At 48.5% G+C, this 60948-nt stretch overlaps 1 protein-coding gene across 1 annotated transcript; it reads left to right on the forward strand.

Annotated features, from left to right (window-relative positions):
• The first annotated feature begins 17597 nt into the window (after nucleotides 1–17597).
• On the forward strand, nucleotides 17598–60393 carry LOC129657330 (epididymis-specific alpha-mannosidase-like). The gene is made up of 21 exons (XM_055587532.1): nucleotides 17598–17735; nucleotides 19086–19232; nucleotides 20566–20671; nucleotides 38531–38703; nucleotides 39092–39180; nucleotides 39462–39464; nucleotides 39629–39652; nucleotides 39776–39953; nucleotides 40630–40828; nucleotides 41689–41879; nucleotides 42951–43089; nucleotides 45329–45462; nucleotides 48837–49111; nucleotides 49811–50002; nucleotides 50508–50760; nucleotides 51894–52004; nucleotides 52082–52274; nucleotides 56636–56784; nucleotides 58467–58571; nucleotides 58916–59036; nucleotides 60299–60393. The coding sequence occupies exons 1-21, from the start codon at nucleotides 17598–17600 to the stop codon at nucleotides 60391–60393; spliced, it is 3015 nt and encodes a 1004-aa protein (XP_055443507.1).
• The last annotated feature ends 555 nt before the right edge of the window (nucleotides 60394–60948 follow it).

The following is a 60948-nucleotide window of genomic DNA, read 5'->3' on the forward strand; positions in this document are numbered from 1 at the left end:
CTTTAATCCTTGTAAATTTTAATTTACATTTTAATTACATGTTAATCCTTGTAAATTCCAGGGTAACCCAGGGATCTTTTCTTGAGGTTAAATCCAAGGAAAACCTGCTCCTCACAGTTAGTTTATCCACCGCCAAGTAATACTTGGCACTGTCACCAATTATAGAAGAGCCAGGGCACAGAAGGCTTACCCTTTTTCCATCCTGAGTTCTCCTCAGGTGCACCATTGGTGGATAGCTTGATCCTTGTAGTACTGAAATAGCAGTCAACATTTTTTTTCTTTACAGTTAACTTTTAAAATAAGACCACCTGAGGCTACAGATGATCCTTTTCAAGCATCTTTAACTCCTTGGTCAAAGGCCAAACTATAGGCTGTAGAATTTCTTAAAACCAGGATCCTCAAGTTCCTGTAAATGGACAACTTCCTCAGATTACTGAATAAATATATTTAAAAAGCAGAAAATAAGATGAGAGGCAACTGATCTGACTAAACTCATGATCACAGCTGATATTCAGAACATGGTAGAAATTGTTTTAGGCCACCTCTCATAAGTTAAAATAGAACTATACATCTAGAAGGAAAAAAAAAATGGAGATTGAAAATGATGTAGTTGAAGGGCACATATTTCTAGATATTATAAAATGTATTCATAAATTTGTTAATCTAATTAATTCTGGTATGACAGACAGTTCATATGCCTACTTCTTAGTTTTTATTAGAAATTCAATTCAGTTCAGTCACTCAGTCGTGTCTGACTCTTTGCAACCCCATGAATCGCAGCACGCCAGGCCTCCCTGTCCATCACCAACTCCCGGAGCTCACTCAGACTTACGTCCATCGAGTCAGTGATGCCATCCAGCCATCTCATCCTCTGTCGTCCCCTTCTCCTCTTGCCCCCAATCCCTCCCAGCATCAGAGTCTTTTCCAATGAGTCAACTCTTCACATGAGGTGACCAAAGTACTGGAGTTTCAGCTTTAGCGTCATTCCTTCCAAAGAAATCCCAGGGCTGATCTCCTTCAGAATGGACTGGTTGGATCTCCTTGCAGTCCAAGGGACTCTCAAGAGTCTTCTCCAACACCACAGTTCAAAAGCATCAATTCTTTGGCACTCAGCTTTCTTCACAGTCCAACTCTCACATCCATACATGACCACTGGAAAAACCATAGCCTTGACTAGACGGACCTTTGTTGGCAAAGTAATGTCTCTGCTTTTGAATATTCTGTCTAAGTTGGTCATAACTTTCCTTCCAAGGAGTAAGCGTCTTTTAATTTCATGGCTGCAGTCACCATCTGCAGTGATTTTGGAGCCCCCCAAAATAAAGTCTGACACTGTTTCCACCGTTTCCCCATCTGTTTCCCATGAAGTGATGAGACTGGATGCCCATCTTTATGCCTTGCATAAAGAGAATTTTGAGCATTACTTTACTAGTGTGTGAGATGAGTGCAATTGTGCAGTAGTTTGAGCATTCTTTGGCATTGCCTTTCTTTGGGATTGGAATAAAAACTGACCTTTTCCAGTCCTGTGGCCACTGCTGAGTTTTCCAAATTTGCTGGCTGCTGGGGTCCAGCCCTGGCTAATCCAGGGTATTCGAAGGAGAGACGGCATAGGCGAGGATCAGGAAACAACTGCTTAATTAAACGTTAATTAAGGATATAAAGAGTAATAGAATGAGGATAGCTCAGTAGGAAAATTCAGTGGAGAAAAGAGGCTGAGTAGCTTGGTTTACGTGGGAGACCAATAAAACGTCAAGACAAGAAGTTTGCACCACTTACATAGGCCGCAGGCATCCTTCCGTCCTCCCAAAGGAGAGGAGACACAGGCCTCCCCGGTCGGATCTTAGAAGCCCAGGCATAATTAGCAAGCATGGCGGGTTCCGCGCTCCAGATGGAGACTCAGCCGGAATTTGAGAAAGAGAGCGACATGGGGAGACCAAGTTTTGGTGAACAAGGCCCGCACTTTATTTTCCAAAGTAGTTTTTATACCTTAAGTTGTGCATAGAGGATAATGGGGGAAGGGGTGGAGTCATGTGAGGACAGCAGTTCCTGGTTCTAATCGAAGCCAGGCTTTCAAACTTATCATATGCAAAAGTTCAGGTGAATTACATCATCTTCTGGCCAGGAGTCCTGTTAACATTTTAAGAAACTTATTTTTCTCTAAAGGTGATTATTCCAAAGTCAGGCACCAGCCTCCAAAAAAGCACTGGACAAAGCTGCATTCCTATAGGGCAAAGGTGAGGTGGGCTCAATCAAGAAAAGAATTAACTCAAGGGTCCAACGTTACAAACATTGAGGCTACTACTTACATTTTTATACACCCATTATATCAATCAATACACTGCCAAGGACACAGTAGGTAAGGAGTATGGAGACTTAGCAGCAAACATTGGCCCAATAAGTGAAAAACCCTTCACCAATACAATTTCTAATCAATCTTTTAACTACTCAAAGGAATCTGTGTTTAGACAGTTTAGAACATCTCCTGCCTCTCACAGTTGGGAGGCTCTGAACAATCACATGTGGCCGGAAAAACCTATTCAGGCAGGCTAGAGGATATCCAAAGGAGTTTGTAGGTTGAAACACTGTCACACCCAGGAATTATTAACTGGAGCTGTAAGCTAACTCTTTTTTCAGAGAGAGGTAGTGGGGGACAGCCCCCCTGTGAAGTCAGAGGTGTTGGTGAGAGCACAAAGCAGAAAGTAGGCAGACTCTGGTTTGGGGGTAGATGCTCGAGAATTTCCAGGGGGACTCCTGAGGCTCGATCCCGCCTTTGCATATGCCGAGCCTCCTTCCTCATGACCTTTGCCATGGGTGGAGTTCCTGCTCCTGGCAGTGATAGAATTGTAGTTGAGCTATTCCAGATCCTGAAAGATGATGCTGTGGAAAGTGCTGCACTCAATATGCAATATGCACTCAATATGCAATATGCCGGCTCCCGGCAGCTGGCATATTGAGTGCGGCACTTTCACAGCATCATCTTTCAGGATTTGAAATGGCTCAACTGGAATTCCATCACCTCCACTAGCTTTGTTCAAAGTGATGCTTTCTAAGGCCCACTTGACTTCACATTCCAAGATGTCTGGCTCTAGGTCAGTGATCACACCATCGTGACTAATCATTAGAGAAATGAAAATCAAATGGCTGTTTGGGGAGGCCTTACAAATAGCTGTGAAAAGAAAGGACCCAAAAGCAAAGGAGAAAATACAAGAAATACCCATTTGAATGCAGAGTTCCAAAGAATAGCAAGAACAGATAAGAAAGCCTTACTCAGCGATCAATGCAAACAAATAGAGGAAAACAATAGAATAGGAAAGACTAGAGATTTCTTCAAAAAATGAGAGATACCAACGGAACATTTCATGCAAAGATGTGATCAATAAAGGACAGAAATGGTATGAACCTAACGGAGGCAGAAAATATTAAGGAGAGGTGGCAAGAATACACAGAAAACTATACAAAAAAGATCTTCATGACCCAGATAATCACGACGGTGTGATCACTCACCTAGAGCCAGACATCCTGGACTGTGAAGTCAAGTGAGCCTTAGGAAGTATAACTACCAACAAAGCTAGTGGAGGTGATGGAAATCCAGTTCAGTTCAGTCGCTCAGTCGTGTCCGACTCTTTGCGACCCCATGAATCACAGCACGCCAGGCCTCCCTGTCCATCACCAACTCCCAGAGTTCACTCAAACTCACATCCATCAAGTCGGTGATGCCATTCAGCAATGTCATCCTCTGTCGTCCCCTTCTCCTCATGCCCCCAAATCCCTCCCAGCATCAGAGTCTTTTCCAATGAGTCAACTCTTCGCATGAGGTGGCCAAAGTACTGGAGTTTCAGCTTTAGCGTCATTCCTTCCAAAGAAATCCCAGGGCTGATCTCCTTCAGAATGGACTGGTTGGATCTCCTTGCAGTCCAAGGGACTCTCAAGAGTCTTCTCCAACACCACAGTTCAAAAGCATTAATTCTTCGGCGCTCAGCTTTCTTCACAGTCCAACCCTCGCATCCATACATGACCACTGGAAAAACCATAACCTTGACTAGACGGACCTTTGTTGGCAAAGTTATGTCTCTGCTTTTGAATATGCTATCTAGGTTGGTCATAACTTTCCATCCAAGGAATAAGCGTCTTATAATTTCATGGCTGCAGTCACCATCTGCAGTGATTTTGGAGCACCCCCCACCACCACCAAAAATAAAGTCTGACACTATTTCCTCCATTTCCCCATCTGTTTCCCATGAAGTGATGGGACAAGAAGCCATGATCTTCGTTTTCTGAATGTTGAGCTTTAAGCCAACTTTTTCACTCTCCTCTTTCACTTGCATCAAGAGGCTTTTGAGTTCCTCTTCACTTTCTGCCATAAGGGTGGTGTCATCTGCATGTCTGAGGTTATTGATATTTCTCCCAGCAATCTTGATTCCAGCTTGTGCTTCTTCCAGCCCAGCATTTCTCATGATGTACTCTGCATAGAAGTAAAATAAGCAGGGTGACAATATACAGCCTTGACGTACTTCTTTTCCTATTTGGAACCAGTCTGTTTTTCCATGTCCAGTTCTAAGTGTTGCTTCCTGACCTGCATATAGGTTTCTCAAGAGGCAGGTCAGGTGGTCTGATATTCCCATCTCTTTCAGGATTTTCCACAGTTTCTTGTGATCCACACAGTCAAAGGCTTTGGCATAGTCAATAGAGAAGAAATAGATGTTTTTCTGGAATTCCAGTTGAGCTATTTCAAATCCTAAAATATGATGCTGTGAAAGTGCTGGACTCAGTATGCCAGCAAATTTGGAAAATGCAGCAGTGGCCACAGGACTGGGAAAGGTCAGTTTTCATTCCAATCCCAAAGAAAGGCAATGTCAAAGAATGCTAAAACTACCGCACAATTGCACTCATCTCACATGCTAGTAAAGTAATGCTCAATATTCTCTAAGACAGGCTTCAGCAATACATGAACTGTGAACTTCCAGATGTTCAAGCTGGTTTTAGAAAAGGCAGAGGAATCAAAGAGCAAATTGCCAACATTTGCTGGATCATCAAAAAAGCAAGAGAGTTCCAGAAAAACATCTATTTCTGCTTTATTGACTGTGCCAAAGCCTTTGACTGTGTGGATCACAAGAAACTGTGGAAAATTCTGAAAGAGATGGGAATTCCAGACCAGCTGAACTGTCTCTTGAGAAACTTGTATGCAGGTCAGAAAGCAACACTTAGAACTGGACATGGAACAACAGACTGGTTCCAAATAGGAAAAGGAGTACGTCAAGGCTGTATATTGTCACCCTGCTTATTTAACTTCTATGCAGAGTACATCATAAGAAACGCTGGGCTGGAAGAAGCACAAGCTGGAATCAAGATTGCTGGGAGAAATATCAATAACCTCAGCTATGCAGATGACAGCACCCTTATGGCAGAAAGTGAAGAAGAACTAAAGAGCTTCTTGATGCAAGTGAAAGAGGAGAGTGAAAAAGTTGGCTTAAAGCTCAACATTCACAAAACGAAGATCATGGCATCTCGTCCCATCACATGGCAAATAGATGGGGAAACAGTGGAAACAGTGTCAGACTTTATTTTGGTGGAGCTCAAAAATCACTGAAGACGGTGATCGCATGAAATTAAAAGACACTTACTCCTTGGAAGGAAAGTTATGACCAACCTAGACAGCATATTCAATAGCAGAGACATTATTTTGTCAACAAAGGTCCATCTAGTCAAAGCTATGGTTTTTCCATAGTCATGTATGGATGTGAGAGTTGAACTGTAAAGAAAGCTGGGTGAAGAAGAATTGATGCTTTTGAACTGTGGTGTTGGAGAAGACTCTTGAGAGTCCCTGGGACTGCAAGGAGATCCAACCAGTCCATCCTAAAGGAGATCAGTCCTGGGTGTTCATTGGAAGGACTGATGTTGAGGCTAAAACTCCAATACTTTGGCCACCTGATGTGAAGAGCTGACTCATTTGAAAAGACCCTGATGCTGGGGAAGATTGAAGGCAGGAGGAGAAGAGGACAACAGAGGATGAGATGGTTGGATGGCATCAGTGACTCAGTGGACATGGGTTTGGATGGACTCTTGGAATTGGTGATGGACAGAGAGGCCTGGCGTGCTGCAGTCCATGGGGTCGCAAAGAGTCAGACACTGAGTGACTGAACTGAACTGAACTGAACTGAAATCAAAACTGAGATATCACCTCACAGTGGTAAGAATGGTCATCATCAAAAAATCTACAAACAATAAATTCTGGAGAGGATGTGGAGGTATGAAATGGTATATTGGAGAATGAAAAGGTACCCTCCTATACTCTTGGTGGAAATGTAAATTGGTACAGCCACTATGAAGAACAATAAGGAGGTTCCTTAAAATTTTTAAAATAGAGCTCCCATGTGATCAAGCAATCCCACTCCTGATATATCCAGTGAAAGTGAAAGTCATTCAGTCGTGTCCAGCTCTTTGCAACCCCATGAACTATACATCCATGGAATTCTCCAGGTCAGAATCCTGGAGTGGGTAGCCCTTCCTTTCTCCAGGGGATCTTCCCAACCCAGAGATCAAACCCAGGTTTCTTACATTACAGGCAGATTCTTTACTAGCTGAGCCACACCAGAAAAATATATAATTTGAAAAGCTATATACACTATAATGTTCATTTCAGAATTATTTACAATAACCAGGACATGGAACCAACCTATTATATATTCATCGACAAAGGAATAGATAAAGAAGATGTGGTACCTATATACAATGGAATATCGCTTGGCCATAAAAAGAGAAAACAATGCCATTTGCAGCAACATGGATGGACCTAGAGATTGTCATGCTGAGTGAAGTATGTCAGACAGAGAAAGGCAATGCCATATGGTATCACATATGTGTAATCTAAAAATGGCACAAGCGAATTTATTCACAAAACAGAAATAGAATCACAGATGCAGAAAATAAACTGATGATTCCCAAGGGGGAAAGAAGGAAGAGGGGTGAATTGGGAGATTGGAATTGACACATACACACTACTGTATATGAAATAGATGACTTACTGTACAGCATAGAGAGCTCTACTCAATATTCTGTAATGACTTATATGGGAAGAGAATCTAAAAATACTGGATATATGTGTGTATATACGTATATATGTGCAAATATATATATATATATATATATATATATATAACTGATTCATTTGCTGTATAGCAGAAACTAGCACAACTTTGTAAATCAACTATACTCCAATAAAATTTTAGAAAAATATCAGCAAGAATCAATTACAGGAGAGTAAATGATTCAGTGAGGATGACTATCATTTTTATGACTTCTTATGCTGGTTCTCTAATATTTTTTCTAGATATAAGGAAACTGTTCCTTTTAAGCTAAATATGGCTTAAAGTAATTGGTACCTTCTAACTTTGTAGGAAGAACTGAAACATTCATCTTATTCTCCCTACCTGGTCCTTTCAAAATTTGGAAACTCTTAGTGAGTATTCTTATTTTTGTGGCAATATAAGTATTTGCATAATTTCTATAATATTCAATTTTGTTTATAACAGAACATAATTGAAAACATTTTTTGTAGTGCCAACACTTTGGTTGGAATACCCAATTTGAAAATGTTCATAAATTCAGATATGAATAGACAACTTTAAGGAACTGACTGATGTTATGGGACCATAAATGTCCTTGAAAAAATAAACTAGTCCTTTGCCTATAGGTTTCTCAGTGGCTTTATCAGATGAGTAGGGAAGGTCACTTCTTGGTGGCTGCAGGAACCTCAGGATATTTAGGAGACCTCAAGAAGAGCAATTTCCTCATATCTTTAGGCATTGAAGATGAGCCTGATGGTAATCCTTTGGCTTGGCTTCCTGGCAGCCAGAGGCTTTAAAAAGTTCAATCTGAGACTCCTTATGAAAAAGTTTCAGCAAAGCAGATTTAAAAGAGCCTATATGATATTTCCAGGTGGCTCACTGGTAAAGAATCTGCCAGCGTATACAGGAGACATATGGGATGCGGGTCTAACCCCTAAATGGGAAAAATCCCCTAGAGGAGTAAACGGCAACCCACTCCAGTATTCTTGCCTGTAAAAATCCATGGAACAAGGAGCCTTGTATGCTATAGTCCATGGGATCACAAAGAATTGGACATAGATGGGGGAAACAGTGGGAACAGTGGCTGACTTTATTTTTGGGGCTCCAAAATCACTGCAGATGGTGATTGCAGCCATGAAATTAAAAGACGCTTACTCCTTGGAAGGAAAGTTATGACCAACCTAGATAGCATATTCAAAAGCAGAGACATTACTTTGCCAAACAAAGGTCCGTCTAGTCAAGGCTATGGTTTTTCCTGTGGTCATGTATGGATGTGAGAGTTGGACTGTGAAGAAGGCTGAGCACCGAAGAATTGATGCTTTTGAACTGTGGTGTTGGAGAAGACTCTTGAGAGTCCCTTGGACTGCAAGGAGATCCAACCAGTCCATTCTGAAGGAGACGGGCCCTGGGATTTCTTTGGAAGGAATGATGCTAAAGCTGAAACTCCGGTACTTTGGCCACCTCATGCGAAGAGTTGACTCATTGGAAAAGACTCTGATGCTGGGAGGGATTGGGGGCAGGAGGAGAAGGGGCGACAGAGGATGAGATGGTTGGATGGCATCACCGACTTGATGGACATGACTTTGAGTGAACTCCGGGAGTTGGTGATGGACAGGGAGGCCTGGCGTGCAGCAATTCTTGCGTTCACAAAGAGTCAGACACGACTGAGCAACTGAACTGAACTGAGCACCCACATACATATATATGATCTTTCACTATTCCTGTTGTGTGTAAGTCACTTCAGTTGTATCCAACTCTTTGCGACCCCATGAACTGTAGCCCACCAGGCTCCTCTGTCCGTGGGATTCTCCAGGCAAGAATACTGGAGTGGGTTGCCATGCTCTCCTCCAGTGGATCTTCCCAACCCATGGATCAAACCCGCATCTCCTGTGGCTGTGGCATTGCAGGCAGATTCTTTTACCACTGAGCCACTTGTGAAGCCCTTTCTTGCTGCAGTTATGTAAATACAGAGGACAAATTTGCTGAATTTAGACTTATCTTGCAAACAAATTAGTCTTAATTTGGTTATCTTTGGTTAAAAGGGGCTGCTTCTAGAGAGAAAAATTACATTTTGGTAATAAACCTTTGTGGCTGTTACATTTAAATGCTGTGCACAGTCTCTTAACATTTTGTTTTCCACCACCAAACTCGACTGGATCATGAATTCTAGTTTCCCCCTATTTGGAGACAACTCTTCAAACTAAAATTTTGAATTCTTCTCCCACCTTTCTGACATGGAGTCATTAAGAACTAGGACTTCCCAGGTGGCTCTAGTGGTAAAGAACCCTCTTGTCAATACAGGAGATGCAGGAGATGGAAGTTTGATCCCTGCTTCAGGAAGATCCCCTGGAGTAGGAAGTTGCAACCCACTCCAGTACTCTTGCCTGGAGAATTCCATGGACAGAGGAGCCTGGCATGCTACAGTTCAGGTCAGTTCAGTCGTTCAGTCATGTCTGACTCTGTGACCCCATGAACCACAGCACGCCAGGCCTTCCTGTCCATGACCAACTCCCGGAGTCCACCCAAACCCATGTCCATTGAGTGGGTGATGCCATCCAACCATCTCATCCTCTGTCGTCCTCTTCTCCTCCTGCCTTCAATCTTTCCCAGCATCAGGGTCTTTTCAAATGAGTCGGCTCTTCGCATCAGATGGCCAAATTATTGGAGTTTCAGCTTCGACATCGGTCCTTCCAATGAACACCCAGGACTGATCTCCTTTAGGATGGACTGGTTGGATCTCCTTGCAGTCCCAGGGACTCTCAAGAGTCTTCTCCAACACCACAGTTCAAAAGCATCAATTCTTCAGCACTCAGCTTTCTTTATAGTCCAACTCTCACATCCATACATGACCACTGGAAAAACCATAGTCTTGACTAGACGGACTTTTGTTGGCAAAGTAATGTCTCTGCTTTTGAATATGCTATCTAGGTTGGTCATAACTTTCCTTCCAAGGAATAAGCATCTCTTAATTTCATGGCTGCAATCACCACCTGCAGTGATTTTGGAGGCCCCCAAAATAAAGTCAGCCACTGTTTCCACTGTTTCCCCATCTATTTGCCATGAAGTGATGGGACCGGATGCCATGATCTTAGTTTTCATAAGGTCGCAAAGTGTCAGACATGACTGAGTGACTGAGCACAAACACTCCAAACTAACATTTTGAATTTTTTCTCCCACTTTTCTGATGTAGAATCACTGAGAACTAAAACTGACCTTTTTTAAAGCTGTTCAAGGTAATGTTGGACAAATTGATGTAAACTTCCTATAGATCAGCATAGTGGTTCATGTGTGGACAATCCTTTTGCCTGCTGCTGTGTGGCTGCTCGAAAAGATGACTGGAGACATTCCAATTACAAATTAACAAAGCCTATCAATATGTCATTGTCTCCATGTCTTCACTCCATCTGAATGTCCTTTGAGCTGGACATCTAGAAATCTTGGCTAGTTTTCTTCAGAACTCAGAAACCAGGATTATAATTAGCTCCAGTCAGTATTGTTTCCCTTTTGTTTCCACAGAAATGCTTAGTTGCTCAGTCGTGTATGACTCTTTGCTACACCGTGGACTGTAGCCTGCTGAGCTCCTCTGTCCATGGGATTTTTCAGGCAAAAATACTGGATTGGGTTGCCATTTCCTCCTCTAGGAGATCTTCCCTAGCCAGGTATCAATCCCACATCTCCTGTGTCTCCAGAAATGCAGATCAATTACTTGCCCACTGAGCCATCAGGGAAGCCCTTCTACAGAAATGCCTCTTATAAAGTACCTGATTATTTATACCACAGTTCTAACTTTGGGAGCCTGCCTTCATCACCACCTCTTGAAATGAGACACAGCCATTTGACTGAACTGAACTATTCTGGGGACTAAGAGACTGGTTCAGTAAGATGAAGCATCTACCAACTCAACTTCTAGACTGTGAATTTCTTGGAGAATTTTCAAAGGCTGGACTGAAGGTGATCAGAACAAGCCTCCACAAGATGTGCCACTTTGCATGTGGATTACTTTGAGCTAAAAGCTATCAAGACCCTGTAGGCAAGAGACACTTACACCCCTCACTTAACTACCTGGAAGAATTGAAATTGTGGGATGGGGTGCAGTGGTGGATGGTGGTGGGTGGTGTTTCTCAGAATGAGAATCACTGCCAGAGATAAATTTTATCTGAGTGACCCATCTGTATGGCATGTCACACATCTCACTAACAAACACTTGTTCTTCTTCCAATTGTCTTGAATATCTCCCTTCGAAGCCCCAGGCCTCTTTCCAGTCCCCTGGCTCAGAAGGACATGTATACCTTATTTTACCTACTGTCATTGAACTTCTGAAGTATGCGGGGTTCCTGATGTCTGAAATTATTTTCCTCCTCTTAATCTGTCTCATGTCTATTTGACTGTTAGACCAGCTGAAAGAAACTTCGAAGGGTGGAGAAAGCCCTTCCCAACCTACTCCTGCATCTCCGCCCCCAGCCACATGGCACGCCCCCCTCCCTTGATCTCCACCTCCTGCCTGTGGCTCTGCTCCAAGCAGGGGATGGGGAGCATGGGGCACCCGTCAGAGGACGACCCCAGGGTTTGGTCACAAGGTGATGGGGAGGATGGAGCCTTGGGTCCTGATGACAGTGGTCTGCCAAGTAGTCACTGTGGCCACCTCCCCAACACTCAGCTACTGTATCACCTGCCTATTTATGATTCCCATCTCATGGAGAAGACACTGAGGTGAGGAGAGAGAAAGACAGAGTAGCTGGCCAAACCAGAATTCAAACTGACTGTTCCCATCTAAACATAATGCCTGCTGTGGATGGGGTTACAGTTCTCCCCACCATAATTTTGGCATAATCTATAAAGTGCAGCAAGGATTAGGAAGGCAAGTAAGAGGAGGGAAAATAGAGGACCTCAGAGTGATCCTGAAGGCCATGTGGTGGACTGAACCCCGCCTGTTCCCAGCTACCTCATTTAACATGACAGCAAAAGTCTATCATTCAAGACACAAATGTACCTACAGTGCAGGAGTGGGTGGACTTGAATACCTTTCCTGCCCCTCCTCCAGCCTCAGTAGAGAAGTAGACAGGAGATGGGCAAAGCAGTTGGCCAGCTTCAGCTATGAAAAGCGAGGAAGGAGGAGCACAGGGACAGAAAGAGCCTGCAAGACCCAGCCTTGCCCCAGCTCTCCTCCAACACCATGGCCCAGGACCAGCCATCTCCCCAGCACCCTGTGCTCTCCACCCCTCCTGGAGGAAGCCCTCCAGGGTCCTCTGAGCACCTCCAAACCACCAGAGCAGATTCTCCTGTGGGCAGAGCCACCACGGCCAAGTCCTGTCTCCCCACAAGGACATCCTGGGGGCAGCATAACTCGTGCCCCTCGCCTCCAGCACAGAGCCTGGCACAGAGTCAGGGTTCAGTGGCTGTTAACTGATAGAAACTTGAGAACGGGGTGCAGGGCAGCCTTGCAGCCTGGGGTGGGGTGGACCTGCTATGTATGAGGAGAGTTATCTCTGTGGTCAGGCACTGGTGGGGGGTACTTAAATCTCAAACAGCTTTGTATCCAAACCACCCTATGGACAGACCTATGAGTGCCCACTGTACAGGTCAGGAGCCCGGGGCTCTGAGTCATGCTGTCAGGAGGTGTGCACTGTCCTGCTCCAGGGGTGAGGGACTCGCTCACACAGCAGGTGGAGGTGGAGTTGGGAGGAGCTGCTGAGCTGAGCTTTATATGCTGTGCTGTGGGTATCACCCATGTCGTCCATGGCAGAAGGGGGACAGCCATGTCCATGACAGTTACATCCCTGAGTTCTTTCCCTCAAAAGATCAAGCGGTCCTGCTTTGTTCCTGGAGCTGATCCAGCAAAGGACATAATGGACCTATGAGCCTGTCTGGTGGGTGAGGAGGGTGTGGACCAAGCACACAGGTTAATACAGAATAATATTCTTCAGTAAATGCTATGGAGGCGGGAGGGGAGGCCCAGAGAAAGTCTCTCACAGATGAGGTGACATAAAGGGGGAACAGCACCCTGCCAGACAGGAAGTGGGGAAGATGCTTCCCAGCAGAGGGAGCAGCAGCTCAGAGCCTGAGCTGGGAAAGGGCTCAAGCCCTGGCCCTGCAGCTGCGGTGCTGGGAGGATGGGGCTCCTTCCAGGCCAGGAGCACAGAGGCCAGGACTCAGCAGAGGAAAAGGGTCGTGAGGATGGGGGCAGTGGACCTTCCAGCAGCTTCAGGGTGGACTGAGCAGAAGAGTGCGTGGGAGGTGAGGCCAGAAAGGCAGGGGGGACATGTGCTGGAGGGCCCAGGCGCAGGCTTCGGGTCAGGCTCCCAGAGGGCAGACACAGGAGCTATGGAAGGCTGGAAGCTAGAGGATGCCGGGCCCTGCTGCTGTGGGGTGGATCTTGGCACTGGGTGCAGCCCAGGCAGTCTGCCCATCAGGGCATCCTGAGCCCCAGGCCGGTCACACACCCTAGAGGACAGACAGCGACATGTCCCCAAGAACACACGGAAGTGGTGCTGGTGGGTCCATCGTGCAGACTCCCACGCAGCACAGAGTAGGGTCGGGCTGTTCCTTCTCTGGAACACCCAGCACAAGTCACGCTTCACACTCTCATGAGCTGCTATGGCCCAGATCAGGAAGCGGTCATGGGCTGCATGCCCACCTTTGACACCGGGGACAAGATGGCACTGCCAGCACCCTGGATTCTTCTCACGGTGCTTGGGTTCAGTGTGGAGTTCATGGTGCATCTCATTGGACCTGAACACATGTGCATCGGCTCTTTTGCTTAACAACAATTTGCTGCCAGGAACCAAGGTCACGGGTCCTAGAACCTCAAGTAGTCTCTTCTGCTAGGCTACTGGGCATAACAGAGCCTGTCCCAAAGATAGGGCTCCTACCCTTTAGCCTGTCCATGCAGGGAAATGACACCTGCCCGTGAAGGACAGAGAGCCCCTGAGGCTGTCACAAAAGCTGCCCTAATCCCCCGCCTCCCCAGGGCCCTTCCATCCTCCAGAGCTGTGAGAAAATACATGTCTGCTGTTTATGTCCCATCTCTGGAACACTGTTATGGCAGTTTAAACAGACTATGTGCCACTCACAAAGGACTTAACAGCAGGAGACAGACTAACAGGCTGCAGAGATGCTCTGAAGGTCTGCAGTGCTGACCCACACTGAGAGGCCAGCTCTGCCATGGCACATGGAGGAGGAAAGATTAAAGATGCAGATATGTTGGAATGGGCTGGATGGAGCTGCCCGGTAAGGTCAGGAGGCCCAGAGGATGTCCTTAACCCAAACACTAGTACCACCAACAAGCTCAGAGATGGGGCTGGCCCTTCAGGTTAGGGCTGATGAAGTGGTTCCATTGCAGGTCTCCCTGGTGGCATTCGAAGTAATAAGATGCAGAAAGGAGAGACCAGGTGCCTGCAGCTGGGAGCAGGTCAGTGCAGGCTGTTGGGAGGACCCCATAGTGCTCTCTGGTAGCCTCTTACGAAATACCAGGCTGGATGAAGCACAAGCTGGAATCAAGAGTGCCAGGAGACATGAAAACAATCTCAGGTATGCAGGTGATACCACTATAATGGCAGAAAGAGAAGAGGAACCAAAGAGTCTCTTGATGAAGATGAAAGAGAAGAGTGAAAAAGCTGGCTTAAAACTCAACATTCAAAAAACTAAGATTGTCATATCTGGCCCCTTCTTCATGGCAAATAGATGGGAAAACAATGCAAACAGTGACCAATTTCGTTTCCTTGGGCTCCAGAACCACTGTGGACAGTGACTATAGCCACAAAATTAGAAGACACTCGCTCCTTTGAAAATAAAGCTGTAATAAACTTAGACAGTGTAACAAAAAGCAGAGACATCACTTTTGCCAACAAACGTCCATATAGTTAAAGCTATGGTTTTACCTGGAGGCATGACCAGATGTGAGAGTTGGACCATAAAGTCGGCTGAGTGCCAAAAAATTGATGCTTCTGAACTGTGGTGCCAGAGAAGACTCTTAAGAGTCCCTTGGACTGCAAGGAGATCAAAGCAGTCAATCCTAAAGGAAATCAGTCCTGAATACTCACTGGAAGGACTGATGATGAAGCTGAAGCTCCAATACTTTGGCCACCTGATGCGAAGAGCTGACTCATTGGAAAAGACGATGATGCTGGGAAAGATTGAAGGTGGAAGGAGAAGGAGACAATAGAGGCTGAGATGGATGGATGGCATCACTGAATCAATGGACATCAGTTTGAGCAAACTGGGGCAGATAGAGAAGGACAGGAAAGCCTGGTGTGCTGCAGTCCGTGGGCTCACAAAGAGTTGGACATGACTAAGCAACTGAACAACAAAGTGACCTCTTCCAAGGCTGCTTGAATATCCTGATGTGACGGCTGGTTCCTCCAGGGCTATCAATCCAAGGGAGGACATAGTGACCTCGGGTCAAGGCATGCCATCGAGTAAGGAGGTGTGGCAGTGGGTACACAACCATGGGGACTACACTCCGATTGTGAACTGCTGACCTGAGAGAGGAAGGGAGCAACCAGTTGGAGGTTCTGTTGAGCAGGAGCTTGGAGATGGCCCCTGTGACACGGGGGCACCGCCCTCTAGGAGGCATGTACACCCCACACCAATGACAGAGCCTGGTGCTCCGAGCTGGTAGAATATGTGGGGAGGAAACAGGTGGACTCCATTTGTCATCACTCTGAGTGACCTACCTGTGAACTGGAATCTCATATACACAACTCTGGACACTGCCGATTCAGAGGTCTGGGCATTCAAGGTGGGGGTGCTTGCACCACGGGAGAAGTTCCTGCTGGCCTGGTCACTATGGGTTATTCCTGCAAAGAGGCCAGCAGACAAGAGTCAGCAGTGTAGCGAGGAAAACTGACCCAGACCATGTGAGGAGGTAGAAAGGCCAGCTGAGCACAAGGACGCCAAGAAGACTCGGTTTGGAGCTCACATGGGCATCTCTGGTCTTCTCTGCCTCATCTGGATGCTGAATGGACAGGCAGGGGCTGTGGTTCAGGAAGGGATGCTGACCAAGGGTCAGGCCCTCAAGAAAGAGGCTCTGGGTAGCACCAGGTCAGCATCATACCAGCACAGGTGCCCACTGGAGGTGAAAGGAGATGGATGGTAGGTAGGGACATGAGTATCTCCCACATCCCCCATGATCTACGACAAGAACAGCTAATGCACAGGCCTGGTGGAGGGATGAGAGTAGACACCTGTGGGACATGGATGACATCTCCACATGGGCACAGGCATGCGGGGCAGGGGCTGGAGCAGCGGGGCTGACCTGTCCCTCTCTCTGTAAGGCTCCTAGGGCTGCTGCACATCTCCTTCCCACAGGGCCTGGTTAGGGCTCCCCACAGCCAGGCGCGCCAGGATCCACACATGAGCCCACCAGGGACCAAGGCAAACTGCGTCTTGCCACTTCTGACAACCTCCAAGTCACACAGGCCATCTTTTCTCCATTCTCTTGATTCCTAGGCAGTCAGAAGTTCACCAGCTACAAAGGGAGAAGACACAGGTCCTGTACTCAATAGGAGGAAGTCAAGATCAAGTCAGGTCAGGTGCATACCAGGGACGGGATGGGAGAGAGAGGATGGAGACCTGCTTGGAGACCGTGCTCTCCAGTTGTATTTGCTGGGGGAGTGGACAAGGTGGCCAGAAGGGAGAGTGAGTCACAGGTCTGGCAGCGATAGAAAGAGCCACTCAGGCATTTGGAGGTCAGAGAGAGGAGCCCACTCCAAGACCCCTGCTCCTGAGTCAGGGTTAGAGACCCCCAGGCAACACTCTGAGCCCTGCAGGCTGCACACCGTGCCAGGCACCCTCCAGGGAGGAGAACCGCTGCTGCCATCTCCTGTGCATTCCCTCTCGGGTCCCCAGCACATCTATGGGTGCCCCATTTTACAGATGGACTGCTGAGATGCAGACAGCTTAGGCATCTTGCCACGGTCGCTCTCCCTGATCCAGACCTAATTCTGAAAATTTCAGGCCTTCTGCTCCTACACTAGCTGTGCAAACTCGGGTTGTCAGGTCCTATTTGTGAAAGCCAACTTTCCTCCTTAAAAGAGCAACTACAATTCCTATTGCAAGGCTCAGACTGGGGTTTCATGTGAAGGAGAGTGTATCAGGGCAGGCTTCCTGGTGGTGGCAGACCCCACCCTGAGAGTTATGATTTGCAGGGCAGTGTAAAGGAGTCAGTCCAGTGGGTTGGGGAAAGGGATGGGCAAGATGCCCAGTGGGAAATACTGGGAGAGGCCTAAGGGAAAGGCATGAGGACTGGGGTGAGGAGAGCCAGGCCCGGCCAGAGGGAAGCTGGCAGCCCCCCCAGGGGAGGCGTATTTAGGGTTTGTCTAAAGGTGGATGGTCAGGAAAGTGCAGATGGGAGCAGAGTGCTGCTAGGCAGTGAGAGAGTGCCACCTGCCTGCACTGCTCAGGTGACAGCATCTGTGTGGGTGTCACTCCTGGTTTCCTTCCCACTGCATCCACCAAGGGGTGGTGGCCAGTCAGCTGGTAGGAGGCTGGGCCCTGCAGGCAGGCAGACGTCCTCCAGCCCCTGAGCTGGCCGAGGAGATGGAGCCGTGGAGTTGGCTGCCTCTGCTCCTGCAGTTGGGCCTGATGTGGCCCCTGAGGGCTCAGCCTGAGCCCCAACTAAGAGTCTTCGTGGTTCCCCACAGCCATATGGACGTGGGCTGGCTGCACACCATACAGGTGGGTGGCCCGAGTGACCCCTGCATACCTCTTGAAGCTGCGGTCCTTTTTCCATCTGGACTCCAGAGTGGGTTTGTGTCCTGGGTCTCTGCCATCAGGGAACTTGGCCTTGGGCCCACCTGTACTTGGCTATGGACTGGATGTCGGCTGCCCTGGTGGCTAAAATAGTAAAGAATCTGGCTTCAATGCAGGAGACCCAGGTTCGATCCCTGGGTCAGGAAGATCCCCTGGAGAAGGAAATGGTAACCCACATTAGTATTCTTGCCTGGAGAATCCCAAGGACAGAGGAGTGTGGTGGGCTATAGTCCACGGGGTCACAAAGATTCGGACACGACAGAGCGACTAAGGTAGACTGGCTGTGGGCAGGGGTGAGAATGTGTCCCCAGCCGCAATGTGTGGAAGGTGTTCTTTGAAATTCCATTGAGTGAATGAATGAACCAGGGCAGAGGAAAAGAGGGAAAGACTGATTTCCATAAGTTTCTGGTGCAGGTAACTGAAATGATTACCCAGGCCTGCACAAGCTCTTTCTGGAAGGAGGAAGGAAATAAATGAACAGGACCACTCTATGATCGTGGATACAATACTTTCCATGAGATGTTAATAAGTGAGTCGCTCATTTTAAAGGGAGTCGGGCAGCAAGAGGCCCTGAGGCTGAGTGTTGAATCTGGTTCCGGCTACCCATCTGCTTGTGGAACTGCTGACAAGTGGGTAGCATGCTCGTCACCCCCAGTTTACAGAAGGGACACTGAGGAATGGGGTGGGGTGCTGCCCAAGTCAGCCTGACCCAGATGGGAGCATGCTCAGCTCCATCCTGGGGGCTCCCAGCCCCTGGGGAGAAGATAGATCCAGAGAGATGACTCACGGGGTCAGCTTCTCTCAACCTCAGCTGTTGACACACACTTCCCCACCATTTCATCCCAAGAAGGCCCATCAGGGTCCCTGGACCTCACTCCTTGGGCCCTGTTGTCAATTGGTCTGTGCTCCAAGGCAGGAGGGGTCAGCACACCCCTCTGGGCTGGCCCGGCCTTGGCTGGACTGGCACTACCCTCTGTCACGTAGAGTGTCTGCCTCCTCATGACTCTCCTCAGGGGCAGGCTCCCATCAAAGGTTGTCTGCCCGGGTCCTTCTCTCAGTGCAGGGCTCACCGTGTGTCCATCACAGAGTGGACGCTGGGCTCCCTTGTTTGAGGAGCAGGGGGACCCAACTGCAGGGCCTGGACAGGCTTGGTGGGAACACCAGTGCCCCCCAGACACCGTGTCTCCCTGGACGTTCCTCCTCCGTCCCTGGTCCACGCCCTGTGGTTTCCCCCCACGGATCTGGAGTGATGGTCTCTCCCCCTCCCCACCCCAGGAGAGCATACAGGCTTATGTCACCAACGTCTACAACTCTGTGGTGGAGGCACTGACCCTTGAGAAGAAGCGCAGGTTTATCGTCGTGGAGCAGGAATATTTCCGGCTGTGGTGGGATGGCGTCGCCTCGGACTGGCAGAAACGCAAGGTAACGCTTCCCTCAGGGTGTCCTCACCAGCTTAGAGGAGATGCCCTATGGGTCCTGGGGATGACCCTTCAGGAAGCTCCTGGGTTGTGCTCTGTGTGACCAGGTCAGGGCTGCATAGACCAGGAGGCCCCAACTGCGCTGAGCTGTGCCCAGGGTCCATTTAGTACAGGTTTGTGTTCAGCCCCACACCCAGGGGACAGGTTTGTGTTTGATCCTGCCTTTCTGCTTCCTCCTGAAAAGTTGCAGCTCTGGCAGCCCAGCTGGGCACCCAGCTGGTGTGAATGGGGTCACTTTTGACCCTGGCCACATCAGGGTGACCCTGTGTCCACACCCTCTGACTTCACTTATGAATCTGCGTGGCTCCCAGGGACACTGGAGCCACTGACCATCCAGGGGTGCAGGAGTCCCTGTGGATTAACCTTCTGATTAACTCTGTATCACAGGGGGTCAGAGACCATGGTCCTTGGAGAGGCAGTCTGGAGCCAGGTCCTCTCCCAATCTTCATGTCGTCACAGGATGGGGCTGGCCTCTTCAGCTGCATGTGAATTCACTGGTAGCATGATTAATATTAAATTCCCGATTTAGTTAATTATATAAGAGCTATAATGATCTTCTTGCTCAAGACTTAGTGAACTATGGAATTAAATACATGAAGCTGCTAACATTTATTTTCAATTGGTTTAAGTAAACCATATCTTGGATTAAAATAAATAAATAAATAGTGTTAAGGAAATGGGTAAACAATATTAACAGAGAGATAATTGGGGGAAGCTGAAACTCCAGTTCTTTGGCCACCTGATGAGAAGAGCCAATTCATTGGAAAAACCTTCATGTGGGATAAGATTGAAGGCAGGAGGAGAAGGAGATGACAGAGGATAAGGAGCTTAGATGGCATCACCAACTCAGTGGACATCCCATTGAGCCAACTCTGGGAGATAGTGAATGACAGGGAAGCCTGGAGTGCTTCAGTCCATTGGGTTACAAAGGGTCAGAGATGACTGATCAACTGAAAAACAACAATCGGTGGAAAGATTTATGGGAGGGGAGCATTTTTTACAATCTGTGCAACACTTTCATAACTTTGAAACTATTTCAAAACAAAAGTGGTGTACCTGTATGCATGCCTGATGAAGCACCAGCCATGGCCAGGTGCTGTTCTCAGAGCTAGATACAGTGCTGACCAGGACAGACAGTGTCCTGATATTTGCAGAAGAAATGAGGCTGAGGAGTTTGAAGCAAGGACCGGGAGATGCAGTAGACATGAGACCAGCAAACAAAAACGGTTCAGCCTGGGAGGTGTAACCTGGCGTTTCTCTCTGCCCACCACGCCAAGGTCCGCCAGCTTGTGGCTGAAGGTTGCCTGGAGTTTGTCCTCGGAGGCCAGGTCATGCACGACGAGGCCGTGACCCACATTGATGACCAGATCCTCCAGCTCACAGGTTTGATTATTCTTCCGCAGATCAGGGTCCCTGTGGCCTCCTGCGGGGCTGGGACTGGGTGTCTGAGCCCTCATCCTGGGCTGCATCTTCTGCCTTCAGCAGGAGACTGTGCCCAGTCAACACTGATCACTGGCGCCGTGTCCATGTGTGCCTGAGTACAGGGGATAAGGGTGTGGATTCTAGACGAGCCAGCCTGGCTGGTTCCTGACTCTGCTAACCCCCAGCCCTGTGACCCTGGGCAAGTGATGCAGCCTCAATAAGCCTCAGTTGCCTCCTGTATAAAAATATTTGATAATGATGTATGATGTATCTCAAAGGGGTGTTATAAACTTTAAATAGAAATAATTCAAATAGATCACATTGAGTACAGCACGTGGGTCTGTAGTCCATGATCAATACGGGTCAGATGCCATCTCTGCCATCGCCTCAGCCACCAACTGTTCAACCAATAGCAACACCTCCAGCACCACCGCCACCACCACCGTTACCACTGCACCGCCAACACCCGCACCTGTGCCTCCTCCAACAGCACCACCCGCAAGTCTGTTGCGAATGCCCAGCACCACCGTCACCCCACTAACCCCTCAGCCCATCACGGCATCACTTCTAACACCAGCGTCTCCAACACCAGCACCACCGTCACCCCACTAACCCCTCAGCCCATCACGGCATCACTTCTAACACCAGCGCCTCCAACCAACACCTAAATTACCACCATTGCCACAACCTGCCATCATGCACCTCTTCCAAGCCACCACACTCCCCACCACGATTCGCATTCCGACCACCATCAAAATTAACAGTGTACTGATTATTTTAAACACCGTTCTTGTAGAGAAGGGGACAAAAGGAAGCAAAGGTCGAAAACTATGGGAAACCTATTGAAAATGTATTCATTTCCCATTTCCCCATTTCTCATTTCACCTCCAACTTCAATACCCCTTGTAACACCAGTGCATATAACCACTCTCTCAACTGTTACATCCACACCATCACAACACCAACACCTCTACTACCATCCAAATCTCATCACCTTCGCCACCCCAAAAACCAACAGCACCTCGTCTACCGCTAACATTAGCCCCTCTGCCACCAGCAATGCTCTCTCCCCCACCAGCACCACCTGAATCACCAGCACTCTCACCTTCATGGTGACCTCCAACACTCCAGCTGCTTCCCGCACCACCACTTCCAGCACCAGCACCAAAACCTCCAGGGCTAACCCTACCACCTACTGCACAACCGCCATCATGCATGCCGACAGCCTAACAGGAAACTGACAAACGCTGCCACCACCCCTGCCGTCCTCACTACCACCATCGTCACCAGCACCTCCGTTCGCATCAGCATTATCCCTGTCCACACCACAACCACCGTCCTCACAGCCGCACTCCAGCACAGCCTTCTTCAACACCACCACTAGCACCGTCGCCGCCTCTTCCTGTGCATTACGAACACCACCACTGTCCCAGCATCACCGTCACAACCTCCGGCACCACACACACTGCCACGAAGGGCACATTCTCCTCTACTTAACAGGGGTTTTTCACAGGCATCACTTCACCCACCCCGGAAGGCAGGGTGTCCAGAGGGCATCAGGCCTGCAGTCTCTTTCCCAGAAGAGACACTAAGACTGAAGCTACAGAAGGGCAGAGTGTCCGTGGGAGAGCCAGGTTGACTGCAGTGTGGGCTGGGCACTAGCCCATTGTCACTCCACTAAAGTCGGACCCTGTGCGGGACATCACAATGGCACTGGGCTCTCTCTTTGGATTTTCTTACTCCGTCTCTCCTTTCAACTCTTTAATCGGTGCTTCCTTCCTTCTGATTTTCTACCGCCTTATTTCTAGATGTAAGTGATAAGCTCATGGGCATCTTTATGTTTTACCATAGAAACTCCCCTGTCTGCAAAATGCAGCCTCAGGCCTCACCTCCTGCTTTCCTCCTGTTCCTTCTGCTTCCTGCTTCCCAGATCTGCCCCTAAGACAGGGCCTCCTGTGGTTCAGAACAAGGTTTCCTGTTGTTTCCAGCCAGACTCACCTAGGGAGTCTCATGTCCAGGAACCTTCCACCAGGGCCACAGTGCTCGAGCACCTCCCCTCTTCACCGTGACCTACAGTTTGCTTCTGGCAGTGACCAGTGTCTAATTCTTATCTGGGTCCCCAGGGCTCAGTCCAGGATTTGAGCAGACCAGGGCTGGTGGGCATGGAGGGAGGGAAAGGGCACTGAGCTGTCTTCCTCCGGGTACCTCCAGAATCATCATTCCTCATCTCTGGTCTCAGACCACCATGCTCACCTTCTTAAACACTGCACAGCTGACCTTGAAAGGCAGACCAGAGGAGCCAGAATCTAAGCTAAGACAGGTTCCCATCACTGGGGCAGGAAGGGCTGTGGACCTCTTGATCCTCCCCAGGATATTCTCTGAGGCTCCATTTCCAACACCGTCAGGCTCCTGGGACCCTCAGAGGATGGGGCCCTGACTTCATCTCATGATGACCTCCTGATCTAAGAACAAGGCATACACTTCCTTCCTTCAGTCCTGGTCGTGGTCCTGGAGATGGGGAGACTTACAAAACCCCATTCTTGGAGGTTGAATATGAGGCAAAAATGCTGCTGAAGCTTACATGAATCACGCTGCCAGCAGGTGATGGTCGCGTTCTTTTTTAAAGTTGCTTACTTTTTCCTATTATATGTATTATCGAGGCACGGGTGACTTGCAGTGCTTTACGTGCAGAGCGATGTGATGCAGGTATGCACACACACATATTATTTTTGAAATGTTTTTCTATTATAGACTATTATGAGGCATTAAATAAAGTTCCCTGTACTGTACAGTCCACCTTTCTTGTTTGTTTCATACCTGTTTTTTAATTAAAAATCTAGCATTCTATTCATCCTTAGTCAGACAACTGAAATCAAAATGTCATGCATTTTTTATTTAGGCAGAAATTCATAAATATTCTAAGATATATAAGTATATGTTTTGCATATATATATATATACACACACAAAAGCATTACTACTACAAATGAAGATAGGGTGAAAAAGAACAAAAAAAGAGATGAAGAAATTGGAAAACAAAAACTAAACGAAGTGGGAGCACTAAATATTAAATAGCAAAAGTGAAACAAACTGGATAAAAGTAAAAAATCATCATATAGTCCAGTTGTTTTTTAACTATGGTGGTTCATTACAAATGTATCTGGAGCTCTGGAGAAAAAACAGCAATACCTGGGCATTTGTATTTAAAAAAAAAATATTCCAAGAAAATTCTGATATGTATCTGCATTTTAAAAAGTGATTACAGGTTTTTCTATGAAATGGTAGTTTTGGTGATACATTCTATTATTTTTCTGTTGACCAATCATGACACAATGGTATTGAGTAATAGTTACATACTCAAACAGAAATGGTATGGACCTAACAGAAGCAGAAGATATTAAGAAGAGGTGGCAAGAATACACAGAAGAACTGTACAAAAAAAAGATCTTCATGACCAAGATAATCACGATGGTGTGATCACTCACCTAGAGCCAGACATCCTGGAATGTGAAGTCAAGTAGGCCTTAGAAAGCATCACTACGAACAAAGCTAGTGGAGGTGATGGAATTCCAGTTGAGCTATTTCAAATCCTGAAAGATGATGCTGTGAAAGTGCTACACTCAATATGCCAGCAAATTTGGAAAACTCAGCAGTGGCCACAGGACTGGAAAAGGTCAGTTTTCATTCCAATCCCAAAGACAGGCGATGCCAAAGAATGCTCAAACTACCACATCATTGCACTCATCTCACACACTAGTAAACTAATGCTCAAAATTCTCCAAACCAGGCTTCAGCAATATGTGAACCGTGAACTTCCAGATGTTCAAGCTGGTTTTAGAAAAAGCAAAGGAACCAGAGATCAAACTGCCAACATCCTCTGGATCATGGAAAAAGCAAGAGAGTTCCAGAAAAAAACATCTATTTCTGCTTTATTGACTATGCCAAAGCCTTTGACTGTGTGGATCACAATAAACTGTGGAAAATTCTGAAAGAGATGGGAATACCAGACATGAAATGAGTTGCCAGTCCAGGTTCGATGCACGATACTGGATGCTTGGGGCTGGTGCACTGGGACGACCCAGAGGGATGGAATGGGGAGGGAGGAGGGAGGAGGGTTCAGGATGGGGAACACATGTAAACCTGTGGCGGATTCATTTTGATATTTGGCAAATCTAATACAGTTATGTAAAGTTTAAAAATAAAATAAAAGTTAAAAAAAAATAAATAAATAAAAAAAAAAAAAAAACAAGAAACTGTGGAAAATTCTGAAAGAGATGGGAATACCAGACCCCCTGACCTGCCTCTTGAGAAACCTATATGCAGGTCAGGAAGCAACAGTTAGAACTGGACATGGAACAATAGACTGGTTGCAAATAAGAAAAGGAGTACGTCAAGGCTGTATATTGTCACCCTGCTTATTTAACTTCTGTGTAGAGTACATCATGAGAAATGCTGGGCTGGAAGAAGAACAAGCTAGAATCAAGATTGCCAGGAGAAATATCAATAACCTCAGATATGCAGATGATACCACCTTTATGGCAGAAAGTGAAGAGGAACTAAAAAGCCTCTTGATGAAAGTGGAAGAGGAGAGTGAAAATGTTTGCTTAAAGCTCAACATTCAGAAAACGAAGAACATGGCATCTGGTCCCATCACTTCATGGGAAATAGATGGGGAAACAGTGGAAACAGTGTCAGACTTTATTTTGAGGGGCTCCAAAATCAGTGCAGATGGTGATTGCAGCCATGAAATTAAAAGACACTTACTCCTTGGAAGGAAAGTTATGACCAACCTAGATAGCATATTCAAAAGCAGAGACCTTACTTTGCTAACAAAGGTCCATCTAGTCAAGGCTATGGTTTTTCCAGTAGTCATTGATGGATGCGAGAGTTGGACTGTGAAGAACCCTGAGCACCGATGAATTGATGCTTTTGAACTGTGGTGTTGGAGAAGATTCTTGAGAGTCCCTTGAACTGCAAGGAGATCCAACCAGTCCATTCTAAAGAAGATCAGTCTTGGGTGTTCATTGGCAGGACTGATGCTAAAGCTGAAGCTCCAGTACTTTAGCCACCTCGTGTGAAGAGTTGACTCATTGGAAAAGACTCTGATGTTGGGAAGGATTGGGGACAGGAGGAGCAGGGGACGACAGAGGATGAGATTACTGGATGGCATCACTGACTCGATGGACGTGAGTTTGAGTGAACTCCGGGAGTTGGTGATGGACAGGGAGCCCTGGCGTACTGCAATTCATGGGGTCGCAAAAAATCGGACATGACTGAGCGACTGAACTGAACTGAACTGAACTACATAATCACAAAGGTAAAAGATTCTTATCAGTTTTCACAATAAATAGCCAGACAAAAAATAAAAGATAGTTACAATTACAAACGATTATGGAAACATGATTAACTTAACAATATAAAATAGGAACAAATTATTTGCACGGGTTAAGCAGAGTGACCTGGTAAGTGGAGGTTGGTGCTTTTCATGCATTTACATTTGGTGTGGTTATCAATATGTTTGATCCAATTACCATTTTCTTGATTGTTTTGGGTTTATTTTCTGTAGATCTTTTTCTTCCCTTGTGTTTCCTCCCTAGAGAAGTTCCTCTGGCATTTGCTGTAAAGCCAGTTTAGTGGAGCTCTCCAATAAATGCTGAAGGATCTTCTCTAGACAGGAAACACAGAAAGGGTGTTTAACTCGAACCCAAAACAACAAAGTAAATGGCAACAGGGTCATACTTATCAATAATTACCCTAAATGTAAATGGGTTGAATGCCTCAACCAAAAGACAAAGACTGGCTGAATGGATACAAAAACAAGACTCCTATATATGTTATCTACAAGAGACCCACCTCAAAACTAAGGACATATACAGATGGAAAGTGAAGGGCTGGAAAAAGATATTCCATGGAAATAAAGGTCAAAAGAAAGAAGGAGTAGCAATACTCATATCAGATAAAGTAGACTTTAAAATAAAGGCTGTGAAAAGAGACAAAGAAGGACACTACATAATGATCAAAGGATCAATCCAAGAAGAAGATATAACAATTATAAATAGATATGCACCCAACATAGGAGCACCACAATATGTAAGGCAAATGCTAACAAGTATGAAAGGGGAAATTAACAATAACACAACAAGAGTGGGAGACTTTAATACCCCACTCACACCTATGCATAGATCAACTAAACAGAAAATTAACAAGGAAACACAACTTTAAATGATACAATGGATCAGTTAGACCTAATCGATATCTATAGGATATTTCATCCCAAAACAATGAATTTTACCTTTTTCTCAAGTGCACACGGAAACTTCTCCAGGATAGATCACATCCTGAGCCATAAATCTAGCCTTGGTAAATTCAAAAAAATTGAAATCTTTCCAAACATCTTTTCTGACCACAATGCAGTAAGATTAGATGTCAATTACAGGATAAAAACTATTAAAATTCCAACATATGGAGGCTGAACAACATGCTGCTGAATAACCAACAAATCACAGAGAAGAAATAGAAATCAAAATATGCATAGAAACAAAGGAAGATGAAAACACAACAACCCAAAACCTATGGGACACTGTAAAAGCAGTGTTAAGGGGAAGGTTCATAGCAATAAAGGCTTGCCTCAAGAAACAAGAAAAAAATCAAATAAATAACCTAACTCTACACCTAAAGCAACTAGAAAAGGAAGAAATGAAGAAGTCCAGGGTTAGTAGAAGCAAAGAAATCTTAAAAATTAGGGCAGAAATAAATGCAAAGGAAACAAGAGGCCATAGCAAAAATCAACAAAGCTAAAAGCTGGCTTATGAGAAGATAAATAAAATTGACAAACCATTAGCCAGACTCATCATGAAACAAAAGGAGAAGAATCAAATCAACAAAATTAGAAATGAAAGCGGAGAGATCACAACAGACAACACAGAAATACAAAGGATCCTAAGAGACTACTATCAGCAACTATATGCCAATAAAATAGACAACTTCGAAGAAATTGACAAATTAGTAGAAAAGTACAACTTTACAAAACTGAACCAGGAAGAAATAGAAAATCTTAACAGACCCATGAAGCATAGAAATCGAAACTGCAATCAGAAATCGTCCAGCAAACCAAAGCCCAGGACCAGACGGCTTCACAGCTGAATTCTACCAAAAATTTAGAGAAGAGCTAACACCTATCCCACTCAAATTCTTTCAGAAAATTGCAGAGGAATGTAAACTTCCAACTCATTCTATGAGGCCACCATCACCCTAATTTTATGAGGCCACCATCACACTAGAATCAAACAAAGATGCCACAAAAAAAGAAAACTATAGGCCAATATCACCGATGAACATAGATGCAAAAATCCTTAACAAAATTCTAGCAAACAGAATCCAACAACACATTAAAAAGATCATACATCATGACCAAGTGAGCTTTACCCCACGGATGCAAGGATTCCTCTATATCTGCAAATCAATCAACATAATACACCACATTAACAAATTGAAAGATAAAACCCATATGATTATCTCAAAAGATGCAGAGAAAGCCTTTGACAAAATTCAACATCCACTTATGATTAAAAACCCTCCAGAAAGCAGGAATAGAAGGAACGTACCTCAACATAATAAAAGCTATATATGACAATCCCACAGCAAACATTATCCTCAATGGTGAAAAATTGAAAGCATTTCCCTTAAAGTCAGGAACAAGACAAGGGTGCCCACTCTCACCACTACTATTCAACATAGTTTTGGAAGTTTTGGCCACAGCAATCAGAGCAGACAAAGAAATAAAAGGAATCCAGATTGGAAAAGAAGAACTAAACCTCTCACTCTTTGCAGATGACATGACCCGCTACATAGAAAACCCAAAAGACTCCACCAGAAAATTACTAGAGTTAATCAATGAATATTGTAAAGTTGCAGGATATAAAATCAACACACAGAAATCCCTTGCATTCCTATTCACTAACAATGAGAAAACAGAAAGAGAAATTAAGGAAAGAATTCTATTCACCATTTCAACGAAAAGAATAAAATACTTAGGAATATATCTACCTAAACAAACAAAAGATCTATATATAGAAAACTATAAAACACTGGTGAAAGAAATCACAGATGACACAAATAGATGGCAAAATATACCATGTTCATGGATTGGAAGAATCAACATAGTGAAAATGAGTATACTACCCAAAGCAATCTATAGATTCAATGCAATCCCTATCAAGCTACCAAGGGTATTTTTCAGAGAACTAGAATAAAAATTTCACAATTTGTATGGAAATACAAAAAAGCTCGAATAGCTGAAGCAATCTTGAGAAAGAGTAGAACTGGAGGAATCAACCTGCCTGACTTCAGGCTCTACTACAAAGTTACAGTCACCAAGACAGTATGGTACTGGCACAAAGACAGAAACATAGATCAATGGAACAAAATAGAAAGCCCAGAGATAAATCCACGCACCTATGGACACCTTATCTTTGACAAAGGAGGCAAGAATACACAATGGAGAAAAGACAATCTCTTTAACAAGTGGTGCTGGGAAAACTGGTCAACCACTTATAAAAAAATGAAACTAGAACACTTTCTAACACCATACACAAAAATAAACTCAAAACGGATTAAAGATCTCAACGTGAGACCAGAAACTATAAAACTTCTAGAGGAAAACATAGGCAAAACACTCTCTGACATAAATCGCCACAGGATCCTCTATGACTCATCTCCCAGAGTAGTGGAAATAAAAGCAAAAATAAACAAATGGGACCTAATTAAACTTAAAAGCTTTTGCACAATGAAGGAAACTATAAGCAAGGTGAAAAGACAGCCTTCAGAATGGGAGAAAATAGTAGCAAACGAAGCAACTGACAAAGAACTAATCTCAAAAATATACAAGCAACTCCTGCAGCTTAATTCTAGGAAATTAAATGACCCAATCAAGAAATGGGCCAAAGAACTAAACAGACATTTCTCCAAAGAAGACATACAGATGGCTAACAAACATCTGAAATGATGCTCAACATCACTCATTATCAGAGAAATGCAAATAAAAACCACAATGAGGTACCATCTCATTGGCTGCCATCCAAAAGTCTACAAACAATAAATGCTGGAGAGGGTGTGGAGAAAAGGGAACCAACCCTCTTACACTGTTGGTGGGAATGCAAACTAGTACAGCCACTATGGAGAACAGTATGGAGATTCCTTAAAAAACTGGAAATAGAACTGCCATTTGACTCAACAATCCCACTGCTGGGCACACACACCGAGGAAACCAGAATTGAAAGAGACACGTGTACCCCAATGTTCATCACAGCACTGTTTATACAGCCAGGACATGGAAGCAACCTAGATGCCCATCAGCAGACGAATGGATAAGAAAGCTGTGGTACCTATACACAATGGAATAGTACTCAGCCATTAAAAAGAATAGATTTGAATCCGTTTTATTAGCTGGATCCTATTATACAAAGTGAAGTAAGTCAGAAAGAAAAACACCAATACCATAACTAATAAATATATATGGAACTTAGAATGATGGTAACGACAACCCTATATGTGAGACCACAAAAGAGATGCAGGTGTATAGAACAGTCTTTTGGACTCTGTGGGAGAAAGCAAAGCTGGGATGATTTGAGAGAATAGCACTGAATCATGTATATTATCATATGTGAAACAGATCACCAGTCCAGGCTTGATGCATGAGACAGGGTGCTCAGGGCTGGTGCACTGGGATGACCCAGAGGGATGGGATGGGGAGGGAGGTGGAAGGGGGGCTCAATATGGGGAACACATGTACACCCATGGCTGATTCATGTGAATGTATGGCAAAACCACTGCAATATTGTAAAGTAATTAACCTCCAATTAAAAAAAAAAAAAGACAGCTTGTTTGATGGTGCTGAATTCTCTTCACTTTTGCTTGTCTGGAAAGCTTTTGATTCCTCCAACAAATCTGAATGAGAGTCTTGCTGGTAGAGTATTCTTGGTTGTAGTTTCTCCCGTTCATCACTTTAAATGTATCTTTCCATTCCCTTCTGGCTTGCAGAGTTTCTGTTGAGAAATCAGCTGATAGCCTGATGGGAGTTCCCTGGTATGTTATTCGTCGTTTTTCCCTTGTTCCTTTTAATATTTTATCATCGTCTTTAATTTTTGTCAGTTTGATTACTATGTATCTTGGTGTGCTCCTCTTTGAGTTTATCCTTCCTGGGACTCTCTCATCTCTTTCTGGGACCCGTATAATGCAAATTTTGGTGCATTTAATGATGTCCCAGCAGTGTCTTAGTTTGCCTTCATTTCTTTTCATCATTTATCAATATTCTGTTCTATGGCAGTGATTTCCACCATCCTGTCTTCCAGGTCATTTTTCTATTCTTCTGCCTCCGTTATTCTGCTATTAATTCTTTCTAGTGTATTATTCATTGCTGTTTGTTCTTTAGTTCTTCCAGGTCTTTGGAAAACATTTCTTGCCTCTTCTCCATTATTTCCCCAAGATCCTGCATCATCTTCATTATCATTATTCTGAATTCTTTTTCTGGAAGCATGCCTATCTCTACTTCATTTAGTTGTCTTTCTGGGGTTTTATCTTGTCCCTTATTCTGGGACATATCTTTGGGCCTTTTCACCCTGATTAACTTTCTGTAATGTGGCATTTGTTCTAGCCACTGTGGAACTGTGGGAGGCTTGAGAATGCAGGTGCCAGCTAGAGGTCTATTCCCCTGACCTAACTGGGTGGGGTGGGGGGTCTTCTCTGGTGGCTCAAGGGTAAAGAATCCACCTACCAATGAAGGAGACATGAGTTCAATCCCTGGGTTAGGAAGAGACCCTGGAGAAGACTCCACTCCAGTATTGTGATCTGTGAATTCCTGTGGATAGAAGAGCCTGGCTAGCTAAAGCCTATATGGTAGCTTACTGTGAACGATATCAATATCAGATTGGTGATTTCCGAAGGCAAAGATTTTCCTTTGGGACCAGGAACCAGTCTTGATCACTCAAGAGATTTTGTGTAGCAGAGTTTCATTAAACTATAAAAAGGGACAGGAGAAGTTTCTGACATAGACATCAGAAGGGGTCGGAGAATGCCCCCCTCTCTAGTCTAAGCAAGGGAATTACATAGGTTTTTAATTGATTATTACAATCAATCAAAAGAATGTCCCAAGGTTGTAAAGACCTTTCTAGATCTACTCCCATAGTATACATTTTAAGATAACAGGATTACTCAGAAAGTTTTCAGGAAGGAGAAACATGACCTCAAGCAGGATACATTATTCTTATATAAACCTTAGTAAGGAAATGTAAGGAAAATAGCATTTGTCCTTTCCTCCTCCTTGAGAATTCCAGACCCCATCTCCTCCTTGAGAGCCCCAGACACCTGTCTCCTCCTCGGGGACCCTGGACTTCTGATCAAACTGCCCAGGGATTGACTCTCTCAATCCTCCTTTTTCTTTTGGGAGAATTATGTGGCCAAGGGAAAAGGGGCATCATTTTCATTCCATAACTACTTCCTGCTGTTGATAGGCATTGTCCCTAAATTGTTGATGTAACATACTCTCCTCACCCTCATATTGAGGGTCTCTGATCCAGGGGACCCAAGTAGTACTTGGAGGAGGTTGTGGCTCTTGTAGGAGCCTGGACAACCATTTGTAACTTAAAAGCTTTCAGACAGTTAGAAACAAACCCCATTTAGCAGTTACAGATATAAGACAAAATAGGCATTAAACCAAGTCAAAACATAATCAAAATTAAAAGTTACATTATGTCCACAGTTAAGGTAAAATATGTTATATCAGTCCTTCTTAAAATTGGTTGATGTCATGAGATGAAGAAGAGCCGAAGAAAGTCTTTTCCTTGAAGTGGAGAAATCCACCATGGGAAGCTTTCAATTGATCAGGAGGTTGAAAAGTTGAAAGCTGAGTCACATAGTTAATTTTAACCCTTCAGGATCTATGACAATATCTGTGCACAAAACCAGTCTGTTATAGAGACAGGTCCTTCTTAGGGGGAGTTCGAGCCCTTGTTAAAGCTACAAGGAGAACTTTAAACCAACTGTCTCATGTTTCTGAGTTTCCTACACAGATCCCTCTTAATAATGTCATTAGCCTTTCCAACATTTTCTGAAGATTGGGGTCTCCAGGAAAGTGTAAGTGATATTCTATTCCAAGAGCTTTTGACACACCTTGAGTTACAGCAGCTTTAAAGACGGAGCAATTGAACTCTGAGTTTTAGAGTTTAAGATCCCACTTACATCATGAGAAGTCAGTACAGTAAGATTTTGTCTATTAATAAGCTTAGGAGCTTTCAGTTCAGTTCACTCGTTCAGTCATGTCTGACTCTTTGCGACCCCATGATTCGCAGTACACCAGGCCTCCCTGTCCATCACCAACACCCGGAGCTCACTCAGACTCACGTCCATCAAGTCAGAGATGCCATCCAGCCATCTCATCCTCTGTCATCCCCTTCTCCTCCTACCCACAATCCCGCCCAGCATCAGAGTCTTTTCCAATGAGTCAACTCTTCAGATGAGGTGACCAAAGTACTGGAGTTTCAGCTTTAGCATCATTCCTTCCAAAGAAATCCCAGGGCTGATCTCCTTCAGAATGGACTGGTTGGATCTCCTTGCAGTCCAAGGGACTCTCAAGAGTCTTCTCCAACACCACAGTTCAAAAGCATCAATTCTTTGGCGCTCAGCTTTCTTCACAGTCCAGCTCTCACATCCATACATGACCACTGAAAACACCATAGCCTTGACTAGATGGACCTTTGTTGGCAAAGTAATGTCTCTGGTTTTGAATATGCTATCTAGGTTGGTCATAACTTTCCTTCCAAAGAGTAAGCGTCTTTTAATTTCATGGCTGCAGTCACCATCTGCAGTGATTTTGGAGCCCAAAAAATAAAGTCTGACACTGTTTCCACTGTTTCCCCATCTATTTCCCATGAAGTGATGGGACCGGATGCCATGATCTTCGTTTTCTGAATGTTGAGCTTTAAGCCAACTTTTTCACTCTCCACGTTCACTTTCATCAAGAGGCTTTTAGGCATTAGCAAAACAATAGCGTCAATTATCCTTTAAGCAATGTAGCCGTAGCCTTTTTTTCAGTAACAAACAAACTAAATTCTGATCCTGTGGGTAAGCTCAAAGCAGGAGCCTACCAGAGAGCAGTTTAAAGAGTCTTAAAAACCTTTTGAGATGGAATGGGGAGGGAGGAGGGAGGAGGGTTCAGGATGGGGAACACATGTATACCTGTGGTGGATTCATTTTGATATTTGGCAAAACTAATACAATTATGTAAAGTTTAAAAATAAAATAAAATTTAAAAAAAAAAAAAAAAAAAAAAAACCTTTTGAGTTTCTGGGGACAAAACTAGCTTGTCAGTTTGGACCTGCTGAGTCTCAGTTATAAGTTAATATAAAGGCCAGTCAAGTTCTGTATAACCCAGAATCCAAATGGGGCAGTAGCCTGATACCTAAAAATCCTCTCTTGTCTTAAAGTCATAGGAAGGGGATGACTTAATATAGGGTTATCTCTAGAAAGTATCATTCAAATCAGTAACTGAAAAATATTTTCTCTTTCAGCAATTTTAGACAATAAAGTATAAGGATTCAGTTCAGTTCAGTTCAGTCGCTCAGTCCTGTCCGACTCTTTGCGACCCCATGAATCCCAGCATGCCAGGCCTCTCTGTCCATCACCAACTCCTGGAGTTCACTCAGACTCACGTCCATCGAGTCAGTGATGCCATCCAGCCATCTCATCCTCTGTCGTCCCCTTCTCCTCTTGGCCCCAATGCCTCCCAGTATCAGAGTCTTTTCCAATGAGTCAACTCTTCGCATGAGGTGGCCAAAGTACTGGAGTTTCAGCTTTAGCATCATTCCTTCCAAAGAAATCCCAGGGCTGATCTCCTTCAGAATGGACTGGTTGGATCTCCTTGCAGTCCAAGGGACTCTCAAGAGTCTTCTCCAACACCACAGTTCAAAAGCATCAATTCTTCGGCGCTCAGCCTTCTTCACAGTCCAACTCTCACATCCATACATGACCACAGGACAAACCATAGCCTTGACTAGACGGATCTTTGTTGGCAAAGTAATGTCTCTGCTTCTGAATATGCTATCTAGGTTGGTCACAACTTTCCTTCCAAAGAGTAAGCGTCTTTTAATTTCATGGCTGCAGTCACCATCTGCAGTGATTTTGGAGCCCAAAAAAATAAAGTCTGACACTGTTTCCACTGTTTCCCCATCTATTTCCCATGAAGTGATGGGACCGGATGCCATGATCGTTTTCTGAATGTTGAACTTTAAGCCAACTTTTTCACTCTCCACTTTCACTTTCATCAAGAAGCTTTTTAGTTCCTCTTCACTTTCTGCCATGGCCTTGGAATACGGAATGAAGCAGGGCAAAGACTAATAGAGTTTTGCCAAGAAAATGCACTGGTCATAACAAACACCCTCTTCCAACAACACAAGAGAAGACTCTACACATGGACATCACCAGATGGTCAACACCGAAATCAGATTGATTATATTCTTTGCAGGCAAAGATGGAGAAGCCCTAATACAGTCAGCAAAAACAAGACCAGGAGCTGACTGTGGCTCAGATCATGAACTCCTTATTGTCAAATTCAGACTTAAATTGAAGAAAGTAGGGAAAACCACTAGACCATTCAGGTATGACCTAAATCAAATCCCTTATGATTATACAGTGGAAGTGAGAAATAGATTTAAGGGCCTAAATCTGATAGAGTGCCTGATGAATTACAGAATGAGGTTCATGACGTTGTACAGGAGACAGGGATCAAGACCATCCCCATGGAAAAGAAATGCAAAAAACCAAAATGGCTGTCTGGGGAGGCCTTACAAATAGCTGTGAAAAGAAGAGAAGCAAAAAGCAAAGGAGAAAAGGAAAGATATAAGCATCTGAATGCAGAGTTCCAAAGAATAGCAAGAAGAGATAAGAAAGCCTTCCTCAGCAATCAATGCAAAGAAATAGAGGAAAACAACAGAACGGGAAAGACTAGAGATCTCTTCAAGAAAATTAGAGATACCAAGGGAACATTTCATGCAAAGATGGGCTCGATAAAGGACAGAAATGGTATGGACCTAACAGAAGCAGAAGATATTAAGAAGAGGTGGCAAGAACACACAGAAGAACTGTACAAAAAAGATTTTCACGACCCAGATAATCACGATGGTGTGATCACTCACCTAGAGCCAGACATCCTGGAATGTGAAGTTAAGTGGGCCTTAGAAAGCATCACTACGAACAAAGTATAACGATTAGGCACTACTTTTTGTATGTCTTGAACAAGTCTCCATTTACCGTTTGACTTTTTTTACACCCAAAATAGGAGTGTTGTATGGACTGTTACAGGGAATTAACAGTCCTTGTTCCTTTACATTTTTAATGATTGGCTTTAACCTGTGTGTGCTCAACACACAGTTTTTCTATCAGCCCACACTTTGAGATTTACATTTTGTTCAACCAATGGGAGAGAAAGAGAAGGCTCCATATGCATGAAAACAGAAGCCTGGACATTGCTCAGTATATCCCTCCGCAGAGGGGGTGAGGGAGACTTCAGCACGATCAGAAACTTGTGAGAAAACAGCACAGAGTCCCAGTCACAGCTTAAAGGATGACTGAAATTATAGCATATGACTCGTCCTGACAGTCCCATTACAGTAGTGGACTGGGAGGAAATCGGACCAAGGTCTTCAGTGAGCACAGAGAGATTTTCCTCAGTTTCCAAAAGAAATGGACGGATTGGCCCTTCACATTTATTAATACCTGGAGTTCCTCAGGTGTAATTAGGAGGGGAGCTTGTGCAGGGACCCAAAGCACCTTCAGTCACGATTATCTTGAGAGTCCAGCCCCAGGGGGCTACACCTCAGAGGAGAGTCTCTTCTCCAGTATGGTCTTTGCAGACCAGACATGGAGCCGAAGGCAGCTTAGATGCCTGAGGACAATCCCACTTGAGATGCCTCTCCTTTCCACAGTAATAGCAAGCCTATCCCTTTTTACCTGGGTCCCTCTGGGCATTTTGCTCAGGCTGTTTCAGAGCAGGTCTAACAGCCATTGTTGGGGCATCAGTCTTCTGACTGGCTCTTTTTTCCTATTTTCCTCCTCATCTTCTCTGCCATAACATACTGCCTGAGCCAGCTGCAACAGTTTTTCTAAAGACTGATTTGGTCCAAACACCTGTTTTAGTAACTTATGGCAGATATCTGGAGCTGATTGAGTGAGGAATCTTTTTTAAGATAATTTCCCCATCTGAACTTTCAGGATCAACATCAGTAAACGTGAAGAGAGCCTCCCTAATTACTAGGAATTTACCAGGAGTTTCCTTCTCTCCCTGTTCTATGTCAGCCAACTTACCATATTGAAAAGTCAGTGAGCACTCGCTTGAGTCCTGCAAGAATACATCCAGCAGAGGGAGTCTGTTATGGGAACTGCTTGGCTCCAAGTAGGGAGGAGGGCTATTTTGTGTTCCCACTTTCTCCTTACTTAAGCCATTCTTTGCCAAAAGTACTAGCTTCCCCCAAAACTCAAGCTCTTGAGTCAGGAGTCAGTATCTGTCCCAAGACATGTACTACATCTCGCCAAATAAGGTCATAAGGTAAAGTTCGTCCCGTAAAGCCTTCCATGTACCTTTTGGATCCTCTAAATAGTCTACTGAGACTGAGGCAACCCCTCCTAGAACCCTGCCCTGATTCCCAGCCTGTTCATTTGGGAGCCTCAGATACAGAAGCAAAGTAAGAGAACAGGAGGGAGCTGTAGGTTTCACACCAAATCTGTACCCTTAGACACAAGGCTGCAATGTCTCGCAGAGAGATAAAGAGCAAGACAGATGGCACTTGTACCCGTTTCTCTTGTTTTCTTCAGAACCGGTCTACTTGTAAAACAGTATCGTACTTAAGAGACACTTCAAACAGCCAGGATTCCCCATCTTTCACAGGATACCATGACCATTCAGTATCCCAGAAGAAGATCAGGCATGTCTTTTAACCTCTGAGGATCAAACTTCTCCCAGCATTTAAAAAAAAAAAAAAAAACATTTTAAAGGAGTCGTTCTGGAACTGCTGGCTCCCATCTGTTAGAGAGAAAAAAGCAACAACCACAACCATGGTTTTTCCACCAGATGCATCCTTCCCTGCTCTAGATGGGGCTGTACACAGACTCTCCACCAAAGCTTCCTTCCCTGGTCAGACTTTGTCAGTCCCTTACCGATGCAGGCATCTTCCTCGTCCCTCTGGGTTCTACCACTGAGGTGGGGTGGAGATGCAGGAGGGGTAGACCTGATAGCATCCCAGGCTGATGTAGTTCCATACCACCAAAACCTGTGTTTGATGGGCCCTCTTCTCTGATGCCACCCGGGGTGGAGCAGAGCAGTTTTCCCAGAATGTTCCCCAAGCCAGGGCTCCAGGGGAGCATCCATCTTTCACATGCCTGTGTGCCTGAGCACAGTCCTGTCTGCAGTAGAAGCAGTGAGTCATAAAGGGCGAACGTCAGCCAAGATATCCCATCTGAGTGTAACCAGGCCAGTATATGTATACCCAAGAGGTGGTGGGGGGTTGGCCAGAGATTAGATTATATTGGGGGAAAACCCTTGGGGAACTGGAATCAATGGCATATCAAATATGGGACTTTCTGCAGTCACCCTGATTCCTGCTCCTATGGGGTGGCTTTTAAATCATGCATTAAGATGTGAATAGACCAATGATTCTGGGAAGAAGTCCTAATATTAGCATCTATTTCACAACCCCTCCTTGCCTATTAGGTGGCATCCCAGCCCTGGAGAAGGGCATGGGGCCCTGAGGGAGTACGGAAACTTATCTCTTTGCAGAAGGACATGGGTTTCTCTATGAAACATTTGGGGTCCGGCCGCAGATCTCCTGGCAGGTGGACCCATTTGGTGCATCCTCCACGACCCCCACTGTCTTTGCCCTGGCGGGCTTCAATGCCCACATCATCTCCAGGATCGACTACGACCTGAAGGAGGCCATGCAGTATAACCAGGTGAGTGGTGAGCCGCATCTACTCATCCACTTTCTCACCATCAGAACTGAAAAAAGCAGCTGTACCTTTAGTGATAGTGATGAGCTCCCTGTCTGGGGACATTCAAGCCGAGTTACAGACAGTCTGGCTGGCAGGTCCTGGCAAAGTGTCCTGCCCTAAAGAGGGTCAGATGAAGGTGCAGACAGGCGGCGTCTGGAGGGCCGATTCCTCCGCCTCCGGTGGCTTTGGGAGGTCAGGGGGAACTTTGTGGAGGGGGCAGCAGAGGGGGATCTTGACCTGAACCCCTGAGAGCTGCGGGTGCGGCAAGGAGATTCAGGCGGGGACTGCGGAGGGGAGCCGGCAGCTGTGTCGCCCCTGGGCCCTCACTCCGTTCCCTCCGGGTTTGCAGCAGCTGCAGTTCGTGTGGAGAGGGTCCAGATCCCTGTCGGCACAGCAGGAAATCTTCACACACGTCCTAGACCAGTTCGGCTACTGCTCGTGAGCACCTGCCTCGGGCCAGCCCCCGTCCCAGCACCCTCCCTGGACCACCTCCGCCACGCCCCTCATGGCCGGCCTTGAGGGCACGCACTGAGCACCCATCTTACAGAAAGAACAACTGAGGCCTGGACCCCCAGCCAAGGTCCGGCAGTAGCAGCCATGGGGCAGATGGAGTGGCTCAGGCGATTGAGTCAAGACTTCCAAGTTCTGGCATCAGCCCTCCTGCGGGATTTCTGGTGGGGGGCCCTGCGTCCAGTCCCTCTGCCCTCTGTTCCTGGGAGGCCGTGGGTAGAGGCTGAGCCCCCGTGAGTAGGGGAGGTGGGATGAAGCGGCAGCTGAGAGAAGAGGCAAGGGGGACTCACTAGCAGGTTCTGGGTGCTCTGTAGGACCAGGGTGAGGTGCCCAAGTGCCCACAGGGCTCACATGGGGGCATCTTCTGTCTACACAGCTCTCATCTGCCCAGCACTGCACTGTGCACCCCCTGATGGGAGACAGAGGCCTCGATGCTCTGGCCTGCCTGAGCCCTGCACGCCTCCCCGACCTTGTGAGGCTGCCATTTTCAGGGCTGGGCCCCTAATGCTCCTCTCTCTCTTAGTGAGGGATTTAACTGGGATGGCGAAGCCATCTTCCCGGGTCCACCCCTGGATGGCAAGTACCCCAACATGGAAATCCCTGTCACTGAGGACAGCATCCCAGACTTTACCAGTCTCCTGGAGAAACGTGTGATGCATAAAGCTTCCTGGTTCCAGACAGCACACGTCCTCTGGCCTTGGGTAAGTTAGGGTCCCTGGCCCTGGTTCCTCAACTCTGCACGGGTACTGCTCTCTTCGGTCTGACCCCAGCACTTGGCTCCAGCCAGGATTGTGTGTCCACCTCTAACCATTCCAGTGTCCATCCAGGCAATGGGTCACCCAGCCCCGGCTCAGTCCTCCTTCCCTGCACCCCGAGTCCTCATCCAATCTACCAGCTTCTCCCCCTTCCCTGGATCATCCCCACAGTCTCCACCTACAAGACAGCCCCTCCTTTTCACAGGCTTCAGCTCCTCCCCAGCTCTCCCCTCCTTTCCCCTTCTCAATGCTGGGAGCAGAGGCCTCGGCCTGAATCCTGGCTCCCTACTCAGGGGCTGTGAGGCTTGGACCCTCTGAGCCTCACTTTCCTCTTCTGTGAAATGGGCATGATGACAGGACCTGCTCCATTGGCTGAACTTGTCTTATATGAAAGGCACCCTCATGGGACAGTGCCGGACACCAGTCAGCATTGGTGTCGCAGCTAAACTGGGCAGAGCACCTGCTGTGCTCCCAGAGGAGAGAGCTGGTGAGCCCCGCGGACGGCTTCAGTGTCCACCATGGGGAGAGCGGGGCGGTCGTGCAGATGAAGAGATGCTATCCCTGTGCAGGCTGGGCTCTGCACCCAGAAGGGCTGGCCATTGCTTCTGTCCCCTGGCTGCAGGGATGTGACAGGCAGTTCTTCAACGCCTCGCTGCAGTTCGCCAACATGGACATTGTGATGGATTACATCAACAGCGAAGCATCGGAGCTCAGTTTCTCAGTGGAGTATGCCACGCTCAGCGACTACTTCTGGGCTGTGCACTCTGACCAAGTCACCTGGCAGGTCCGAGACCACCACGACTTCCTGCCCTATTCGTCGGGTAAGAGCCTCTGGGGGTAGAGGGGGGTTCGGTGCAAGAGAGATGTCACCAAAGCAGTGGCATGTGGTTTCCCAGTCTCCTCAGCTCCGCCGGTGGAGCGCACACAGCCACTGGTGCACAGAGAGCCCTGCCTCCCCCACCTGCCTAGTGTGGACTGCCTAGGCTGGGGACAGAGGCGCGCTCAGTGCTGCCCACTGTTCCTTTGCCAGTTCCTTTCTTTCACAAGAGAGGCTTGAGTGATGTCCAGAGGCATCCTTGATTTCCGGTGGGGCACTGGAGGGGGTTGGTCATGCCTCTTGGGGACTTCGTCATGCCATGACCTTTGTGTCCAGGGTGAGGAGAGTGGTTTCAGGGATCTCAGCTCCCAATGGCTCTGCCAGCCTGCCCCCATGGACAACCAGAGGGACCTGGTGGAAGGCATGCCTCTCCAGACCCTGAATTTCCTCAGAGGCACACAGGGGCAGCCAGCACTCCAGCCCTTCCATTCCGTGTCCTGACTTCTGGGCCCTCATCCGTCTACATCCTCCTCTGAAGTCCTCCAGGGCCCCTCCACACAGGCCATCTCAGGGGCCCAGGTGCTCACTGGGATTCTTTCCTCGTCACAGTCCTTCAGCACTCGGGCCTCTCCAGTCCTGCCCCAGCTCAGCCTGCCCTGCCAGATGCCCAGGCCTTCCAGGGATCTCATACCATTGCTGATCTGGCTGGACCAGGAACCCTGAGATCACCCACTGGCCTAGGCTGTGTCCCTGGGGACCCAGGCAGAGCCATCTCTGACCTCATCTTCCTCAGCATTTCCCAAGTGGAGTTCAGGGGCCTCTAAGGGCAGGCCCTCCCACCGACTCCTGGCCTTTTTCTTCTAGACATGCATCACGCCTGGACTGGATTCTATGCCTCCCGAAGTGCGCTCAAGGCACTGGCGAGGCGAGCCAGCAGTCTGCTGTACGCCGGGGAGTCCATGTTCACACGCTACGTGCTGTTGGCTCCCCACCCATACCTGGACCCGGCCTGGGGCCTGCAGCAGCTCCAGCAGCTCCGCTGGGCCGTCTCCGAGGTAACACAATGCCTCCCAGAGACAGGACAGGATTGGCTATTCCGGGGCTGCGTGCTTCAGCCTCCCTAGGTCAGCACACCTCCCTGTCCCTAGTCACCACAGGACTCTTTTACAGATGAGAACACTGAGGTCGCCTTTGGTCACAAGACCATGCATGATGAAGCTGCCCCAAGGCTAGGACCATGGCCTGCCAGGGTCCAGCTGTGGTTCAGTAAGATTTAAAGCCAGACTGCCCCAGAGCAGAAAGGGCAAAGTGGAGCAGCATTGGTATCCAACAATCCTGGCTGGATTCAAATCTCAGCTCAGCTCTATGAGCTCTGGATTTCCCTCTCTGAGCTCTAATTTCCTCCTTGAAAAATGAGAACTGCATGCTCACTCAGGACACTAATGGGACAGTTGAATGTGATAATACACATATGCTGGTGGGCTCTGTGGCCGACACAAAGGAAGTTGTTCATAAATCTCCATCTTTCTTATTCCCCACTGTGCAGAAGGGAAACTGAGACCCAAGATCTCCTATAACTTGTCTCCTCTCCAGTCAGAAATGGGCCATACAGCCCATGAGATTCATAGTCACTAAAGGGAATTGTTGACAGGACCAGTCATTGTGCGGGGTGTGATGGGATTGACTTTAGCATCCATCAGGGTGAGTGGACTCTTGGCTGCACCCCACGGGGACTCAAGTTTCCCTTCTGGGAAGAGGAGACCATCCATCCTACATGGTGCAGATGAGTACCAGGCCATGTGTGGGGCTTGTCTGGAGCAGGTTATCAGCACTTATGGGATGACAGGGTAACAGAGGGTAGCTGGGCAGGGTCCTTTCCAGAAGTCTGTTTTCTGTTCAGCATCAGGGACACAGCTATGTGTTTTCTCAAGGTCAACAACCCTTGGACAAGATCATCAGCCTGTCTAGCCTCAGATTCCTCTTCTGTAAAGTGGCAGGAATCCCCAGTTCTCCAGCAGCACCTGCTGAGAGGGAAGCGGAGTCAGGGCCCAGTGGACATCAGGACAGCAGGTGCTGAGCAGAGGCTGGCCTGACCCCACTCTTGCTCTGCTCTGGCGGGGACCCAGGTCCAGCACCACGACGCCATCACTGGAACTCATGTCCCAAATGTGGGTGACATGTTTGTGGAGCACCTGAGCACCGGGATGCAAGGGGTGCACAAGCTGATGGCCTCCATCATCCAGGACAGGTCTCCAGCCCACTCAGGTAAGCGAGGCCCCTGGAGGCACAGTGGGCCATGGCAGGTGTCCGCCCCAGTCTGGGAAGAGAGCCTGAGGGTCAGGGGACGGGCTGGGACACCTGAGCTTCAGACACGAGTCCCGTCCATGGGAGGCTCTCATTTAGGCATGAGCTGGGCAGGTGCCTTCACTTCACCGAGCCATCTCCTCTGTGTGATTCAGCAAAGGCTGATATGCCAACTAGAGGCAGGAATGAATGCTAATGCAGACTAGATGTTGCCAAGCACACGGCTTGCACAATTTAGTGTAACACCTCACATCTCTGAAAAGCTGGAAGTGCTACTGTCCTCACTTCATAGCTGAGGACACAGAAAGAACAGAGATCATGGAGCTGCCCAGGGTCGCAGGGAGGATGGTCCCCATGTCCCTGTGCTACCCAGGGTCACACAGGAAAGATGGAGCCCATACTCCTGAGCTGCCCAGGATCACACATTAGGAATGGTCCCCATACCCCTGAGCTGCCCAGGGTCACACAGGCAAGAATGGTCCCCAAACCCCTGAGCTGCTCAGGGTCACACAGGTAGGAAGGGTCCCCATACCCCTGGGCTGCACTGGGTCACACAGGTAGGAATGGTCCCCATACCCCTGAGCTGCCCAGGGTCACACAGGTAGGAATGGTCCCCACATCCCTGAGCTGCCCAGTGTCACACAGGTAGGAATGGTCCCCACACCCCTGAACTGCCCAGGGTCACAGCGGTAGAATGGTCTGCACACCCCTGAGCTGCCCAGAGTCACACAGGGAAGATGGAGCCCATACCCCTGAGCTGCCCACGGTCACACAGGTAGGAATGGTCCTCATACCCCTGGGCTGCCCAGGGTCACACAGGTAGGAATGGTACCCATAACCCCTGTGCTGCCCAGGGTCACAAAAGGAAGATGGTCCCCATACCCCTGAGCTGCCCAGGGTCACACAGGTAAGAATAGTCCCCACGCCCCTGGGCTGCCCAGGGTCACACAGGTAGGAATGGTCCCCATACCCCTGAGCTGCCCAGGGTCACACAAGGAAGACGGTCCCCATACCCCTGAGCTGCCCAGGGTCACACAGGTAAGAATAGTCCCCACGCCCCTGGGCTGCCCAGGGTCACACAGGTAGGAATGGTCCCCATACCCCTGAGCTGCCCAGGGTCACACAGGTAGGAATGGTCCCCATACCCCTGAGCTGCCCAGTTCCACAGACAGGATGTATGCATTCTTTTGACATTGTGGGCTTCACAGGTAGAGGATGAGTGGTCACCCCGTTTGCCTGGAGCTGAGGGGATTCACCCCTGCAAATCCTGGGCAATCAGAGATAGGTGTCTTCCCTGCAGGAGCATGCGGCCCACCCACCCTCCCAGGATCCACACTCACCCTGCTCTCTCTCACTGTGCTCTCCCCACTCTGCCTCACCCCTCACCTGCCCAGCTCTGCCCTCTTCTCTGTGTCTGTGTTCAGTCCCATCTTACCTTCAGACACTGGAAGGGGCCTGGGGTCAGGAGTGCAGCAGACTGGAATCCTGTCCACAGGGACTGGGGTCGGGAGGGGATGACGGACATAGAAAGGGAGGTAGAACGGGGTCCTTCCAGTATCTGGTGAGTCCAGCCATTCCCATGAGCTCACGGGGGCAGCTCCCCAAGGAAGGGGCAGGTGGAGACCCCAGAAAGACATCCAGCCATGGGAACTGCCTGGGCAGAGGCCAGGGACTGGAGAGCGTGTGCAGTGTTCACAGATCTGGGAGTCATTGGACGTCGCCATAGATGGTCACCTGAGGTTGGCGGTAGAGCAGAAAGAGAATCCAGGTTCATAGCAAAGAGGGCTCCACTGCTGACCTTGGTGATTGACCTTGACCCTCCAAGCTCCAGAGAATTGTCTGTACATTGCCAAGCTCTCCAGCTTTGGAGCCAGGCCGTAGGACGTGGGTCACCTTGGACACCTAACCCTTTGCTCTAGACCTCAGTCTTCTCACCAGTAATGCTGGCTGAACAGTAGAGATGAGTGAGGAGCTCAAGGGCCCTCATCTCTAGGGGCACACTCCCCCATCCCGCCTAGGAATCAGGACCCAGCTTGAACAGATGAGGAGGGGGTTGGACATCAGAGCCCATGTGTCTGTCTGTCCTTCCCCTGGGCCTCTGCAGAGCTGGTCTCACCTGCCTCAGATTCTCTTGTTCCGAGGGGCACCAGGGGTGAAGGTTGGGTCAGGTACAGCAGTAGATCCTGTTCTCTGTGTGCAGGCCCAGAGCCTGGGGGACACTTTGCAGTGGTCTACAACCCGCTGGCCTGGACGGTCACCACCATCATCACCCTGACTGTGGACTTCCCCAAAGTCAGCATCACAGACGAGTCAGGCCTCCCTGTGCCTGCACAGGTAAGGGGCACATCCCATCTATGGTGCATGCCCTGTTGCTGCCCCTGCTCTGCATGGGCCCCCAGATGTGGGCATCTAAGGGGAAGATGTGACACGCTGCCCTGACTGTGAGGAGTGTCCTATGAGTGAGTCACCAACAGGGTCAGTGGATCCACCCAGTGGACTGACCCTTCCCGTTGCGTATCTGAGTTGACCAGAATCCACCTGTAATGCAGAGCCACAAAAAACATGGGTTCGATACCTGGTCGGGAATATCCACTGCATGAGTGCACGGTAACCCACTCCAGTACTCTTGACTGCGGAATCCCATGGGCAGAGAGCCTGGTGGGCTACAGTCGATGGGGTCACCAAGAGTCAGACAACACTGAGGTGACTTGGTGTATAAGTATATATCAGTTCAGTTCAGTTCAGTGGCTCAGTCATGTCGGACTATTTTCGACCCCATGAATCGCAGCATGCCAGGCCTCCCTGTCCATCACCAACACCCAGAGTTCACTCGGACTCATGTCCATCGAGTCAGTGATGCCATCCACCCATCTAATCCTCTGTCATCCCCTTCTCCTCCTGCCCACAATCCCGCCCAGCATCAGAGTCTTTTCCAATGAGTCAACTCTTCACATGAGGTGGCCAAAGTACTGGAGTTTCAGCTTTAGCATCATTCCTTCCAAAGAAATCCCAGGGCTGATCTCCTTCAGAATGGACTGGTTGGATCTCCTTGCAGTCCAAGGGACTCTCAAGAGTCTTCTCCAACACCACAGTTCAAAAGCATCAATTCTTTGGTGCTCAGCCTTCTTCACAGTCCAACTCTCACATCCACACATGACCACTGGAAAAACCATATCCTTGACTAGACAGACCTTTGTTGGTAAAGTAATATCTCTGTTTTTCAATATGCTGTCCAGGTTGGTCATAACTTTCCTTCCAAGGAGTAAGCGTCTTTTAATTTCATGGCTGCAGTCACAATCTGCAGTGATTTTGGAGCCTCAAAAAACTGTCACTGTTTCCACTGTTTCCCCATCTATTTCCCATTAAGTGATGGGACCAGAAGCCATGATCTTCGTTTTCTGAGTGTTGAGCTTTAAGCCAACTTTTTCACTCTTCTCTTTCACTTTCATCAAGAGGCTTTTTAGTTCCTCTTCACTTTCTGCCATAAGGGTGGTATTATCTGCATATCTGAGGTTATTGATATTTCTCCCGGCAATCTTGATTCCAGCTTGTGCTTCTTCCAGCCCAGCATTTCTCATGATGTACTCTGCATAGAAGTTAAATAAGCAGGGTGACAATATACACCCTTGACGAAGTCCTTTTCCTATTTGGAACCAGTCTGTTGTTCCATGTCCAGTTCTAACTGTTGCTTCCTGACCTGCATATAGGTTTCTCAAGAGGTAGATCAGGTGGTCTGGTATTCCCATCTCTTTCAGAATTTTCCACGGTTTATTGTGATCCACACAGTCAAAGGCTTTGGCTTAGTCAATAAAGCAGAAATAGATGCTTTTATGGAACTCTCTTGCTTTTTCCATGATCCAGCAGATGTTGGCAATTTGATCTCTGGCTCCTCTGCCTTTTCTAAAACCAGCTTGAACATCTTGAAGTTCACGGTTCACATATTGCTGAAGCCTGGCTTGGAGAATCTTGAGCATTACTTTACTAGCATGTGAGATGAGTGCAATTGTGTGGTAGTTTGAGCATTCTTTGGCATTGCCTTTCTTTGGGATTGGAATGAAAACTGACGTTTTCCAGTCCTGTGGCCACTACTGAGTTTTCCAAATTTGCTGGCATATTGAGTGCGGCACTTTCACAGCATCGTCTTTCAGGATTTGAAATAGCTCAACTGGAATTCCATCACCTCCACTAGCTTTGTTCGTAGTGATGCTTTCTAAGGCCCACTTGACTTCACATTCCAGGATGTCTGGCTCTAGGTGAGTGATCACACCATCGTGATTATCTTGGTTGTGTAGAACTTTTTTGTATACTTCTTCTGTGTATTCCTGACACCTCTTCTTCATATCTTCTGCTTCTGTTAGGTCCATACCATTTCTGTCCTTTATCGAGCCCATCTTTGCATGAAATGTTCCCTATAACCATGTATAAATTTCTACTTCCCATGGGGAAGCCAGCAATAGTCTTCACTGTGCATCTTTATGGAGGTGCTGTCGTAGGGGCAGGCCCCAGCTATGACACCCACATCCTGTGTGGTCCCTGCTCATCTCCTTCCCAGACCTGGAGCTAGACTTGATTATACAGGTGACCCTCCTGTTACCAAGCCAGCCCTTCCTTGAGGAGATGGATTGAGTAATGCCATTAGTCAGCCATTCAGCAAACACTCCTGAAAGCCTGTGCTGGGCTTGGTCCCAGATAAGTGCTCATCCCTGGACTTGGGAGCCATCCTGGGATTCAAGGAGCAGATACAGAAATGGACAGTTAAGGCCTGGGGTAATGACCAGGCAGCCAGGGCAGTGATCCTTAGCTGAGACAGATGAGGAAGATTCCTTTATGTCAGGGTCAAGGGAGGGAAGGGTGTTGGGTGCAGTAGACCCAACATGGAACATCTCCCTTCCCCACCCAAAGGCACCACCCACCAAGCCGAAATGCTCTTTCTTAAATACTACTGAACACCTAGTATGTGTCAGGCGTTACTCTAGGCACTGGAGGAACTTTAATAACCAAGTAGACAAAAGTTCCTGCACACGGGGGGCTCCTATTCCAGTGGGGGATCCAGGCAAGAAGAAAATCAGAAAGTATAGGAGTGACAGATAACAATTGTGGTGGAGGAAAACATCGGGACAGGTTAGGGGTGTGGGGTACGGATGGGTGTCTCCTTTAGTTCAGAGAAAGGCCAGGCTAGAGCCTGCGAGGAGCCACATGGGCTTGCTCATAGCCCCCCAAGCCCTCCCACAAGACCCAGAAGTGAAACTTGCTCCCCAGAGACTGAAGAACCTCCTGCATGGACCCAGTGTCCTCATCCAATCCCTTTCCCTGAATCAGATGACGTGGAGCTAGAGAAAGGCTTGCAGGGTGACCTGGAAACCTCCCTCCTTGGAAAAATCAGAGGATTAAGAGATGAGGGAGCCCCCTCTAAAGAGGTGGAACACTGTGAGCAGTCTCAGAGGCAGGAACAGGAGGGAGTGTGGGAGGAGGGCAGGTGGTTTGCAGCCCCAGTAGAGAAGGAGGAAGAAGGGAGAGGAGATTGGACCCAGTTGAGCAGGGAGGGTGCAGGAGGGGAGCCCAGCTCAGCCCAGTGTTGGATGACCCAGCTGTCTCTGTGTCAAGCGAGCACTCTGTCCACCAGGTGTGTAAGGCCAGGATTTCCAAGGAGACTGAGGCACCTTCCATCCCTGACATCCATCATTCATCCCGTGCTTTGGGTCTTGCAGGTCCAGCACTCGAAGGAGATGCCCTCTGCCTATGACCTGCACGTGCTGACCACGATCCCAGGACTCAGTTACCGGCACTACAGCATCCGGCCCAGCAGGAGTTCCCAGGAGGAAACTGGGGAGCCTGAGCCCTTTGTGGCCAAAACCACGCAGTTTGGAGGCCGACTCAGGAGATACGGTGGGCAGGTGGGCGGGAGCCTGGTGCCTGTGAAAAATGACTGCTACATCGTCTTCCTGGACCTGGACACCAACCTGATGCACAGCATCTGGGAGAGGTGAGGTGCAGTCATCGCTGCCTCTGAGGCCAGGAGGACCCTGGGACCTGGGCATGTGATGCCCTACTTGGATCTCCATCTCCTCAGCCAAAGGCGAGGGTGTGATGGTGGTGAAGCTCCCTGTAGTGCATCGAGCTCTATTTCTAAGTGTGTGAGTCTAGGCCAGGACACAGAAGCAGCCAGGACCTACAGGATCCAGCAGAGGTGGTCAGGGGGAGAGTGCGGGGAGCAGCAGAAATGGGGTGCAGCCCCAGAACTTCTGAGTCTCCCTGGTCAGGCTGGGAAAGGTGCAGTCAGCACTGTGGACTTAGGCTCCATCATGGCTCAGGCCCCACGCATCTGTCACCTTGATCAAGCCCTGGTTGACTCGAACCTCCTTTCTGTCTCTCGGGACTGGCCTACACTGATGTATCATGCAATGAGATTATACCATATGGGGTTCTTGGCAGGCTGCCTTCTTTCAATTGTCCAAGTTTCCAACTTTCAGGCACGTTGCAGGGTCAATGAGACCCCTCATTCTTCCTGCAGACACAATAATATCTGTTGTACAGATAGACCACTTTCATCTTGTTGAAGGGTCTCTGTTCATCCCTGGTTCCTGGCTGGCATCTCCATGGAGCCTCTGTGAGCCTGGTTCCAGCATGAGAATGACATGTTTTCTGTCATGATGACACGGCTTTCTCTTTCCTCTGTTTGCAGGCGGAGTAACCGAAAGGTATACATGACCCAGCAGTTCATGGAGTATCATGCAAACAGTGATGTCTGGCAAGGCCCCGTTTCAGACAATTATGTGTTCACACCCAGTGGTAGAGCAGAGCCAGCGTGGGAGGCTGTGAGGATGGAGATCGTGGAGGGGCCGCTGGTGACTGAGATCCGGCAGTACTTCTACAGGTGAGGGCGGCCCCCTGGTTGTGCTCAGCACATGGAGGTGCTCACAGGGAGATGAATGGGGAAATGAGGGCCCGTCATGCTTCAGACACCCAGCTCCTGGACCTGGGCTTGGCACATGGTCCTTTCTCCACGGAAGCTCGATGAAGTCATGAGCTGCTCCACTCTGCAGTCCAGTCTCTGCAGTCCTGCTCTGCTTGCCTGCACTGTGTCACCTCGGTGGTATAAGTCCAGAGGCGGGACAGGAGCCCATGGTGACAGTGACCAATGCAGGACAGCAGTTCTTGTGTTTTCATTAGCAGGACAGACAGAGCCCCCAGGCGTGGCTGGGTGCCCAGAACCTTCAGGGAACCGGGTCCCTCTTGTTCTATTGCCCAAGCAGTCTCCCCACCCTGCTGGCTGCAAGAAGGATGGAGGGAGGGAAACAGAAGGAGAGGAAGGAAAGAATAAGGGAGGTACATCCAGAAGGCACCCTAGGCTTGACCTACTTCTCCTGCTTCTCCTCCAGGGAGGTGAACGACGGTGAGCCCACGTTCACCATCTACTCCCGGCTGGCCCGTGGACCCCAGGGCTCTGACGGAGCGCTGCTCTGCCATCGCATAGAGCAGGAGTACCGGGTGGGCCCCTTGGAGCTGAACCGCGAGGCCATCCTGAGGACAAGCACCAGCCTGAACACGGGGCAGGTCCTCTACTCGGACAACAATGGCTACCAGATGCAGCGCAGGCCATACAGGAACTACAAGAACAACACCATTGCTCGGGTATGCCCTGAGCTGTCCTGGAGTGTGGCTGCTGTAGACCCAATCTTGATGGCCAATTTCTAGAAAGCAGGAGAGTCCCCTTAGGGCCAGAGCCTCTCCAGAGCCCCGCTGCCCTGAGTCTGCCCCTAAGGCCTGTGGCCAGGCTTGTTCAGACCAGGTGTCAGAGCTCTCGGGCCACTGCGGATGAGCTGTGTCCCTGACCATGGATGAGCTGTGTCCCTGAGGTCTGTGTGCACCGGGGGCCCTCCTCGGTCAGATGGATGACCGACTGGGGGTTGCTTGAGGATTAAGCACGTGGTGCCTGTCTAGGCCTGAATAGGGTGTGACTCTCCTTGGCTGCTCAGAGGTGAGCCTCAGCCTGTCTTCCAGGGAGAGCGGATCAGGGGCTGAACTCCAAAATCAATCAGCTCCCAGGGCCTCGCCCTGCAGAAGCATGACCTTGGGCGAGTCCCTGGGTGTCCCTGGGCCTCAGTGCTCTCCTGGGAAGAGAGCGACATCCCCTTGAGCTGTGCTGAGGCCTGGGATGATCAGGGGCAGCACCACGCTGGGTGCCTCCTGAGCCTTCCTCTAGTCAGTTGTCTCTCCTTCCAGAGGGACCTGGAGAAGGGGTGTGGTTCCTCCCTGCTCTGTCTTCCTTGAGCTTCTGTCAGTTCATCTCTACAGCTGGTCTTCACACACTGTGCCCTGGGCTCCAGAGGGTCCAGGGCTACCAGCCCCGGACCTCTTCCTCCAAAACAGGAAAGGGCAGGGCTGTGTGAGTGTTTTCGAACCCAGACACCAACCTCTCTCTATTTGGCAACCCCTGGCTGGAGGCCATCTCAGGCTGGACTGGCACAAATGCCTCATTGTCTCCCTGCACCACGGGGACCTTTTGGGCACATTTCATATATGGGGAAACTGAGGCTTGGGCAAGCTGGGTCCCCCAGGGCATAGGGCCAGGAAGCAGTGGAACTGAATTTGAATCCAAGTGTGTCCATCTCACAAGTCAGAGCCCCTCCCATCAGTATTGTGCCACCCTGGGCTGCTGCTGTGCCCATGCAGGAGGCTGCCTGGGATCAGAGGAAGACCCTGGACCTGCTGGCTGGCCTGGCCCACTGCCCCCACCACCAGCCTGCCAATATTTCTGTCCGCAGAATTACTACCCCATGGTGCAATCAGCCTTCATCCAGGACAGACGAAGCAGGCTGGTGCTGCTGTCCAATCAGGCACATGGCGTCTCCAGCCAAAGGAACGGGCAGGTGGAGGTAGGAGGAGGCCCCGCTGGTCACTCTCCGGGATCCCAAGGCCCAGGCAGGCCTGGTCAGACAGTTGTCCCCTGCAGGTCATGCTCCACCGGCGGCTGTGGAACAATGACGAGTGGGCCCTCGACAACGACCTCACACTGAACGACTCCTCAGTCGTCCACCCAGTGCTCTGGCTCCTTCTGGGATCCAAGACCCTCACCAGTGACCTACGCCAGAGGAGCGGGCTGGCGCTGCAGCACCAGCCTGTCGTGATGCTCAGAGAGATGAACGGTGAGGTGGGGGGTCCTTTCACTTCACCCCCCATCACTGCCCTCAGGGGAGCCCACCTTTCCAGGGATGGGGCTGAGCTCATATTGATAGCTCAGGGTGAATGATGTTGATTTGTGATCTTGAAGAAGAAGATTTAGCTTTGGGATCAGGGCCCAGGCTTGATCACTCAGAACTTTTGTGTGGCAATAGTTTTATTACACTGGAAAATGACAGAGAAAGTGTCTGACATAGACGTCAGGAGGAGGAGGGGGAGAACCTTTTATCAAGGGCTTATATACTTTTACCAGACCCACTCCCACAACAGACAACCTAAATTAACAAGGTTAGAATTACCCAGAATTTCCCTGGTGGCTCAGATGGTAAAGCATCTGCCTACAACGTGGGAGACCCGGGTTCGCTCCCTGGGTTGGGAAGATCTTCTGGAGAATGAAATGGCAACACACTCCAGTATTCTTGCCTGGAAAATCCCATGGATGGAGGAGGCTGTTTGTTAGGCTACAGTCCATGCGGTTGCAAAGAGTCAGACAGGACTGAGTGACTTCACTTTCACTTTCACCAGACCCACTACCACAAGTAAGTTTTAAGATAAGATTAGTCAGAAGGGACAGATGGTGACTACAGCCATGAAATTAAAAGATGCTTACTCCATGGAAGAAAAGGTATGACCAACCTAGATAGCATATTCAAAACCAGAGACATTACTTTGCCAACAAAGGTCCATCTAGTCAAGGCTATGGTTTTTCCTGTGGTCATGTATGGATGTGAGAGTTGGACTGTGAAGAAGGCTGAGCGCCGAAGAATTGATGTTTTTGAACCATGGTGTTGGAGAAGACTCTTGAGAGTCCCTTGGACTTCAAGGACATCCAACCAGTCCATTCTGAAGGAGATCAGCCCTGGGATTTCTTTGGAAGGAATGATGCTAAAGCTGAAACTCCAGTACTTTGGTCACCTCATGTGAAGAGTTGACTCATTGGAAAAGACTCGGATGCTGGGAGGGATTGGGGGCAGGAGGAGAAGGGGATGACAGAGGATGAGATGGCTGGATGGCATCACTGACTTGATGAACATTGAGTCTGAGTGAACTCCGGGAGTTGGTGATGGACCGGGAGGCCTGGCGTGCTGCAATTCATGGGGTTGCAGAGTCGGACACGACTGAGCAACTGAACTGAACTGAACTTGTTAAGAAGGAGAAACATGTCCTGGAGCAGGATACTTTTTTATTATATTATAGTTAGTACAGAGTTTAAAGGAAAACATACTCTTGAGCAAGATAAGCTGTTTTGTTTTGTAATCATTAGCTCTGGGCTTAAAGAGAGTTAGTCTTAAAGATTGTTGTCATAACACCTCAGAGTCTCAGTAAAAACCTCTTTTGTGTCTAAGACAAAAGTGAAAGTGAAGTCGCTCAGTCATGTCCGACTCTTTGCAACCCCATGTACTGTAGTCTACCAGGCTCTCCATCCATGGGATTTTCCAGGCAAGAATACTGGAGTGGGTTGCCATTTCCTTCTCCAGGAGATCTTCCCAACCCAGGGATTGAACCCAGGTCTCCTGCATTGCAGGCAGATGCTTTACCGCCTGAGCCACCAGGGAAGTCAAAGACAAAGAAATGTAGAAAAAAAATGTCTGTCCCTTTCTTCTCCTTGAGGGCTTTGGACTGCTTATCAATCTACCTAAGGATTAAGTCTCTCAGTACCTGCCAGGATCTGGGCTACTTCGGGGTAGGAAGGGACCAGAGTCCTCACATCCAGGTCCCTCATTTTAAATGTGGGCAACCTGAGGTGCACAGAGGTTCAGTGACTCCTTCAAGGTCATACAGCTAGTAGGTTCACAGCCGGGACTTACTGCAATGCCCTCCTTACCTCTGTTCCCTCAATCTCCTCTATTTCCTTCTCTGAGCACACTTCCTACTTCCTCCTATAACATATGTCACATTCAGGTCTGGTTGCTCAGCATTTAAAAGACCGGCTTTGTCTGAATTAAGTGCATTGTCACCAAGTGAGGGTGAGTCTATTCTATGTCCTGATCTGCAGGTTTTATGAGTTGCCTCTCCCGAGGCTTCTGTAAATTTCCTTCACTACAGTTGGGTAGCACAGCTAAATAGTTGAACATGAAATAGTTTAAACAATGAGTGCATTTGAAAGTATTTGAAGATGCTACTATAGAGAATCCTTTAAATTTTATAGACATAAACACAAAGTGTGTATTTGTCCATTCTCTCTACAGGCATACCTCAACATATATGCATTTCTTTTCTTTTTTTTTTTTCTTTTTTTTTTGAGCATTGAAGATACTGCATTGTTTACAAATTGAAGGTTTGCTGCAAATTGCATGCAGCATGTTCATCTGCACAGCTCGTTCAACAGCATTTGCTCAGTTCACTTCAATGTATCACATTTTGCTATTTCCCACAGTATTCAAATATTTTTCATTATTACTATAATTGCCATAGGATTAGTGATCTTTGTCATTGTTCTTGCAGAAAGATTGCTAATCACTGAAGTCTCACCTGAGGTAACCTTTTTTTAACAAGAAAGCTTTTAAAATCTAATGTATATATAAACTGTTTCTCTTAGACATAATGCTACTGCACACAGTAGATTATAGTAAAGTGTAAACATAAATTTTATATGCACTATGAAACCAAGATACTCCTGTCTGGCTTTATTACAATATTTGACTTATTTCAGTGGATGGAGTCAAACCCACATTAATTCCAAATTTTGTCTGTAATCCTTAACCTGCTTTCTATTTCTCATCACTTGCAGAAGTTTTGATGAGGGCGTGATTTTAGGTTTTCCCTGTTTGAGATTTAGGCTAGACTTCCACAAGGCATTAGCAAGAAGGCGGGTGGTGGCTGACTCATTCACTGAGCATTTGCTGAGTGCCTGACATACGCTGCAGACTGTTACTGCACTTGACCCAGCTCTTGTCCTGAAGGATTTCTCAGGGGCTCTACTGGGGAACAAGTCATGGGGATCCAACTTCAGGGTGAAGAGGGATTAGAGGTCACGAGAGACCTGATGTCTGTATGTTTGGTGGAGTTTGCAACCCCAGACCAGGTGGCGTACAGTGATCAACTTCAAGAGATAACAGTTGATGTTCTCTTGTTTGGAAGTAAAGAGACTGAAGCGGTAGGTACTTGGGGCGGATGTGGGGAAGCAAGTGGAATGGAAGGATGAGCTGGACAAGAGGCTGGGGCAGGAGGGAGACAGGGTAGCTCTGGGCCTCTTGGGAGCAGGTGGTCATGTCCATCTCTTCCGGCACTGTCAGGAGCTGCCTACCCAGCCACGCCTGTGTCCAGGGGCAGATTCCGAGGAGAGGGACGGGTTTGGCCAGCTGGGCTGGGACTGCTCCTGTGTCAGCCAGTGGTTCCTTCCTGGCAGCAGAGAGGATGTTGCCGTGGTGAGAAAGCTCCATGGCTGGGGTCAGCTCCATCCATGGTCCCGTCCATGGCTGTGGCCAGCTCCATCCACGGTCCCGTCCATGGCTGTGGCCAGCTCCATCCACGGTCCCGTCCATGGCTGTGGCCAGCTCCATCCACGGTCCCGTCTGTGGCTGTGGCCAGCTCCATCCACGGTCCCGTCCATGGCTGTGGCCAGCTCCACCCCAGGTTCAGCCCTGGGCTCTTCCACCTGCACAGAGAGAAACCAAAGGTGCTGAGACGGGGCCAGAGGAGCCTTTATTCTGGGGCAGACGCACCTGAGGGAAGGGTAGCGTGTATTGCTTCCTCGCGGGCTGGGCTCTTCATGCGCTATCCACCCTCTCTTTCCGTCACCTGCGCTTCTCTGTCTTCAGACCTTGTTTCTCCTCATGTCTGGGAGGTGGCTGTGAACAACTCTGGGACCAAAGGAACTGAGACGCCTGTGTCAAGGGCAGAAATCCCAGGAAAGGCTCTGATTGGCCCTGATCGAATCACGTGACCCAAGCCTGACCAATCACTGAGTCCTGGGAACTGGAAAGAGATGGCGGCTCCAGCTGGAGCTCAGAGTGGAGCAAAGCATCTCCTGGGAGAGGAGGGCTGAGTCCCTCTGGGCAGAGGCAGCGATAGATGACAGCACGGGAGTTGGCGTCTGAGACCTTGTTCACAGAGCAGGTCTCTGTGTGAACTCGCTGCAAGTTCTGGAAGAAATGGCGTCTTCTCTCTTGGCCCATCTCCCTGTTTGCAGTTTGAACGGGCTGGACCAGAGATTCAAGGCAGGCTGGGGCTTTTGCACCAACAGGTCCTTCAGGCTGCCTGCCGTGTGGGCCACAGGTGGGAGGGAGTGAGATCAGATGAAGTGGGGGACTTAGTGTGGCAAGCTATGAGTGTCAGGAGGAGAGTTGGGCCCAAAGCCTCTCCTTGTTGTCCATCTGCCTTTCAGAGATTGCCCCGCGTGGCTCAGGCTCCAGGCAGCAAGAGGCTGTGACGCTGCCCCCAAGCGTCCACCTGCAGATCCTCAGCATCCCCGGCTGGAAGTACAGCTCAAACCACACAGAGCACCTGCGGACTCTCCGGAAAGGTGCGGCAGGTGTTCAGATGTCCAGACTCACTCCTGCCTCCACATGTCAGCCCGGTCCCCCAGCCCGTCACTGGACAGAGGGGCTCTCCTCAGAGTCGTCCAGGCTCTTTGAGATCCTGCTTCTTCCAGGGTCTTCTCCTGGGGCGTCAGACACCGTTGTCCTGCCTGTATTTTGGGCTCAGGCATGACTTTGATGAGGTTCCGTTCAAGCCTTGAAAAATGATTCTAATGTCAAGCACTGCGGATTGAGCCATGGATGACACAGGAAACATCCCTGGGCTCGGTGGGCCCCTATCTACAGAGGGAAGCAGGCAATTCATCAGAGAGCAATGACAGTGATCCAAGGAAGGTCCTAGCTGGGCATCACTGAGGGCTTCCTGGTGGAGGCAACAGCTTCCAGAAACGAATAGGTGCTGTACCCCTTACCTGCCCCTTTAGGCTCTGAGCAGTTCCAGGGCAGGGCTGACCATGCCCCTGCCACTGCTGTGTCCCCAAAGCTGCACTCAGGGCCTAGGGTGTTCCCATATAAGTGTCAGCCCAATAAAGAAGGAGGAACAGAAAGAAGTCAAGCCCAGATGTTACCTTTGTGCCTGATAAACTAGATCTTTGAAAGACGGGCTCACGCCTGCAGCCACATGGCTTCCTGACCCTGACCTCCAGCATCCCTGCACCACTGCCCACCTGACACATCTGACGGGGTGGACGGGGTTCCCAGCAGCAGCAGAGCACTTGGCTCCAACGTGTGCGTGTGTGTCTGTATGTCTGTCTGTGTGTCTGTGTGTGTGTGAGTGTATGACCAAGCCACTGAGAAAGCACCTCCTAGAGGCTGCTTGTACTGAATGAAGTAAAGGAGACATGGGCTGGGCCAAGCAAGACCCTCTTCCCAGGGAGTGAGTAAGAAGCTGAGCGAGGGGAGCACTGGGGATGGCAGGAGGGCAGCCTGCCTCCCCAGGAACAAACTACCCCCGTATCATCATCACCTGCATCACCATTGCCATCATCTCCAGCATCATTTTCCAGTGGCAGAAATCCTTCCCTGATTCTCGAGCTCCAGTCCCTAAACCCATCACCTGAATGGAGACAGAGACTTTGCAGACCTCTTATGCTGCAGTAACAAGGAGCCCACATGCTCTCTGTCTTCACACAGCACAGTTCATTTCGACCCCTTGCTCTGTGGGATCAGCAGGGTGGCCCTTCTCATTTGTTCTCCAACGTCCAGAGATGGAGGCTCTATTATGACACGTTTCCTAGGTCTTGGCGGCAATGAGCTGACACATTACCTTTGCAATGTTGACTCATCTTCAGGGTTACAAGGCTGCACTCCCCTTCACAGGGGAAGGGCAGGGAGAATCTTCCAGAGAACAGGAGGCTGGAGGGACAGGCCCAATGAGAACCTCACCAGTGAATAAGAACAAAGTCTTGCAGACTTCAGCAACGGCCCCAGTGTGGGCGGTGGGGGGCAGTAGCTTTGGTTGCACGTGGGGTGGATCCTCCCCCCTCCTTCTTTATGCACACTGGCTGTGTGTCTGGGCAAGTGCCTACCCCTCTCTGAGCCTTGTTTGGCTCATCTGCGAAGTGGGGCTGTGTTAGCTGCCTCCGAGGGAGGGGGAAGATGTGAAAGGGAAGTGAGAGTGTAAAAAGCCAGGCCAAGACTGTCCTCATGCCACCTTCCTTCTGTCCCCAAGACGGAAAGCACGAGGCCAAGGCAGACCTCCGCCGTGTCCTGCTGCGGCTCCAGCACCTGCATGAGGTGGACCAGGACCCCGTGCTGTCTCGGCCTGTGACGGTGAACCTGCAGGTCACCTGCCCCTCCCGTGTCCCGCTCTGACATCACTGAGTCAGGCCCCAGGAGGAGGCACCCTTGGGAGACAAACCCTGGTGACTGGGTGTTTGCTGGGGCGGCCCCACCTGCCTGCCACCTGCTGGGAGTGCTGATCCAGCTCGGCCCTGGGGGGTCAGCTCCCCCCAGCCTCAGTTCCTCATCTGTAAAATGGGACTGCCCCGCCTCCCGCAGGGACTTGCACTACAATGAATGTGGGGGATCCTGGGCCCTGGGCCCTGGTGTGGCCACCCTTCTTCGTCGGGTTCTCTGCTCAGATCTGTGGTCCAAGTGCTCACCCCTCCCTGTGCTCTGTCCTGCAGTCTGTGCTGCGGGGACTGGGCTCCATGGTGTCCGTGGAGGAGCGCTCACTCACAGGGACCTGGGACGTGAGCAAGATGCATCGCTGGACCTGGAGCACGCAGGACCCTCACGGCCACAGAGGTTCGGATACCCTGGTCCTGACCCCGCCTCGGGTAGCCAGCCTGACCCCCAGACAGACTCCAGCTCTTCCCCTAAGGCCTGTGTGACCTGGAGCTGGCCGTCCTTCTCTGGGTCTCAGTCTTCCTGAATCAGCCACAGAAGGTTATAAACTCTAGGCTTCAGGTCAGTCTCCACGTGCCAGAGCTCCAGATAGGTTGTGTGTGTGTATGTGTGTGTGTGTGTGCATGTACTTGTGCGTCCAAGACCACAACCCTCTGCGGCCTTGAGTGAGCCCCAAACTTTAGGTGCACCCCCAGGTGTTCTGACGGTTGCCCTGCTGTGCATTATGCTGCACACACACAGACTGCTTCTTGCCTGGAAATATTTGCCTCTGCTGTTCCTTCTGCCTGGAAAGCCCTTGTCCCTTTATCTGGGCCTCCCCTGACTCACGCACCAGGTCCAAGGCTGAGTCAGGAGCCTCCCTTGCTCTCCCCTCTCCCTCACTTTGCTCTGTCCCATTTATCTCCTTTTTTGTCTACTGCACACAGCATAGTCTGGCTGCATAGGTAGACACTTAGTCAATGTATGATAGACAGATGGATAAAGGGATGGTTTGATAGAAAAAAAGATGGAAGGAAGGAAAAAAAGTAGATGGATGATGGACAGGTCAATGGTTGAGTGATGGATGGATGGAAAGAGGAAGGAAGGAAGGAAGGAAAGAGAATGCATGAAAGATGAATGAAAGGAGGGAAAATGGACAGAACATGGACTGTTCTAGGGATGTTGGTTGAACAGATAGATAGGAGGATGCAGGATGGAGGGCCATATGAAAAGATGGAAGAGTGTGTGGTGGATGGTTGGATGTTTGTATGGATGGATGGATAGAGGGATGGATGCAGAAGCAAGTTTCATCCCAAGGAGGAAGCCTAAACCCCAGGGTGTGTCTAAGGACAGCCCATTGAGATCAAGGGCAGGGCCCCCTCATGGCCTCAGTGAGAAGGCTCTTATGCACATATATGGGGCCACAACCCATGGAGAAACAAGACCAAGCAGGCCCAGAGCCCCCAGTACATGCCTTGACTGTGCTGTGCCCTCAGAGGAGGCCAGAAATGAGAGGCCCCCCGGCAGTGCAGTCCTGTCAAGAGGGGTCAGCTGAGGGCTGTATCCACAGTGGGAGCCACAGACGCAGCAGGAGCCGTGTTGCCAGAGGGATGCTGGGAGGAGGGGACCTGGGGAAGCAGGTGGTCCAGAGGCCATGCTGGACTGACCCTTTCTGCTCCCAGGCAACTCCAGTCAGCCCTCGCCACCGCCAAGAGGCCCCGAGGTCACCATCTACCCGAAGGAGATCCGGACGTTCTTCATTCACTTTCAAGAGTAGTGAGCCCTTGGCAGATTCTTGGTCCCAGGACACAGGAAAGCAGCCTACAGGGATGAGGGGAAAGCTGCCAATCTGGTGGGCTAACGGCAGAAAATGGATGGACGGGGGGTGTTCTGACTTCTTAAATAAAATTGCATTAAGGACCTGTGTCTTCCCCTGCCCACTGGAGCCAGCCCTCTCTCTCCTCTCCTATCATAGACAGTAGCTTCACACACGCTCACACTCAGGCTTCACTTGCAAGAGTCAAAGCCATGAAGTTCTCCCAAAGACAGAAGGAAATAATCCACAGGGATACCAAAATGCATCTGCCTGCATCCTGCCAGATCTCAGCAAGTCCACTAGTGTTAACACTGGCCCTGCTGTGTCCTGGGCACCTTCATGGGCTCATCGCGGGGTGGAGACGCCCCTGCTGTGGAGGGATATGCCTAAGATATACGGGAGGGAGCTTCAGCACTGGCCTACTGACCCGGATGTGTGATGCCAAGCTCTGTGTCCAGTCTCATACTCTTGCCCTGGCCCCTGGGCACACCTGCCCTACAGGAAGTTCCTACAGCT

Source organism: Bubalus kerabau, chromosome 7 (genome assembly GCF_029407905.1).
Source record: "Bubalus kerabau isolate K-KA32 ecotype Philippines breed swamp buffalo chromosome 7, PCC_UOA_SB_1v2, whole genome shotgun sequence".
Taxonomy (NCBI): domain Eukaryota; kingdom Metazoa; phylum Chordata; class Mammalia; order Artiodactyla; family Bovidae; genus Bubalus; species Bubalus kerabau.

What these genes read in the sequence shown, in the direction of transcription:
- LOC129657330 (XM_055587532.1), top strand. Translation starts at nt 17,598, where the DNA reads ATGGAGCCGTGGAGTTGGCTGCCTCTGCTCCTGCAGTTGGGCCTGATG. An exon ending in GATGCTCAGAGAGATGAACG is followed by an intron (nt 52,275 to 56,635) that starts GTGAGGTGGGGG and finishes TCTGCCTTTCAG; the next exon opens with AGATTGCCCCGCGTGGCTCA. An exon ending in GGACCCTCACGGCCACAGAG is followed by an intron (nt 59,037 to 60,298) that starts GTTCGGATACCC and finishes TTCTGCTCCCAG; the next exon opens with GCAACTCCAGTCAGCCCTCG.